The sequence below is a fragment of the Denticeps clupeoides genome, chromosome 17 (assembly GCF_900700375.1).
Source record: "Denticeps clupeoides chromosome 17, fDenClu1.1, whole genome shotgun sequence".
Taxonomy (NCBI): Eukaryota; Metazoa; Chordata; class Actinopteri; order Clupeiformes; family Denticipitidae; genus Denticeps; species Denticeps clupeoides.
This window is the reverse complement of record NC_041723.1, coordinates 9,058,682-9,130,373: the sequence shown is the minus strand read 5'-3', so window position 1 is coordinate 9,130,373 and position 71,692 is coordinate 9,058,682. Positions and strand designations below refer to the sequence as shown.

The window sequence follows — 71,692 nt, the reverse complement described above, 5'->3', positions numbered from 1 at the left end:
CCTTGTATTTTGCATAAAGGGAACCCATCCAGCTCCGGGACGCCTGATCTTCTTGAAATGACGCCCATGCATTTTTCTTCATTCCGGCTCTTCAACGCTTCGTCCGTAAAGAGAGAAGATGGGCACATTAATCCAGCAGAGCCCAGCGGCTCACATGCAGCATTGTAGCGGAGGTACTGGCCTGTAACCGCAGCGTGACCTTGGCTGGTTAACTCAGTTTCTCCTACGGTAAAACACACGTATGAGGAATGTTTCAGCTGTGGCAGCAGGGGTCCTGGACCACTTTTGATTTATGAGTGGGTTTCCCTTACATTTCCCAAGGACAATCTTAGTGAAAACAAAGAAAGTGTCCATACCCTCCTGTCACAAACTCCAGAGAAGTCATTGTTCTCAAATGTAAATTAAATGTAAGTCAAATGTAAATAAAAACAATAATGTCCTTATTGCTGCTGGTGAAAAAATGGTTAAAACAAGTCAGTGTTTAAATTATTAAAACATGTTTGATTTAATCAAAGACTGATGCTCTTACATAGTTTAACCAGGCAGAAAAATAATGCTGGACATAAACAATAATTTCTCTAGATCTAGATATCCAAAAGGACACACCTGCTCATTCAATGTGTTTTCTTTATTTTCATGACCATTTACATTGGTTTACATTCTCACTGAAGGCATCAAAACTATGAATGAACACACATGGAGTTATGTACTTAACTCTTGGGATTCTCTCAATGAGCTTGGGGCAGTGGCCCTGTAGGTGCCACTGAGGTGCCACTGAGCAAAGCACCGTCCCCACACACCGCTCCCCGGGTGCCTGTCATGGCTGCCCACTGTTCACTAAGGGTGATGGATTAACAGCAGAGGAAACATTTCATTGTGAGCACCATGTGCTGTGCTGCTGTGTATCACAATGACAATCATTTCACTTTACTTTACTTCAAGAGGTCGTCACCTTAAATGCTTTTCCAACAGTCTTGAAGAAGAGGTGTTTAGCACTTGTTGGCCTCTTTGCCTTCACTCTGCTTTCCAGCTCACCCCAAACCATCTCGACTGGGTTCAGGTCTGGTGACTGAGGAGTCCAGGTCTCTACTTTTTGTTAAGTACATAACTCCACATGTGTTCATTCATAGTTTTGATGCCTTCCGATGTAAATCTTCCAATGTAAATGGTCATAAAAATAAAGAAAACACCTTGAATGAAAAGGCGTGTCCAAACTTTTGACCTGTAATGTGTTTGCTCCCAGTAGTTCTATTATCAGTAGCTGGGAAGAAGGCCCAGTAAGTTGTAAATCTGTTTAAAATACTGAGTTAATTGCATCGTAAAGAGATATGTTAGATATGAATGGTTCTAAAAACTGCTAAGCCATAAAATCATGAAAATATGATCAGTATTCCCCAGCCTGAAAAAAGTTAATCTCTTACAACTATGAGCTGAAAAAACGATGCTCAGCTCGTTGTGATATTGTTCTGAAATAGCTATACCTGTTTGAAAAATCAGAATTAGATTCAGGACCATGAATGAACATTCCAGCCCTGTTCAGAACAATCACACATTTCTTGTTTATTTGACGCTCAGTTTTTTACTGACCAGACTGAATTAGCCAAATACACTGATCATGAATTAAGAGCATCAAGATCTTCTGTACATTCTTGCAGCCAAGTAAGATCCACTTGTGGGATGACGGCTTAGCTAGCTAGCGTTCTAATGTAACAGCCCTAATTCATAATAACTCAGCAGGAGAACCGCTGATGCTAATGAGATTTCGCTTTCATGGCAACAAAGTGTAGGGGGTGGGGTCAGCGTGTCATCGAGGCATGATTTATGACCCATCCAAAACAGCCCTGAACATGAAAGGGATGAGTTCACAGGTACACATCAGTACAACATATTCCATAACCTTTACCAAATAATTACCCAACAATTATACTAACTGTCTTGTTACGACCCCCTGTGATGTGGCCATGCATTGTCTGTGAATTGGTTAAGGGGAGTTGGATAATTTTTACCCCTTTACTTCTAATGCACAGAAACTTTGTTCTTTACACCCATCATTAAATAGAAAACCTGTACGAATGGTCGGTGCTGCGGGGCCGGCCGGTGACTCATGACCCCCATGTTCTGCGCGTCTCAGGTGCTTGCAGAACGGGCCAGATGAGTCAGTCTGCACTGCATTTCTCATTAAAGCCATCATGACGCTGCTCGCTCTTCTCGTTTCACATCTCGTTTCACGAGCCCCGGATTTTTATTGCCGTTGTTGTACGTGCATCATGTAATCACAGCTTCGCCTCTGCTGTCATTTTTGTTTTGCGACTTGTCTTTGTACTTTTTTTTTTAGTTTTGTTTGACGAGTTTTGACACATCGCTTTGATCAGGTTTCCACACTGTGGTTGGTAGTCCCTCCTAATTTCCCATGTGTTCTTTTTCCCTGCAACTTTTTAATGAACATAATTAATTTGCACACTTTTCCGAAATAGAACCCTGTGTGTCTTCCGTCTGGTTTTTCAAGGTAAAGTGAGGGCATTTTAATTGGTCTTTGATCGTCCCCTCAGGAGGTTCTGCACTCCTGATACCTGAAGCACAAGTTAAAAGGAACACTTAGGAACAAAAAGGTGAGTCTAGAAGGTACAACGTTTGAAATAGTCAACATGCATTAGAGACCTTGTTATGTGACTCACATTTTCTATGCACATGCTTTTAGTTTCAAAAGGCATTCTCCAAAATCCTGCCGGTTTACAGTCCCACCATTAAGAAAATTATCAGATAACATTAAATGAATTTCTAATTAAACAAAGTCAGTGATGTCATTTAAATATGAGAAATTAGCAATGCTGTCAGTTCTATGACGCCATCCAACATCTACATAATGCTAAAGTATAAAATATGTTGTGTTTTGTGTTCTGGCCGCATGTGAAATGTACAGAGATGCTGAAAACGGCTCCTTCCTGCCTAACTTTTCTAATACAGCGATCATTCTTACTGTCATAGTTTGCTAGTCTGTAGGTAAAATGTTAAAGATCACAGAGGAAATGTCAATGTTATAAAACATGAATTCATTCAGCGCACTGAGCCACTTCACCCGTAAGAATACGGTGACAGGATAGTCGTAAAGACTTCTCTGGAAGACTAGGACCTCCAGCTTTTAAGAGCATCTCTTGTTTATTGTGTCAGTAACATTTTTGTGGCTGAATAAAAGTAAATGCATAAATAAGCAGATGCGTACATCTATGAATAAATGAGACTGGTAAGCCCACAGTCTTTTGTGATCATGAAAAGACCACCGGTAATTATGGGATTTCACAGGTAATTTACTCATTGACAGCATTTTAGGAGCTGCTGTAAACAGTAACCAATAGAGATGGAGCTGTGCGTCATTTGGAAGTTGTTTATTAGTGTCATCGCCTTAAAAACATTTTGCCATAAGCTCAGCATGTTCATGACCAAAAATGTGTAAAATGGCATCACGATCAGACAGCGGCGAAACTTTTAATGGTTTCAGCTGGAAAGCACTTTAATTGAATTTCATTAAGTAAAGAAAAATGTATAATTTTGTTAAGGGTACATTAAGGCTAGGTTTAGATTTAGGCTGAGACATATAATATACACTCACAATATATTAATTACAGATGTAATTCCATGGAACAATGTGTGTGTGTGTGTGTGTGCTGAATAGGGCCAGGCTGTGAGTGCGTAGTATCTGGATACACACATAGACAGTGAATAGAGTCGTAAGAACCATCTGCGTGAGGAGAGAGGGGCTGGTGTGTCTCCGACATATTAAAGGCGTCAAAGTGCCCTGACAGTATAAGATTGTCAATCAACATCTCCCCAGGACCACTGAGGCAGATGAGCCCTGCTCTTCATCTTCTCTCGCTCTCTCTTTTCACATTTCAATCTCTAAATAGAAAAGCGCCCCCCATCTCGCCACGGTTTCCATCTGTACGTTGCTATCGTCACTATCCATCTCTATGTCCCTTCGCCCCTCCCCCACAACCTGCCAAAATATCACAGTGCATTTTTATCCTTTTGTTTTACTTGCTGTGTCATTGATCAATGCGTCTGAAATGCCAGGACTCCATCACAGCCGTGCAGCACGAATGTGGAGCTTCGCTGCGGCCCAGCGGAGCCTATCTGCTCCATCTCACACTCGCGGGCGAAATGTCACTTCGGGAGAGCGAGGCTAAACCAACATATGTCAGCCATCCTGTCATCGCTCGCCTGGCTCCGCTTGGCTGAGCGAGGGACTGGGACGGAGGAAGGAGGGCAGGAGGCGGGGGGGGCATTCGACGTGACGGGTTCAGCCGTCACGGCTGAGTGCCGCCTAACACGCCCCTGGTGGGGGTCCGAGTCACCCAGGCTGGTGCTGTCCCCAGGGTGGAGCTAATCACCTCATCAGCCTGCTGACATTACCACGGCGATTAAACACGACCTGCTGGTTGAGGGGCCATGTAGGAGGTAGAGGGAGGGTGAAGGGACTGACCTGAGGGGGGGTCAGGGGTCGTTCTGATATTTGGGCACGCCATGAGGCTGAGAGGGAAAACCATCGTAACTGTGGCTGTGCAGTTTTCTACATGAAACTAGACCCTGGACACTGTTTCCAATTTCTCTCGGATCAATTTTTATAAAACGTTCAATAATGACGTCTACATTTATTAAATTAAGTGAACATTGTTGAAAGAACGTTGATATTCCAAATTGAATCATCAAACTCTCTGTTCCAATTAGGATCAGTGATGTGGTGTGGAGCCAAAATGTCATGTGGTGAATCATATATTAATTTATTGTCATTTTTTATTTGTGAGGCCTAACCTGCATTTAAATCATTTTCTTTATCTTTGCAAGTAGAAAGTTCAAGTTCAAGTTGAGCTTCATTGTCATTTCAGCTACATGCATGTTAGACAGTACATAATGAAACAAACAACAGTGAAACTGGTTTCTCTGGAACATTTAAACAAAGTTCAATACTGACATTAAGTGCACATGTGCGACATTTATGGTGCTGAAACTTTCAGTACCTTTCCAGTCTTAATTAAAGATCCTGAATTTTCTTTATATAACAAACAAAATATTTTTCTAACAAAATTTCCAATATTGATATGTGTTTATGATGACTAAAAAAAAAATCTTCAGGTTTACTGGTTTCCAAACAATATAGTGAACAAGTTTGTCCCCACCATTTTTCTTTTGCTGTCAGTCCATCCCATACTAATTTTCTCCACACTGCAAATACAAAGGCATCAAGCCAGCCTTACAACGGCATAGCAGACAAATAATTCTGAAGCAGATTAGAATTGAATTTCAATTTGCTGGGAAAACTCCTCTCTATGTTATGTCAATACTGGGGAGGATTGTGCCCTCTTGGAGAAAGAGATATATTACAAGCACATCGCTGCTCCGCAATGATTAGAAATTTCCCTTGTTCCCTCATTTGCATACTGCTATTAAGCAGAGGGATTTTGGGGGTTTTATTACACGGGTGGTTGTAGCTCTAGATGTCCTTACGAGTGTGAGCAGTTGTGTGTGTCACATGAGTGCTCTGATGGATAGGGAAATTTTCCCCTTTATTTTGGAAGTGTGTTGTGACCCTGCTCGTGTGACAGGGCTCTTACATCTCCCTGCTCCCGAGGGAATTCTGCCCTCCATCTCACACTGGGGTTCCGGGATGAAGATGCATCGCAGGTGACCCGCTACCTGACAGGCGCTATTCTCTCAGCGTAAAGCCTTAATGTGCCTTTGACTAGCCAATCCAGTACGGGGCGGCTGCATTGTGTGTGTTACTCTTTAAAGTGGAAGGTCGGTGTTAAGCAGTTAAAGAACTGTCGCTAAGTATATCCTATTACGTTTAGTAATCACGAACAAATTAGCAGTACTCTTGAAAAATGGAGGCTCTGTCTAGGATCTTTGGTACAGCTTGCATTTTTGCAAGTTGCCAATACCTCATGACGGAGCGAGGGAACGGCTGATGCTAATTCAGCTTTTACTGTGATCAAGCGTTAGGGCCGGGTTCATGCTAAGAGCTGTGGATTTGTGACTCACTCAGAATAATAAAAACGGTCTACCGTACATCGGTATCGGTTCACCCATATAAAAAAAAAACAAACATCTGACCTTTCTTGACACGGAATTTAAGCACAAATTGCGGTTACAATTTTTTCAATGTGGGATACACACCTTTTTTCATCGGGAGGGATACCATTTGCTTTCTTTCACATCTTCCAGAGCTGCAGATAATCCACCTGTACCCAGGATGCATAGGGTGTCGTGTCACCCGCAGGACAGCTCGGAGACGGGGCTGCCTAATGGCTGGCGTGTTGCAGAGATTAGTCAGGCTGGAGTCCCTCCGTCTGTCCGCGCCGCGTTGTGGGGGCCTGGTGCAGAAATGTCATGTCTTGGCCCTAATTAGGCATCTGTGAGGGGCAGTGAGGGACCTTTGAGGAGGCTGGCCTGTCTGACCCGGCCCCACTGGAGTCATACGTAAGCTGCCCGCGCAGCTCACTGGACTGACATTTAGGAGAGATATGGAGTCTAATTTGGGCTTTGTGTTTCTCCTTAGGTTCCTGTCACGTCTACACACATCACACCTGCTGAATGTCCCCTTATCTCTCACCTGATCTCTATCTCTCTGTCTCTCTCTCACACACACACAGCGTCTGGGCAGTTTGTAAATTGGTGTGTGCGTGACAGAAATCAGAGTTTTAATGAAATGTCCCCATTACTCCAATATTAAGCACCTAAAGACAGACAAAGCAGATTTAAATGTAACAATTTATATATTTTTCAGGCGTTTACATTTATTGGACACTTAATTAGGTACATATTGCCTTGCCGTTAAAAAGCTTCGTGGTTTCAGAGTACACCATCTAGAACAGTGACAGGTACCGTGCATTTTACAGTGGAAAGGTACTCTGAAAAAGAGATGTAAGCAAATGAAAACTGTACAAAATTGCCCACATAACAAGCCAGCACAGGTTTTAGGACGGCTGCAAAGGTGACAGTGTCACAGGTGATTGGAAAGGAAGGAAAGCTGTGGCCAGCCCTGGAACAGGTCAGTGGTGAGAAAAGGGCATTGGAGGCTGACACAGCATGTGCTGCATAACAGGCATGAAGAATCGGGGCAGGTCCTCACCGTGGAGGCCTTCCCACTCGAGCGTTGGCGGGACGTGATGGAACAACCTCCAACCAATTTGCTTCGTCTGTGGAAAGATGCTGCGTGTCACTGACACCACCAGCACACCTTCTGACACATCTGCTATTCTGGCAGGGGAGGGAAAAGGTGGCCATTTTATGTGTAGCTGGGTCAGCTGAGATAAGATGGTGTTTAGACGCATTGGGTGACTCAGTTTAAAGAGACAGAAACTACAGAATTACACACAAATCAAATGGCTTAAATCAAGGCTCCAGACTTATTGAGCTATCAATAAACAAAAGTTACAGGATGTTGAACACGTTTAAATTCAACAGCTATGGGTTCCTCCCAGCAAATAATTTATATCCTCAAACCAGCAGAAGGTTGCAAGAACCTCTTGTTTTAAGATAGCTGTCACAGTGGTGCACATCTCCTTGTCATTTACAACATTGATGCAATACCCTTACTCCTTGTCAGATCTGTGTTTGTTGCCCGTGTCACTACTTCTGGTCAGGTCTGTGTGTTTTGCCTGTGTCACTACTTCTGGTCAGGTCTGTGTGTTTTGCCTGTGTCACTACTTCTGGTCAGGTCTGTGTGTTTTGCCTGTGTCACTACTTCTGGTCAGGTCTGTGTGTTTTGCCTGTGTCACTACTTCTGGTCAGGTCTGTGTGTTTTGCCTGTGTCACTACGTCTGGTCAGGTCTGTGTGTTTTGCCTGTGTCACTACTTCTGGTCAGGTCTGTGTGTTTTGCCTGTGTCACTACATCTGGTCAGGTCTGTGTGTTTTGCCTGTGTCACTACTTCTGGTCAGGTCTGTGTGTTTTGCCTGTGTCACTACTTCTGGTCAGGTCTGTGTGTTTTGCCTGTGTCACTACGTCTGGTCATGGCTGTGTTTGTTGGCCATGTGACTGTATCTGGTCAGGTTTGTGTGTACACCATGTGCTGTTGTTCCCCATCAGGTCTATGTTTTCTTTCTTTGTCTGTTTCTTGTCCACTCTGCCTTGCTGTTTCTACCCTCATATTGCCTTTCATCCCTTTGGGTTTTTCTTTTCGGCCTACATGTCTGTATTTGTTGTGGTTAATAAATCCTTTCCCTCCTTTTCCCCATGAACCCGAGACCTGACAATCTGTTTTTATTTATTGTTTTATTATAATTCACAGCAGAAAGCTGATTTTTTTTACTGAATAGAGTTGGGAGTATTTCACTGAGGGGCAATAGTTCAAGAAAGTCAGCCTCAGAGATCACTGGCTGCAGAATAGAGTGGAGAAGGAGCAGCTGAGAAACACTTGGAGAACAGTTCTGGACCTGGCATTGGTGGGGGTATGAGTGTGAGCCATATCACAAAGCTGTACTGCAAACTATCTTGAATGATTTATGAATGACTTTGCATGATTGGATTTTATTTTTGGTCCTTGTTGAATGTGTGCTTTTGGCGGTTATGGTAGCGTGTTTGTTTCGAGGGAGCTGCTTTGGAAAGAAGCTTGGTTTTCTTACAGGCCGGGAGAACAAGGTACCCATTTCAGTAAACTTTCACACCCCTTCATTCATTAACATCTGCTGAGGAGCAGAGCCCACTGCGTTCTAAATCTCATTTATATCACCCATTATCTCAATATCTGCATCTGTAAAAACTGCACACACATACATCCACACAGAAGAAAACACAACACACGTACACATATACAACTGGCTCACACACGTTTAGCAGAAACACAGCAAATGAAAGGATTCTTCACATTGCCCTCGGGCGTGTCTGTCTCCCGAAAACACGCTTTGTCTGTCCTCATTAAAACTGATGCCTTCACATCAGGCACAACTGTCATATTAGTAAAATATTAATGGTGTGTCACAGTGGGGTCTTTCTATTGTTTTTTTTTTTGTGGGTGCTATGCATGTGGCTGTCATTCTAGGTGGAATATACATATAAAATGCAACTTTACTGCAGTGTCTCTCTCTCTAACACACACAGACGCTTTGGGTGTTATGGGACAAAAGGTTCATGAAGTAATGGGGCCAAAACTGGATGGTGGGTGCTAACACACACACACAGACAAATGTGGCTCATGTGTAGGTGTGTGTTAGATGTAGTAGTAAAGGGTGAGGAAGCATTTTTTTTTTTATGTCATAGAACCTAAACCCACAGTCACGCTGCCACCCCCAGCGTAGCCGTTAGCGCTTCTCATGTAGCCTTGCATGTGACTCAGAGAAATTGGCGAAAACTTTCCCTGCAGCATTCTTGCCCACATGCATGGACAAAAGGACATTCTCTGTGTCCTTGGAGGCTTCAGAATGCTCTTTCAATCATCGTGAGCATGGAGCGCTGGCTTACATACGCCTGCACGCTCTGCCCATGGCCGGTTCGAGCGTCTTTACAAATCTCAAAAAGCGCCGACCTTGTTCCTGTCACGTCAGATCTTCAGTTCCAGGAAGAGGCGACATGAACGCGGTCGGCATGTGGTCGGCGTGCATGAATAATGTAAAAACGTGCTGAGCGGGGAGGACGGAAGGCGCCGTTTTTTCCACCTATATGAACAAATTTAGAGATGGTTGCAACCTTGTCTGTTTCAGATCAACTATTTGCCAGTCAAGCAGAGGAAAAGCTTGCTGCTGGCATTCCCGTCTTGCTCCGAGGTATTGTCTATCACTGCCACAGGTGTGACTGCATCTGTGTGTGTGTTTGTGTGTGTGTGCGAGCGCATGCCATCGCGAGGGTTTGTGCGTTGTTGCGTGTTTTGTTGTCTTATTGCAGCAGACGTGGAGGGACGCCCAGGGAATAGCATGATCAAAGGAAACAAGGCCTTTTCTTTATGGCTCACTCTGTCTTTATTGTCTTTACTGTTTGTGCTCCGCTGGGGCTGAACTGCAGCAGCCTTGTCAATTAAAAGCGCCTGTCACACACACCTCGCGTTAGATAAAGTAAAGTCACTTCCGAAGGCCAACAGATACGAATCTGTGCTTGTGTGCGTGTGCGTATATATGTGCAAGTATGGTGTGCATACGCCCATATATGTGTATGAGCAAGTATGCATGCGAGCATGAATGTATGCATATTTGCATGTACTTTAGCGATGTGCAGATCAGTATCTGTACATGTTGAAACAGCATTTTTTCTAATATTCAGATGAAAATCCTTTTTTTTTACATGTTTGTTTAAATGTGAATGTTTTATTCATTCTTATGCATCAACAAAAAGCCATTAGAATAAATAAGCACAATTAAATGTTTACCTTACTGTTTTCTCGTAAAGTTGCAAGATTGAGCAGCAATGGGAATCAAAGTGTTGTACTGTAATTAAATAATTAGGCAGTGAAATAATTTAAGTAATTTCACAATTGCAGTTTTATTATTAAGTTCTACCAACATTGGACCCTTTTAAAGAGGTTGCACATATGAAATAAAATAATGGCCCAACAACATTTTGTTGGTAATATGAGCAGTGAGACTCAAACTTCACGTCACAGATTACGATAATCTACTGCAGAAAACCAACAAACTAATGAAAAATACTAAAATAAATATTCATAAATATAAATATTTCATTATATTGTAATTAGATTCAGGTCTGCTCCTTTATAATGGTTTTTGTATTTGTGCATTTTTGTTATTTTCTCTATGAATTAGGAACACAATCACCAAAAAAGTGATTATCATTTTGATACACGGTACAGCACACGGTGCACACAACAAAATGTGTCCTCTGCTTTTAACCATCACCGTTGGTGAGCAGTGGGCAGCCATGTCAGGCGACTGGGGAGCAGTGTGTGGGGTGCTTTGCTCAGTGGCACCTTGGCAGACCGGGATTCGAACCAGCAACCTTCTGATTACGGGGCCGCTTCCTTAACCGCTGGACCACCACTGCCCACCCCACCAAAATATGTACTTGCCAAAAGTGCTATTTATTTTGTAGGTGGTTCCTTTATAATAGACATATTATGATGCATTAACAGATTTATTATGTGTGACTAAATATTTGAGTGTGTGTGTGTCTATGTGTGTGTGCCTTTACAGTGATCTGTACTATTATCCTGCCAGCACTGCAGCCGCTGTGGATGATATTTGTCTCTGATTATCATGCTGTTTGCCCTGCTTGTGTTTTTTTCACCAGCAGGGTAAGAGGCCAGTCATGTGATTAAATGACAGGAGGTCATTGGCATTTGTAATAGGATGCTCATTTGCCGCTGTTGCAGTGATGTTGCCCGCAGGGTGCCCTGACTTACCAGGAGCTTCAAGGTTATTAAGGCAAATTATGAAAAGGATCAAAGTCTACATAATTTAGATCTGTATTTTTGCACACTTGGGTGTATGTTTTGTGTGTGTAACAACAACCACTCTCATGGGAAAGGACCAGCACCTTGCTGATCCATCAGAGGTGAAGAAGATAAAGCAGATCATGGCCTGTGGATTCAGTCCAGGACAAACACACAAGCACACAAACCAAGGTTTCTGCTCTAAATTAAAGTTATCAATAAAACATAAACAATAAAATAAATGTCTCTGAGGGAGAAAATGAATTGAAGAAAGGAAGCAAAGTGACTGATACTGTAAAGAACATGGAGAGGGAAAATGAGAGGATGTCTTATTTAAAGCTGTCCTGGAGCAAAAAGAGGAATGTGTTCTTTGCATACACCAAATTGAGCTATCAGGCACATTTAATCAATATATTAACCAAAGCAAGACACACTGGGATCTGAATTATTAATGAACATAGATAAATGTCCGTGCATGCTGAGAACAAAGGTATTTATGCCCTCTGCAATTATTGGCACCTCCTGTAAAGATTGGTAAAAAGGATAGAAAAAAATTACTTTGGTGAAAGGGATCACATCAACTTTTAATCCACCTTTAAGGAAATTCATCTACTGAGATCTAATAAATTACTCTCTCATATGGAGAAATGCTTCTGTGGATAACAGACAGTAGTACATAGTATTTCTGTTGCTATTTTATTCGTGTTGATGCTGATATGTAAAAAAATAAGTAACAGTCACCAGCCGTTAGTAAAAATGATTTAATATGAACAAATAAAGATACAGCACATCTCTTTTTTTAAATAAATATTTCTATATTCTACTTTTTTTTACCAGTTTTTTTTTCCTTTTTTACTATATATTTTTAGTGTCGCAAAATATATTACTGCATGCATTCGGGGTTTTTTTCTGTGTGGGTGAGTTTCTCTCACATTAAAGAGGGACACGGCTCTTTTAAAAGCTCTTTCTGATGTTTTGTAGGTGTACCCTAAAACCCCCACTGCCCCCCGACCCTGGATCTCCTTGCTCGACCATCAGCTTGCCAGACGCCCTGGTGTTCAGTGCTGGATATATACTAGATCCTTTTCTTTTTTGGTTGCGTGCTGACTGTTTTCTCCTGATCTTCACTTGTAGTACTCAGGGAACTGGTGGAGAGTAGAAAAGGGGGGTGAAGGAGGTACTGGGTAAATAGGTGCAGTGGTGAAGCTGCAGGGTGCTATGGGGTTGTAGCTTTTTATTATTTTGGAAGTGAAAGCCCATTTCTCTCCTCGCCCCCCACTCTGTCCGACAGGTGTGCTGAGCGATCAGATTACATCAATCAAGACTGAGCCTCCCCCCTCGTCCAAACCGGCCACCACCCCCCGACTTCATCATCTGCTAATAATAAACAGGCAGGCTAATCTACATGAAGGGCGCCATTAACAATTAGTGAGAACTCCGAGCCGAGGACCACAAAGCGAGGGTCAAAATTAAATTTATGTTATTTCGGCATCTCGCCGTGTTTTTGGAGGTAAGAATTGGCACCTGCCATATGGCCCTGGGAAGGCATTAAAAAATGTAATGATTCTGTGTGCATTTGTGCACGCATGTGCCATTTCTTATTTGTGTTCAGCAATATGTGTGTGTACATATGCACATTGATGGTATGATATAATTAATATTCCTGGCACAAGCCACCAAAAGACCCCAAGAACCCTTAAACATGTCATTTACTCAGAAGCGTCCCTAGGGTCGCTGTCTCTGATGTATATTGGAAGAGATTTCAGAATCTCAGGCTGTTCATTTGGTGCATATCAACTTGAGGGGGGGTGGGAAATGTTGATAATATTATCCATCCTCCACATCTGCCACTCTGTGTAACTGTGAGTGCGTGTGAGCACTTCATTACTTTCAATCTACCTTCCCATTTCCTCAGTGTTCACCATACTTCTTTCTGCCTCTTCTCCTCTGGACTCAGTGTCTTCTTTCTCTCTCTCCCCCAATGTTTCATTCAACATCTGTAATGCTGTTATGGAGAGCATCATGGTACATTTCAGACTTTATCATTTTTTTCCGTTGCGGAAACCAGAGCTAATCTGCATTCCAGCGTGTGGGAAGAGATCCACGCAGAAGATCAACTTGTTGTCGCATAGCAATCCTTCCACTTGTTATTATCAGAGCCATGCTTTAGTCCAACCCCCACCCTTCCCTTGTCTGTGCTGTATCCATTCACGGTGATGGAACAATCCACTGGGGCTGTGCTGTAATGTCTGCGGTGGGTTCAATCAGTACAGTCACATTGCCATTGCGAATTGGCCCAGGTCGTGCTCACCGTGACCCTGATGAACCTACAGTGATTGGTATTTATTCAACAGAAATGTGGTCCATATCACCAGCCTCTCTCACTTTCTTTTACTTCATGGGAACCTTTTTTAAGCTCAGACTGAATATGAGAAAAGTGAATATCTCATCCAACACTTTTCTTTATCACTTCACCCATTCTGCAACACCTTTGCATTACCCCTCTATCATTCGTTCTCACCTCAGTGAGGATGGGAGGTTAAAATCTTAGATGCTTTCAGTCTGATGCAAGACTTCACCTTGTTCTCATCAGAGAGGGAGCAATGGAGGAGAATAGAGGGAATAATTAAGGCGGGAGACCACCTACGCTTCACCTCCCCAAACAGAAATCAGACGAATGCCAGACGTCTGCATGCACACACACACATGCACAAGCCTTTATGAAATGCAGATGAAGCTCCTCCAGATCGCCCTGTTCTGACCTCCGCTTCATTGCTGTGGAGACTACGAAGCGCTGGAGGAGGTGGACGCATGTTGCGATGCAGGCTGATGGAGTTGGTTAATTAAGCAGGATCATGCCTGAGACAGAATAAGCCAGTGCCTTTCCCATCTAATTCACCCTTTATCGGCCTGAGAGCTACCATACCTGCGTGCTGGGCCGCGGGTCTCAGTGACCCACAGTTTTTTTGTATGCATGGGAGAACTACGTTTTCTGTGGTCTGTACCTGTCGGTACAGCAATTTGTAACTGGGCTAATTAAAGAATTTTCTCGTATTATTTAGAAAGTTATTAGAAAATAAGTGGACAAATGACTTTAGGGGTTCTATTGTCGTGTCATTGTCGTGGTTTGCCCAATAGCATGTGAGCTACATAAACTGGACATAGAGACCAGCACTAGAGGCAAGTTTATGTACACAAGGAGAAGGGGACACACAGAGTCGATAAGGCCATCAAACTCCAAGCAAACTTCAAGCAAACTAGTGGCTGAGGCGTGCTAAGACCAGGACATGCCAAAAATGGTGGCATCTTAAACAGTGTTTTTTAACTGAGCTTTGTGTCCACCAAAAAGTCTTTCTCCAGGTAAATGGCTTTAACTGCTGCCATTTTTACCACAGGAGTTAGAGCTCTAATTGAGTCTTAAACATAATTCACTCCAAGCCTGACAAGTACAGCACTTTAAAAGCCCAAATCGCTTTAGAGTCCGACATAATTGAGGCCGGCCATCCTGACTGTACCTTCATGCTTTGCACAAGCTACGAGCGCAAGACTGAGAGGGAAAGGAAACGTATGGGAAACGAGCAGGTAGGATGTAAAAAGTTGATTGTTGCATGCTGAGACGTGTGTTACATGGTGGGACACAGTTTAGTGTAGATGGGAGGTTAGGCAATGTCTCCGTTGTGCAGTGCCGGAGAATAAGAGCAGCTACATAACTTGTTAGTCAGTAAGCTAAACAAAAAAGTGGGCTTGTTGTACTGTTGACTCTACCTGCTATTTTGTACAATACAAAGCACTGAGCCACAAGCGTTGCTTACTCCCAGTTTGGCAAAAGCTTGCTACATTATTCAAATGTGAGCACATACACAGATCTTTTGCCTTATTTCAAGAATTTTTAAACATCATTTATTCATGGTCAAAATTCTCCCACATGTCAGACCTTTCTTTCCTTCACGGTTCAACAAATACTTAATCGCCAGAGACCAGCCTCTGTTTCACCTCCTCAGCATCCATTTTTGCGTCTTTCTTGCACTAATTGTAATGCATCAGCTGACCGCTCAATTTCCACGCTAGCCCGAACCTGACCCTTACCTGTCTGTCCCATCTGGGATCTTCAGCTCTAACAGCACTCACTGCAATGATACCCCTAAAACTGCATGTAAACCCTGCACGACCGAGACCATTGGCTAATCTAACAGTCAACCAGATCGATGGAATTCAACCTGTCAATCGCTCCCCCTCACACTACAGTCACTATGGATGGATTCTGACAAGTTACCATTCTTTCAGATATGCTACCAAACAACAGCCATCACTGATATGGTCAGAAATTCCTGATGTATTTCAACCAACATGGTAGCCTTGATTAGGATTTAGGAAATGTTTCCAACCAGTGTTCTAGAACATTTTGCTAGTGCAAGTCTTGTCAGTGTATGTGTGAGACATTTCTTTTCTTCGTTTTTATGCTTTTTCTGTGCCAGTGTCTGTGTGGGTGAGTTTCTCTCACATTAAAGAGGGACACGGCTCTTTTAAAAGCTCTTTCTGATGTTCTGTAGGTGTACCCTAAAACCCCCACTGCCCCCCGACCCTGGATCTCCTGCTACGTTTGCTCGACCGTCAGCTTGCCAGACGCCCAGGTGTTCAGGACGCAGCCGCGAACAAAGCCGTCCTCCGCTGTCCGTCAGCTGTGGGATCACCTGCGGAGGTGGACATCAAAGCAGCACCTGGCCGAGCAGATCTCCGACCCCTGCAATTACCTCACACAAGCCAAGATGCGCTAAAAGCCTCTGGCTGGGAGGAGTAAATATATCTGAATCTGGCATGGTGCACAGCCAGGCCATAAATTCCTCCGTCAAGCCCAGTGCCCTCGACCAGCCGGGCTCAGGCTGTATTATTTGTCCTGGGTGATTCATTTTGAGTTTAATCATGGATTATGTTCAATATCAGGATCTGTGTGGTTTGTCAGCACTTGGCAGCATCGTCTGTTCACTCCTACAATTTGTGGTATGTTTAATGGAGGATAGAAAACGTTCTGTGATGTGCAGAGGTCTTTGTGACAAAGCAGCTGAAGGACAGCGCTCAGCAGGGACAAAAGACACGTCCCTGCTCTTCACTTTCTCCTAAAGATCCCTCCTCATTTTACCTCTTTAATGAGTGCTTTGTAAGTGTGTGGGGTGAGAGGTGAATGTTTTGTGGACATTTGACCTCACAGCCTTTGTTATTGCAGCTCCTAAAAGAGAGAAAGAAACTGAAATGAAGATTTTGCTGGGATGACAGCATTTCACGCTCTTCCCTCAAACACATTAAGAGGTTTTGTTGGCTCTTGTTAATAAGCATCTTATGAAGCTGGATATGATTATACCAGTAGTGTGTAAAGCAGTCATGAGAGGTGACGCTGAAGAATAGGGTTTAGTAAAGATAATTTTTATGTATTTTGTGTATTACTCAAATTTAAGCTTTTCTGGGGAATACATTGTTCATTATTTATAAATGGTATACCCTTCTGAAGTCTAGGGAATGAGAACCAGAGATGCATTTTACATGAAACTGAGACAATTGATTAAATACATTTTTGAACGATTCAAATGTATTTAGAAATAGAAATTAGTGGACTAATAGAGATCCATTGCACTTGTGTTCTCATATACAGTACAGGCCAAAAGTTTGGACACACCTTCTCATTCAATGTGTTTTCTTTATTTTCATGACCATTTACATTGGTAGATTATCACTGAACACATGTTATGTACTTAACAAAAAAAGGTGAAATAACTGAAAACATGTTTGTGTGTGTGTGTGTGTTTGTATACACACACATACAAACTGGTATTGCTGTCATTCAGTCCAAGTATATGTTTAGATTTGCCTTCAGGGATGAAATGGGATCCAGCTGTTGAAAGACATTGGCACAATAATGGAACATTATTGTGACATGTTGTCACCTCCAGCATTCCTCTCAGCCAATCGAATTGCCCTAATCCGAACTAACTGTGGTGTAAAAACAATAAATAATAGATTACATGCTTACTAAAAAAATGCTTTTCTGCATCTAATCTAAGTGAAGTGAAGTGATTGTCACATGTGATACACAGCAGTACAGCACACGGTGCACACAGTGAAATTTGTCCTCTGCAGTGTGTGAGGTGGTGCTTTGCTCAGTGGCACCTTGGCGGATCAGGATTCGAACCGGCAACCTTCTGATTACGGGGCCGCTTCCTTAACCGCTAGGCCACCACTGCCCCATCATCTACCATGATGGTTTTATTAACCCCTGCTGTGTTACAGCAATGCGGCAGGCACTATTTCTGACACCTTGGCACTGGTAGGGCGTGTAATGGCGAGTGGGTCCTGAGCAGGCAACTGTTTATGTCTTTAAAGCACAAGCAGCATCCTACACAGCATCACGGCGGGGTAACTCGAACGGCCTGTAAACTGTGCGTTGCATGAATGTACATCTGCGAGAAAGAGAAGAAGAGGGAGGTAATCAAAGAGTGAGGATGAGAGTCAGGAAGCCGGGGCTGACTGTGGCGAGAAGCCCTGTTTGTGTTGTGGAGTTTGTGTGAGTGAGATTTGAACTGCAGGGAGTCCAGTCTGCTACAGACTTTCTCTAGACCACAGCAGATGCTGACTGTGTGTGTGTGTGTGTGTGTGTGCGCGCGCGGATGCATGTGTGTGAATGTGTGTGGGCATCATGACCTCTAAGAGAGTTCAAAACATAGATTTTTGCTGAATCAGCTGGTCTGCAAAAAACTATTCATACACACGCCCAGACACACACACAAAAAAAACGTATGCAGGATTTCACACAAACATCCTTCCAATATGCTTACATCTACTTTTCACAACTCTCTCTCTCTCTCTCTCGTTCTTCTCACTTTTTCTGTCTCAGTCCATGTTTATTAAAGTATATGGAAAATAAACGTCAGTGCTCCCCACGCTCCTCTCGACACGTCACCATCCGCCAGGTCCTGTCGTGTGTGCTGACCGTCCCCTCCCATAACACCTTACCTTTATCAACTCAACACCCGGCCTCCGTTTGCAGGGTTGGCACCGTGTTGTGACACCAACAAAACAGAGGGATTTTGCCAATGCCGGCGTCAGTGGCAGCACCAGTCCAGATAGTAAAAGGGGTTCTTTACCGGCAGGAGTTCAGATCGCGGCGCTCCTGATAACATTTGCAAAGCTTCGGCATCTAACACACAAGGTGTCATTTTTTCCTCTGGTGCCATACGCTAATGTCATCTCGCCAACTGCCTGTCTCTCTCGTTCCTTTGTACAAACAGCCCTTATATAACTTGTGTTCTTCTGTAAAATCAGCCAACCAGCGTTAAATTACACCACCAACACCGAAATGGCTTTGAAACAGAAAGGAAAGAAAAAGCCACCTGCTGCTTGTGATGCTTGTGTCATCATCAAAGCTAGGCCGCCTCTTGTTCCTAACAAAATCAAAAACTGCTGGACACACACACACACACACACACTCACCATTTTAAAAAGACCTATATTTGACACGGCAAGTGCCAAGTGAGCCTTTGGTTGTATTATGCGGTATCAGCCTCCTGCTCTAATTCCTGTCCAGACAAGAGAGTAAAAAGGAGGGGAGGGATGGAGACGTGAGACTCTCGCCTGTGCCTCTGTGTGAATTGCAGTCGATTTATTCGGGGAGGAGGCAGTAATTGCTCGGTGGTCCGTAATGAGTCCGGCGGGCCCACGGCGAAACTCTTCATCGTGGTACCTGGCAGGAGGTCTGGCAGGCCTAATGGGGGAGGGACCAGCCTCCAGTGCCACATCAAACCCAGTCTTACGGACCAGCTACTCCAGGGGGCCGTCTGGGCCAGCAGATGGAGAAAAAGAGAAGGGGTGTTGTGGGACGAAGGTGAAAAAGAGGCGCCAAGGAGCAAACATTCAGTCCTTAGGTTATCTTTCCCTCTGATTGGTTCACTGTCACTGCTGCAATCCTGTTCATTCATTTGGCTTTCAGTATCAATTAGACTGATGAAGTAGACATTAAAAAACAAAAAATATAGATATACTTTTTATGGTATGTAAACTAATGTAGTTTAGACTCAGATTTTACAAGAAATATTTCTATAAAGACTTTGTATTTTATGTTTTTTTTATTTAAGATATATATATTTTTTATACTTCATTGATATTTTTGTGCGAAATTGAAGGGTTGCTCTTAAAGTGTTTGACGTATGTATATGCAATTGCTCCTTTTGGATTGTGTTATGTCCAGTGCGTCTAGACACTTGTCTGCGATGTCTTGCACAGTGACAATGCATCCATGCATCACTTTTGGAATTACATTTTTGACAGCCCCCCAACATCCTTACTCATTTGAGATAATGTATTTAGGTAAAATGGTGACCAGAAATGGGAGAATCTGTGAATTTGACAAACTGTTCTGATGGCTTGTGGTGCCCAAAACCTCAGTGAATTTTGCTTTAGACCGAAATGACAAAGGACCACAGATTTTGGAGTAATTGTTTGAAGTCTCCTCCACCGTGTCTGTTCCATCCAGCGAGATCGATTTCTGCTTTTTTCTTGTGTGTGAACAAGTGTTACTTTTAAAATGGCGAGGTGACCTTAAGGTGTTTTGCACAATAGTGCAACCAACACTCTACCCTGGTACCATTACTACTAGGAACATCTAATGCTGAAGAACTTGCAGACTCCTCTACAGTCATGTCAGTCAGTACCTAATCATCCTTAGCATTCGCATCACACAGTTGGTCGACCCAATTATTTGTTAATCGTTTGATCTGCGATGCATGACTTCCCTGGAGCCACCGCAGCTACACTAACGCAGTTGGAATGCTCGCGGCCTGTCTGTGCCAGTCCAGTATTGGGGGAATTTTTCTGACTGGTGAAGCAGCCGGAGCGGTTTTAAAGCTCATCTGCGCCGTTAGATCTGGTGGCGGCCATTAGCTGGGACTGATGCCGCACAGGCAGGCGCCCGGCGCTCTGCTCTGCCCGTCAGCCCGGCAAGTGGGGCACACGATTCCTGATCCGCGCTAATGCGATCTGACGGGCATCAGAGTATTAGTCAGAGTTTTGCGATCATAATACGCTAATGTCATGGGCATCTAACAGTAGGGCACTAAAAACACACACAAGTGGAAAAATGTATCACATAGCTTACTTCAAACCTCAAACAGCCTTCATCAATAATCAAACGCTACCCCATGCATTTTTTAAAACGTAAAGCTCACAACTTTAAACACTAGCTCATTGCCTAAATTATTTAGGTCAAGTCAATTCACCTGTGTCCAGGGGCGCAATGTGCGTACCCCTTGCCCCAGTGCAGGATGGGCAAGGCGTGGTGGGCCCAGTGGTGTATGGTGACGAGTCTTATTAGCAAATGGGAGTGATACATTTACTCATGCAGCTTTAAAATGGCCAAAATTAAGCAAAATGCACTGCACAGTTGGGGATTGTTTAAAGAAGCATTAAAACCATGCAGACTTCCCCAAACTAGAGATAATGCAGTTGGTCTTTGTAAACTGTTTTTACTTTTGAAATAGTGGTAATAATTGCATCCCAATATTCCAAGTGCCTTCTTTTAAGAACACAGAGTAAGTGAATTGAACATCATTTACATGAACAAGTGTTCATCGGTGAATAACATTAAGAATCGCACACAGATGATTCCGGACCATATACAGTTTTAAAGTTTCCATTATGGTGATAAGTAGCCCGCGGAGCTCACAGGTCTCCCAAAGAGCCACTTTACCTGCTACCTCCTAATTATGCCTCTTGTCTGCACTGTTTCAAAGAAGAGTGGCAATAAAATGCCTACTTTTACTAACTTACCGCAAAAGAGGAAACACTTTCTGGTGAAGCGAAAGAATAAATGAACTCAACCCTGGCTAAGAAAAAAAGGTGCCCTGGGAGCAGTGTGTGGGGACGGTACTTTGCTCAGTGGCACCTTGGCGTTTTGGGATTTGACCTGCTAGGCCAAATCATGGCATATATTACACAATACAATACAGGCAAGTGACAATTTATATCACTTGCTTGTGGCCATCATGAGCTACCAAAAGGATCTGAATGTTCAAAATCCTTTATTGTCCATGCTCTGTTAGTCTGCTGAAAAACTGGCACAATGCATGCTTTTATGGGCAGTGTGATAAGTACATTGGACACATTGCCTACGGTCTTAATATTTTAAGATGATTTGAGATCTGATAAATGAATATAATTAATGTTGTTTTTATTGTTTCATTCATCTGTCTACTCAGTCACTCTGAATTACATAGTTTCTACCCATCTGTACACTGGGTTGGATTCTGTTTATCTGTTACATATACTCCATATACAAAACAGCTGGGGTTTTACACTTCCTTGCTCTCAGTGACATTAGTTGGTGAAGTCATTGCTAAATTAAATACTAAATATTTTAAATATTAAAATCTGAATAATTGACTGGTTGACTGGTTGAGCCAGGGCTACAGCTAATTAGACCATATGAGATGCAGAAAAAAAAAAACCCAACCCTTATCATTATCCCTGGTCTGTTGCAACTAAAATATCATTAGTTTGTCCTTATTCTGATGCACACACATTGCCCGCACTCAAGAGACAGCACTACCATACTCACCCCGTTCCCACCGTGGCACAGCAACAGATGGCATTTCGGGTCCTCTCTGCAGGCGCGGCCCTTCACTGCGCTCCACGGCGCCCCCCTCCTGTCCTGCTTAATTACTGCGGCCTCACCTTGGCCGCTCCGCGGGTCTCGGAGGGCCTAGCGGCAGCATGTGACTCGGCATTCGGCGCGGAGAGTTGCCGGGGAGACACGCCGGTGTCGGCAGAGAGCTGGTCCCGTACGGGCGGCAGTAAATAAATAAATGTCCACACAGCGAGGCCGAGGTCTGGCCTTTACGTGTGTGTCTGCACACAAGCGCGGCTCCGTCCAACTGGTCGACTGTGAGTTCTGTTTCAGACAGACATGTAGATGGTTCTGTACCTCAAGTGGACGAACCCGTCAGTATCTGTCCTGTCTCGCGTGTAAACGCCTGTGTCTATGTGTCAGGATTACAGGCATCTATGTACGCACTCAGGCAAAAACTAATGTTCATATGCTTAAATTAGCATTTTAATGAATTACCTGTGATTAAATTGTATTTCTCACGGCTATTTATAATTTTGTGCACATGTGTTTTTGACTTTGGGCTAGTGTATTCAAATATGTGTGTGTGTGTGTGTGTGTGTGTGTGTGTGTGTGTGTGTGTGTTGGTGCTGGTATTTGTTCGCAGCGTTGTTCCCAGAGAACAGATGGAATGGGCGGAGAAGGACGCAGGGCAGGCAGAGGCTCCGAGCTGGAGACCTACCCAACGCTGCTGCCAATGGAAAGGGTGTGTGTGAGAGAGAGATAGAGAGATGGAGGAGACAGAGGGGAAGCCCCACACTGGTCCAAGTCAACTGCACTCCTGTGTGTGTGTGTGTGTGTGTGTGTGTGTGTGTGTGTGTGTGTCCTTAGATGGGGTAGGGGGCACTGAGTGTGTTCTGCTAATGAGCTAATGAGCGTCTGGACACCAGTTTGTCAGAGAGGTTTGTGTCTAAAGAGAGAATCTATCTATCTATCTATCTATCTATCTATCTATCTATCTATCTATCTATCTATCTATCTATCTATCTATCTATCTATCTATCTATCTATCTATCTATCTATCTATCTATCTATCTATCTATCTATCTATCTATCTATCTATCTATCTATCTATCTACCTCATTAAACGTTTAATATCTTCACTTTTCTACAGAAATATCTGCTTCTGATGAACCCCCATCCAGCAGACACACACATATACATGTGCAAGTAAACGGGATACGTCCATTCTCTGCGCATTTATAATGGATGAGGCAGTGGGTGGACACTGCAGAAGTCTCAGAAGGTCTGAACATAAATTCCAGCACTGATGATCATGCCGGGCAGATCTGAGCTTTCGAGCATGGCTGCGTTCCGCCTCTGTGTGGTGCTCGGGGTTGGGCGTGGCATGGCCGCTGAGCTGTGTGCTGATGTGACATATGAATGAGGGGGTGTTGTTGTTGATGTTAGTGTGTGCCCTTTGAGCGTGCCTGAGATGGTAATTGCTGTCAAAGCATGTCAGCCGAGCAACGGGGAGATTATTGGAACGCACTGATTGTTTTAAGGGCAAATCTCATGAACTGTGATGAATGTACGGCAGTGCTGCAAATCACTGCTCTGTGTGTGCGCTTGGTAAACTGATTATGATGATATGACTGTTGTGGTCCCTGCACTGTTCCACTGGTCTAGCAGTTGTCTGGAGTGGTTCTTCTAAGTCGACCAATAACACCTGTGTGTTTGCTTAAAGAAAATAAGTTGTTGGTGATCTACCTGATCGTGCTTCTCTACTTGTAGAATGACTTGTGCGTTTCATGTTACTTAAGAATAAAAATGTACTGTCATGGTCACGACATGGAGGAGCCATGAGGAGCAATTACACGGTAAGATGCTTGTTACATGATGTACAGACCAAAACCAATACACAGTGCTACTGTGTACTGGCTTATATAACAAGGAAAATAAATGGACAAAAGATAAGGCATGGATAAACACATATAGGCTCAAACTTTATGGGGACAGGAGCACCAGCACAACAGGGCGTGGCCAAGCAGCGTGAATTTATGAGCTTTAGTAAGAGTTAGGCTATTAGGTGCTTTTGCACCCAGCTGGGCCGTACGCTAGTTCATGGGAATGCATGATGCATGGTATGTAACATTTATGTTGTGTTGTGCAAGGGACAGTTATTGATCCAGACTACTCTATACAGTAAAATAACATGGTGGGGGTTGACGTACGGGTATTGTGTAATTTTTTTTTACTTGCTGCTAATTTGAAACAAAGCACATGCAGCTTGAAACAAATCAACGCCAACCCTGCTCTGACACCCATTGCACGCTCACCCTACCCTGGAAAGGGGTCCCTCTCTTCCAAAGGTTTCTCCCTTTTTTCCTTGTGTGCAGAATGGGTTAAAAAGTGGGGGTGTCAACAGCAAGGCCTGTCAAAACCCATTGAGACATACTGTATGTGATTTTGGGCTAAATAAGAAATAAATGTTGTTATTGTTGTCGGTGCTGACCTGGTACTCCCAAAGCTTGTAACTCCCTTAACACCCACTCACAGTTATTACACATACACATGGTTTTCAATAGAATTTAATCCTAAAAAATATTATGAATTCCATATTGTAATTTGAAGTCCATATTGTGCTTTGTGGATTATTGCTGTGTACATAAATTGTTAATGAGCTTCAATACTTTGTGCAAGAACATTTTTCATTGGTAGTAAATGAAATTATTCGTTTATATTAGTGTATTTAATCATGCCAGAATGTGAACCAGTTTAATAAAAGCAAATTGCAACCTGATCCAAGGCATTACAGTGACACTGATACTGTTGAGGAGGTAAAGCTGTAAAATATTATTATATATAAATATTACATCTTAAATATGAAACCTTTACATTGATGTAAGCAGATGCTGAACATTTACATAGTTGACCTGATCCATTGCCGTTCATATTCTTGAGCCCTTAGGATTTTATCTGCAGAAATCATGTTAAAAAAACATTTTTAATGTGTACTTTTCGCATGCGCCATGTTTGCAGTATGTCTGATTTGAAAGTGCCATCTATTTATTTGTGTAGGAACTATTGAAATGCTAATGCTACTGGCATTCGTGGTGTTATTTTTTAACCACCAGACGTCAATTTATTTTTTAACATGAAAGATTCCTGTTTCTAAAATGATGAGTATGACGTTGAGAAATGACAGCCTATGGGACAAGTTAGCTATTTACCGATTTCCATTCTGATCTCTATTTTAGTGTGTAAGAATAATGACGATGACTCACCAGTGTGATGACAGTTACCCACCTTCCTTAAAATCATCCCACTCTCTGTGTTCCCTCGCTGGTGTTCTTCTATGTGAGGTGCAGAGACACCTCCAAACGCTCCATGAGAGAACACACCAGGACGCCACACTCCACCAACCCCCCGCTTCAGGCAAATACATCCTCACACTCCCCTTCGCTGAGCTTCATCATCCTGCTTTCGTACCCTCATGCACACTTTTGCGTTTAGCCAGTGAATATGCTTCACTTGTCTCGTGTCTTAATCCCATAGGGCCAGTTTCCCTTATTATAGCATTTTACCCATCCCTAATGTGGCATAAGAGAGCAAATTAGCTGTGAAATCATGTCATCTTACCATTATACTGCAGCAGGTGTACTAGAAATGAATTGCACAGAGCATGGACAGGACTATCCATTTATGGCTATTTTATTGTTGGGTGGGCATACTCTCAAAAAATTATTTGTTGGGTTAACTAAATTCAATTATGACACCTACACATTTGAATTATGCTATTTGAAACTAAAGAAGGGTCCTATTTGCCTGCCTTAGTTTCAAATAGCATAATTCAAATGTGTGGAAATAGGTGTCATAATTGAATTAAGTTTACCCAACAAATAAATTTTTGGAGTGTGTGGGTAAATAGACATGCCGTTTTGCTATCTTAAGAAACTCACTTTGTTGAAAAGATTTGTAATATAATTTTACAAATTATATATATAATTTATAATATAATACAAATTATATAAATGTTTATTATATATATATACACACACACACACACACACACACACACACACACACACACACACAAACAGTTTATACCTTATCACAGCAATAACTGTTGGCTGTCTCTAGCACTTTATGTAATGATATCTATTTATCACTATGTAAGTAAAAAACTTGCTCACCTATAAAAATAGTAACAATAACAATTGTGATTGTTGTTTTTATAATCATATATTAGATGTAAGACTTTTGTGGACTCTTATATTCATCTTATATCCATCCATCTATTCTGTTTGTCCCTGCCAGATTTGCAGGAGGCCTTTTTCTATTTTTAGGCTATAAGAGCACAAGTCTCTTATGAAGTAAATACGCACAGACACAAACACACACATACAGACACGCCTAATGTTTTTCTATAATTTCTGGTCTCAGACATCCCAGCGCAAATTAAAATCTGATTGAGAGATTGATTGACTGATTGATTAACTACCTCTGCATGTCACTTCCTGTACTCCCACGGTAGAGGTGATCAGCTGGGATGTCAGGGAGGATGTTGGTGATTGACAGGACCTGTCCTGGATCAAAAAGCTATAGAAGGTCAGATATTCTTAGACATACACAGCAGATAAATTGTACATTTAAAATATACATTTAAATAATATTTTTCCAACATAATTAAAACTGCATAAAAATAACAATTGCTGCAAACAAGGGGGCAATGGTGACACCAAGGGTAGGGGAAAAGTAACACAGTTTATTGGGAGGACACATGTAAAAAGGGCAAAAACTGTCCCCTCTGGTGCTGTAGTCCTGCGCCTTGGAAGGGCTGATCCACTCCTCCCTGATCAAGGACAGACGAGTCCTTGTAAAAGAAAAGTCCTTGTGACTACGCACACTCCTATACACAAACCAGGCAGAGGGAGGAACAGGGAACCCTCGGGCTGCATGTTGGAGAACTGCTCTGCCCATGCATGCCGCAGCTGTGTGATATTGGGCCCCAATCAATGTTATCACATCCTATGCTCCAACTATTAGATAACTGTGGAGTTCCATATGATAATGGAAATCAAACAGTAACATGCAGTAGACATGTCTTACACAGAACCGTTCTGTAGTATTTTACAATCATAAAGATATGTAAAAGATCACAACTGTCTGCAGGTAGTTTTCTGTACTTTTTTTAAGAGTACACAAAGACACACAACATACACACTTCCTCAGCCATCCTCACTGTCTAACACAAAATTCATAAAACCTTACTATGACTCCCAAACCACTGAGTTCTACTCTTTGTTGAATAAATGAAAAATAAGAGAGACAGAGATAGAGAGATGGATGTCCTGATGCAGGTTTTTGTGTATGTCTGTCTGTGTGCTGGTGTGTGTGTGTGTGTGTGTGTGTGTGTGTGTGTGTGTGCAGTAGCTGATTGAGTTTGTTCTGCGGAGCCCAGGAGAGCAGCAATGAAATATGGGGAAGAGAATATTACAGAGCACAGTCACACCTGGAGACCAGCCAGATCCAGAGACTAATGTTATCATCTCCGGTCTGAGTGTGTGTGTGTGTGCGCACATGCACATGTTTGCATGCCTGTATATGAGAATGACCAAGACCGAAAAGATTGTGTGCATAAGATAGATGTGAAAAAAAGACTGTGTGTGTGTGTGTGTGTTTGGGCATGCAAGTGCATCAGATGTATGTATGTGTGTGTCTGGTGCATCAGATGTTTGTAATGGAGCCCATCGCAGGAAGGTAATTGCAGCTTTCAGGTCATTTGCAAGAAAGCCCCCAATTAATGGAATCACAGAGCAGCTTCCTGCTCCGCCCCCATCCTCCATCCACGGCCTGCATTTGATAATGTCTGATTTACCCTCACATCTCTCGCTCTCTCTTTTCCTTCTGCATTTCCTTCAGGAAACGTGAGCAATGGCGGTGTTTGAAAGACGGAGAGGAGAAGGCGCCGTGTTAAACTGTCACTTTGAAACAGTGAGCGGGAGATCAGACGCTCCTGTGCTTCTGGAAGCGGTCGCCGCTGATAAGACTTTCTGCTGTGAGACGAGAGTTTACAATATCGCACACAGCAGCGATGCTCCACACACACTTCGGGCCCGGTGATCATGCTGGCGTAGTAAATGTAGCGCACGTGGAGCGTTCTCTAATGTCACATTAAGTACGTCTGCAGGATTTACGAATGTACGGCCTGCTGGTATTTCTGTATCTTGGAGAAGCAAACTACCAAGCCCTTTCTGTTGGTGCAGAAATAATATGAACCTTTATGATGCTTGTATTATAAAAAAAAAAAAAGTTTAAAAAAGTAGCAGAGCGTCCATGTCCACCACTCCTCCTCTGTTTTCTTTGCTAGTAACACCTCAGAGGATAAGACAGACACAATCTGTTACCAATCCAAACATGCAGGAAGAAGAGTACAGCTTTAACGATTCTGATTGGTGAACAAGTGAATGTGACGTAATATAGCACCTCAGAAACATACCCCTCTGTTTGGGAGTGTCAGCTTGTGAGTGTCTTTCTATCCTTTTAGGGCCCAAGTGTCCTTGCCTACAGAGGTGGAAATTAAAGTGTTTAAAAGTGGGGACATTTTCCCGGTTTTGCTTTAAGGTTAACAAAGTCTGGTTTAGAACTGTCTAATTTATACGTGGTTGCATATTTTATAGTCCTCAGGGAAGATTTTTATTGTGCAAGCCTTGTTCCTTATTTCTACTGCTGCATTAGGTTATGCCTCAATTTTTGAGTAATTAATTCAGCGAGAGGACCAAAACCAACTCAACACAGATGCCACCACCATTACCCATTCTTCTCACCATTTCATGCAATAGGTTGTTCTAGATCCTGACGTCTTAGATCCAAAGCTGCCCACACAGGTTTAACTCGCATCTACCGTCAGATTTGAGCATTTAATGTACCATGGTACATTATCTCATGCGCTATTCATCAACAATCTGTTCTCTGTGGTTTCTACAGCAACACGCAATGTTCATGCTCACGCATACAACAGGTTATGTTTATTTATAGGCATGTTTATTATTTACATTTATTCTGGGAATGAGACATTTCATATTTGAACACAACAGAAATGCGTAATATTGTCTATGATCATAAAAATGCTCTCTGTTCACTTACCTGCATTGTTCATGCTTCTGAGAGTTTTCCTTCATCAAACCCAGTCCTGCAGAAATACACAGTGGGATTTTCTGTTCAGTGAAACAATTGGGGGAAAGGCTAATATCAATAGGCGAAATATCCCGGCCAGTGAGCTCACCCTGAGGGGCTTTCACTGTCACACCCTTTTACTACCAAAGGATTACAGGCAATACATTAATTAGCCCCTGATTTACCTCTGTAGCTGAAGTAGGTGAGGTTAGGCTCAGTCGAGAAAAGAAAATGTCTTCTGGACATGAGGAGTGATTGCTCCTGCCCTGCTGCAGTGCCCCTGTCCTGCCTCTCTATTCTGACCTCTACCAAACACAAATGCCGAGGGCAACTCCCACCTACATTTGTGCGAGTGTGGCGTGGCCGGGAACGCACACAGCCGCTCCGCTGGTGGTTCAGATTTGATTCGCTTCGCTTGTCAGTGTGTGCGTGCTTTGTCGTGTGAGTGTTAATAGTAATGTTCTCACCCCACCCCCGTCTGTCCCACTCTCCGAGAGGTGAGTGAAGCGGTCATTCGGAGGCCCAGAGGTGGCTCGGTAGTGCCTTTCAGCAGAACAGCGGAGGAAATTGAATCAGCGGGTAGGCAGGGTTTTTTTTGGGGCAGGCGCGTCAGGATGCCAATTGCAGGCTAATTTAATTGTGCGTGGGCTGCAGTCCCCCCCGACACCGGGTCCGGGTCCGGGCCGGCCACCCGCACACCCACATCTGTGCAGTATAGCAACGGGCTGGAGGTCAGATGCAGACCAGACGCAATAAAACTAAGCTTGAACCACCTGTCCCAGCATGCATTGCTCTGTGCTATTTTAAGGGGTGTAGTTTAAGGGAGGCTGGATCAGGTGTAAAACATTTTGAGAGAGAAGGACTTTTAGAAAAGATCTGTGAACAGAAAAAGATGAGAAGACAAGACAAAAGCAAAGGAGAAGAGGCCAAGGGCATGGAGGAAGAAAGAGAGAGAGGAGGGAAACGCCACAGGTTCCCACCTCTCTCGCTCTCTCTCTCTCTCGCCGAAGCCGCATGCTGTTACATAAGCCAAACAAACCACAGGTGCCGAGTTCTAGAGAGCCGTGTTCTTCCTCACTGTGAGTAAATTGGAGCAGACAGACCTGTGAAGTTCAAAGGAGAAGGAACATTAAAACACAAGATGGTCCTCTCCCAGCATGGATGGGGAATGAATGGGTAGACACCCACTCGCACGTTCGTTCTCTGCATCTGCCTTGTCCACACACCGGCACAAAAACATACACAGGGGGCTGCCTTTTCAGAACATTGTAGGACCCAAAGTCACCCTGAAACTAATAAAAAAGCTTTGAGATAATGATCCTTATATGTAAATTCTAATATTAATTTTAAAAGATATAGCTACAGTCTGCTGTTCCTGATGGTACTTGCTGTGTAAGGTAAGTGCTGGATCAAAAGTTGTTGTATTTTTGAATATGAATATAATAATTTGAATTCAATTATTTTATTTAAAATAATTTAAAGATCATGTTCATGGTAACAGAACAATATTGCACACCAACAGGTGGTTTCTCTTCTTCTAGATTTATGAAAATCCTGAGGATGCGTTATTTAATTGACCCCTGGAATAAAAAAAAAAAGGTCCTTGACAACACAGTTCTATGCTACTAAAATTATCACAGTGCATCTGACTCTGGGCGTACCATTGAATCTGGGTGTAAAAGAAACTGTAAACATACCATTCGGCTAAGAACAATGTTAACTTTTTTTCTAAGATCAATAATGCACTACGAGAATTTTTTCTCTGAGATGAAACCCTCTGCCTGCTGTGTTGACCTGATTTCGGCAGGCTGGTTGCTGACAGTTCAGACTGCTTAACTTTGCTTTGTGGAAAGAATTTTCCAGGAGTTCTGTGTGAAATCTGTAGTTAAAAATTTTCATATAGACTGTTCAGCCGCTCTTTCGTTTTTTTTTTTTATTAAGCAAAAAGAAATGGTTATAGAATTACACAAATTCCTCAATTATAAAATCACTGAAGTACATTTTCATATAAAAACAGAATCAGAGTTACTGCTGAGCTGGACAGTATGTCCAGTATTTGAATGATTGACGAATTATGTTCATTGCCAGTATTGTTGAGAATTTTCAGTGAGTTATAGCTAGTTTTTTTTTTTTCCTATTTTCCCTGTCATTTTTTTGCAGCTGTATATGTCTATTAACATTAAAAACCATGAGCTACCACTAGACACATTAAGGAAACTTAAGAGTTTAATGGTTTATTACTATTCATGTGACTATTAACTATTAGCAAGTGTTTTCTATATCAATGTTTCCCAAGCCTGTTCATGGAGGATCACCACCACAGATCTGGGGTGTCATTGGACCAGTGCTGAAAACGGTATAATGATCTCTCCCCTGCTCTCTCTGTGTGGGCTTTTAAGAAGTATGTAGTCAGCTGAACACAATGAAGCCATTACAGTTACACTTCCATTCCACATCTGTCAGGTTTGAGGTGAAAGACATAAAGCAAGTTATGTTGGTTATGTTTGACGAAACAAAACCAAAACAGGCCTGTAAAACCAAATGTCTTTTATCAGTCGGTATGGATTCTGCATCTGAAAATGCTCAATTCAGCAGGCTATTTGCAGGTCAAGATGGAATCGTTGCATCTTAATCTAGCACACAAAAAAGAGGATTAGGGAAAGGTATCTGGGAAAAGGGGGATACTTGGGCCTGGGCCTAACAAGTGAATGCAAGGGGATGAAGATGAAGTGAAAAACAAGAAGCTAAGCAAAGAAAAACACAAACACTAGGCAGCCAGTTCCTTTTCCGCAATTAGCTTCATTTTGAACACTTTTAAAATGTTTGCCTATTTGTGATTTGCTCATGGAAAGAACACCAATGAGCTTATAAGTGGTGTTATTTATGGGTCTTTGGGTGGTACGGCAAGGATGGCTGTGATGAGTGGCAGCGGAGGAAGGCCAGGGGAAGCCTGGCCTCCGTGGTCAGGGAACGCTCTGTCGCCCCATTGATCGGTGTGTTGTTCCTCATCTATAATTGAAGGCCATTAGCTCCTGTGGCACGAGCTGGCGCTTTAATGAGGTGCCCTGATGGCGACAGCACTTCAGCGTGAGTCTGTGTTTTAATTGAGATATCAGTGGTACCCAGGCATGGCTGTGATGTTCAGGGGTGCTCGGATCGCTGCCGGGGCAGTGTGCCAGGCTCAGAATGTTTAAACTTAATTTATTTCTTTGAACAACCCCTCTCATTATCAGACTGAGATTATTGCGCAAGTACTGTTTAATGTTCTCTCATCAGCTACCTACCATCTAGACCAACTTTATGCAGGCCCTGCACACTGCACACCTACTGTAGAAAGCAATACAAGGTGTGGCTACTTCCTGAACGTAGAACATCCTCTGTCCACATATGGTTTGGGACAATTCTCAACACAGCAATGACAGTGATGTGGTAGTGGGATGTTGGAACAGAGTGGGTAGGAGTGGATGACTATCAGTGTCAATGCTGGGTACTGAGTTTTCCGATGCCTGAAAATATCCAGCCAGGAGATGTCCTGTGGTCAGAAACTCACCACACAAACTGTACACACCAGCTGTCTAACTGTAAGCATGCAAGACTGTATCCTGGGTGTGTGTAAGGATTATGCACCTATTTTGATGTTTAATATAGTTTTCTATATTAAAGCTGTGTGTCTGCTAACTTTCAAATTGTGCAAATTGGTAATGTCTGATTTTTTAAAAATTAGGTGTTATTTCAGACCATTAAAATGTACAGTTCAATTGATATGCAACAAACAGTCATTCATGACATTCTAAAATACATGGTATAGTATGTTTTATACACAGAGGTGCTGACTGGTGACATCTGATGAAGACAAAGAGACAATACATAGTTGAGCGGGTGACCCTAAAGTTCTGCATCCACAATTCCTCTGTGAATTTGCTCCCCATCACGTCTCAGAAATCCCTCATATGTGCTGCTCCAAGTATAAGGGGCTCACTTTTCTGTCAGAAGTAATGAAAGCTAGTGCAGAAACCGCAATGTAAATAGACCTGGGCCATTCTGACCAGGGTTCTGATCATCCATCACCACCACTATTGGAATGACTGATCAAGGATGAACGATGTGAAATCTGTAGCTTCCGTCTTTCTGCTGCGTCCTTCTCCAAATTCTTCCACCTCCTCCGTCCCTCTTTCCTCTGTTGTATTACCTCTCTTGTCCCCTGACTGTGCCGTCCCCCTCCCCCTTTCCTCAGCGGTGTGGGGTGCTCACCCCTCTTGGCCGCTGCCGCCGTCGTTCATTACCGTTAATTAGAGGCAGATTTGGGAGGTTATGGATGGGTGTGCGGCAGTGGAAGCTGGGTAATTAGATTGCAGGAGGAGCTCATCTGTTCCAGCCAAGGGAGAGGTACAACATCGGCTCCTTGCAACCTTCTCTCTCTCTCTCTCTCTCTCTCTCTCTCACTCTCTCTCGCTCCCCCTCTATCGTGCAGAAGACTGCAGTCGAAATTCAGCCACCTGTCAGTCTACGGGAGCCCACCATGTGAACGTATGTGTCTACTACACCTCATCCGACTGTCAGCATGTGTGTGCAATCGTCCTTGAGCGCGTTTCTGTCTCCGTGTGCTGAATGTACGTGTGTGTGTGTGTGCGTGTGTGTGTGTCCGTCCCCCTCCATGCTGATACCTATGGAAAAACCCTCTGCCTGTTGCTGTGTGTTTATATTGCTGTCAGTTAGGATTTATTCCAGCGCCACGGTGCTGCTGAGCTGTCTGCGGATCCACGCCCGTGCCTGCACTCTGCATTTTTCAAGTGGATTTGTCTCTTGTTTCTTGCCCGGGCTGCTACGGGGGAGGCGGTGGAGAAGAGAGATGCTCCTGTCGGTGTTTTGTGTTGTTTTTCGTTTTTTTTTCTCCTCCTCCCTCCTCGTTTTAAACAGGCCAGGTGACATCCTGCCAGCTGAGATTGCACACTAATGTGGCACACCGCCACCATTTCGTTTGACAGTGATCATTATGACGCGTCAGTGACAATTTGGTGGCGCCTACATGAAACAACACCTGTCGTGAGGTGTCAGGCCCACTCGCGTCGGATGATACTGACTGTTTTTGACAGATACGGACGTTCACAATACTAAACTAATAACACAGCCAGGCTGCAGAGCGGCAAGCTGTTATTAGGCTTTTAATGTGAAATGCGGTGCAGTGTGTGTCACAGCAAATGCAGCATTTGTTTTCATGAGGAGAAGTGACACCTTATGACATTTAGGGACGTACAGATTTATGCTGCTGTCATTGACGTGTCACGATGGTCACAATGAAACAAATTCTCATCTTTAGCGGCCGAATCGCCAGAATCCTTCTGGTCCATTTTGGGCACATTTTTGGCCACCCAGCTCACTGACAGCGAAAATGAATCGACTGGCTCCTGAGCCCGTCAACTCGGCCATTTTCCGAGCCTCAATTTGGACCTCACTGAGCGCTTCTCCCCAAATCCCACAAAAGCTAACTTCCCACATTCAAAGCTGTTCTGTTTCAGTACCTTCCTTTGACATCTTTTTTTTTTTCGTGGCCCAACCTGGCAAACCCTGCCAGCACCGCAGCCATGCGGTCGAAGGTGTGGTCTCCGCCTCCCACCACACGGCACATCTGCCGGCTCTCCTCAAACCATGGGGCATGCAGCCTTTGGATCTCTGCCTGTACGACAGCTCATTAGCAGTCTCTCGCCGGCTAATTTTCTTTTTTTTTTCTCTGTAAGCAGATGTGTTGATGGACACCCTGCAATAACACAACCTTTTATTCTGTAAAATGTCTTCTAGTTTTAGAGACTCTGCTGGTGTTCCCTCTAGTTCTCCCCTCTAACTATATAGACCTTGTTTGACCCAGGAACCACAGGCTTTATTAGAGCTAACAAGTCTTGTTCTGACACTCTTTCTTAGCATGAGTTTGAGTATTAGTTTCAATTCCTCAAAGAAGAATATAGTTTTTCTGATTCTGAATTGTTTCATATTAATAGGGGTTAAAAATCAGAACATCACACACGTGGATTTATCCTATATTCCAGAAGTGAAACTTTGAAAAACTTTGCCACATGGGACCCGACACATTCAGTCCCACACCTGCCCCGTGAATGACTCCTTCACTTATTTTAAAATTCTTGGCAGAATTTTTTTTTTTCTTCTTGGATTAGGTGTCGTGCTATCAAGCAGTGCGAATGCCGCCTGGTTCATTAGAAATGGATAAATGACGTCTGAATGTTTATTAAACCTTTGTTCATTAACCTGGCTGCTGGAATTTGTTAAAAATGCTGTGCGCTCGGTCATCGCCTGGTTTGCTATTATTGTATTAAAGGGGAGGTTTGAAAGGGGAGGTAACCTTTCCTCTTATGATGTCATAAGGGGCCGCAATCCAAATCAAGCCATCTGAGCTGTCACTCTCTGAACGATGGAGCAGAATGACCCTCTTCACGTCTATCACCATTTCTAGCCACTGCAGGATGATATACAGGCTGAGGGAACCCATATTAATGTTACATATTCTCAAGTGAAATTTTCAAGAAAACAGCAAACAAGATAGTGCATGTTGCTCTGTCTCGTGCATCTTATGTCTTATTTTGACTATATAAGATCCTTTCAAAATAAGCCCCTAAGACCCCCCTCCAATTCACCCTTAGTGAGCAGTGGGCAACCATGAAAGGCTAGTAAGTATCACTCTTGCCTACGAACTAGAAGACCACAAAGTTACTGGGTCAAACCCCACTTACTACCATTGTGTCCCTGAGCAAGCTGCTTAACCCTGAGTGTCTCTAGGTGGACTGTCCCTGTAACTATTTATTGCGTGGTTACCTTGCTTAACGGGAACTCATTGGCACCTTGGCATTCTGGGATTCGAACTTAGAAAGCTGTCCAAATTAAAACCAGGGCAGTGGTGGCCTAGCAGGTAAGGAAGCAAACTCGTAATCGGAAGGCTGCAGTGTTTCACAATGACAATCACTTCACTTGCTAGGCAGCAGTTTGAATATGTATATTTTTATGAATATTTTTACTCTTTGAAACAGAAATCTACGGTTTTGTCACCACCCAGTTGCAGCACATCTTTAAACTGGCACACAGAAACATGAACATGTTTCCCCCATTTTAGCCTCACCCCCAATAGTTGCCCATACCTTTTAGGGTTCACTTTAAAAAACATTTATTTGCTTTTAAAGCGATCAGTGGTCTTGCCTCACCCTACCTGTCTGAGTTGCTACACTCTCACAAACCCTCCTGACTGCGCCTCTGCAGTTCCAAAACAGTGGTATGACCTGTCTGTGCACATTAAACAGGCATCTTCTCTTTCTGTTTTTAATAGTTTATGATAAGCATAGAAATGCTTATCATACACTTTGAATAAGTTGACTTTCTGGTTTAGATCTGTTGCACTAGCCAACCACACTGTTTCCCAAGTGGCTGCTGGGTTAAATGTCATTATGGGAGGCACACCACACATCCCCAATCATGATGCATGCATGCTCCAATCAGTTGCAACAATTAAGTGGTGCACTGCCATAATGAAGGTTCCGAACACCCCAACTCTCACCCAAAAAAGTGATGGGTAGCAAACATATCCCAGCCAGAAAAGTGTGCCATAAAGGTCAACAAGCTGGCCCATTCTTATTTGTGTGAATTTGTTTCTGGAAACAAATTCAAGACATACTTGATGTGCTATTAGCAAATATTCCCCATATATTCCCATCTTCTCCCTCAAAGATGAGTTTGATGATAGCATATAGTCAACCCTCATTTATGCCTACTATGGATGCAAAATACAGAATTTGTGAGTGTCTTCTTCTTTATAATTGGCCACATTTAAATCAATGCACTTTGACCTTTGGGGCAGTGGTGGCCTACTGGGGCAGTGGTGGCCTAGTACTGGGGCAGTGGTGGCCTAGTGGTTAAGGAAGCGGCCCCCGTAATCAGAAGGTTGCTGGTTCGAATCCCGATCTGCCAAGTTACCACTGAGGTGCCACTGAGCAAAGCACCGTCCCCACACACTGCTCCCCGGGCGCCTGTCATGGCTGCCCACTGCTCACTCAGGGTGATGGGTTAAATTTCACTGTGTGCACTCTGTGCTGTGCTGCTGTGTATCACGTGTGACAATAATTTCACTTTCAATTTGTTTTTGAATGTGTGTTGCAGTGTGAAAAAAAACTTGTCGTGCCTTATTATCCCTTGCAGATTTTCTGCAGCACACATATTCTTGATCAAGCAACATGGCAGCTTGGTTGTGCCCTGACTGCCTCCGCCTCACCGTCACTGTCACTCTGTTTCTTTTTCATTCCTGCGTGTGCCATTTCTCTGCACCTTTCCTCCTGTCTGTCTCACGCCACACATCTCACTGTCACAGTATCTCCCTCCCACCCTCTGTTTCTCTCACCCTGTCCTCCACCTCTCCCTTCATCTGCTTCAAACTCATTTACTGGCCCTCACGCCGGCCCCGGGCAGGCAGATGAGGCGAGATTCAACAGACGCTGCACTGAGGGAGCAGCAGAAACACGAGTCCTGACACTCGGTGATTGATTGATTGCGTCTGCTTGGACTCAATCGTGGGACACTTACAGGGACAAACGCAGTGCTGGACTGTACTTTCCTGAGGTACACACACACACATACACACACACACTGTTCCAGTCACACACTTTCGCATATCCACACAAGCCCCCCCCCCCCCCCCCCCCCCCCCCCCCCCCCCCCCCCCCCCACACACACACACACCCTGCTCTCAGAGGGGTTTATTACATTACAGCTCCTGTCCACACCCTGTGACAGGAGGCGAGCGACAGCAGTGATGAGTTTGACAAGGTCGCTGTTGAGCTCACAGGCTAAATAGATTAGCAGGGAATTAAGAGGCGGAGCTGGCATTTCTGCCTGTGAAGTGAGGAGGTGACTCCAGGTGTCGGGGTGCAATGCCGTGGCTGTAGCCACCGAGGGTGGCATCTTATCGCAGGTGAAGTGAGTCTACTTTACTTAATTTCCACAAGAGCGATCCACACAATTACAGCCCAGAGTCCATTTTCTGGTGCATTTGTTCATGGACCACAAAGCACCAAAATCTCACTGAGATGCAAACTTGTTATGACCTTTCGCTGTTGTTGCTACGTTCTGCTTTGTCATCCTTTGCTCAGCAGCACTGCAGACCCAGGTCATTGCGAAGAGAACCCGCCGGAAAAGTACACCTCTTTCCAGACTGTACATTTGCACAACACCTTTGTGCAGTGTTCATGGTGTGTGCAGAAGCACAGGGTGAAAGACATCACGCTCACATCTCACACACATGAAAGAGACCAGCAGAGTGGCCTTCAAAAAGTTCTTCAAAAGTTAATGAAACATTAAGAGAAATGTAGATACTGAAAAAGGGAATGAAAAGGCATTAATTGTAATTGACAATACTTATAAATAAGTTCATCGTTTTTTTATGTACAAGAAGATAGGCAGATGGCTGGACAGATGAACAGACGGAAAGAAAGCTGAAGGTTGGAGGTGACTGGAAGGGACAAAGAGGTGAAGCCCATCACTGATCACAGTTTGCTGACTGGGGTTGCCCCTGGGTTTGACCCCTGGCTGTCCCCATAGGGACGAAGCAAACCTAATTTCTGCTCAATCGAATTACAGCCCAAATTAGCCCTGCATATTCAGCAATAGGTCTGCTGATTCAAATGGAGGACACACACACACAGTTGAACACACACTCAAATACATGCTAACATTATTTAAATATTGGCATACATAAATATTCCAGACAGTCATTCAAATACAAAGTAAATGGAAAAAACTCACAGGATCATCACGAGCAGGTGTACGGTTCAGCTTCAGTGTACTACATTATAACTACATTATAACAGTGTATAACAGTATAACTACATTATAATTAATATAAAAGTATATTTTCCATATACCAGTACTAATGATAAAATTGCTTACTAAGTCAATCACATGGACACTATGGGCATGGCCTACTAGACCCAAAAGCAAATAAAAAAGCTATAATTATATAATATAGATTTGGGGAAAGGTAGCTAGCTACATCATTCCTAATGTACATGAGATATTTTATTCTGTTTGTCAGTGTGTTTGTCAGCTAGCAAGTGAAGTAGTAAGTCTGTTGATTCAATGATGCACAAAAGTGATGTTATAACAAGGAATTTGATGTGCTTAGCTTGTTTTTGAGGGCTTGCTAGCTTTGTAGGCAATAACTGAGGTCCACGGCTAAAACTAAAAGTCTGAATTGTGTTACTCATTACGCTTCTACAAGCTCATTTGCTAATTAATTCATTGTGTTGTGGTGTATCACCATATTATACATAACATATTGATTTTATTTATATTACACTACACTATATTTAGCTGACACAATTATGCTAATATAAAAGGACAGTCCGCTAGAAGAAACGGGGTTACGTGTTTTGTTCAAGGACAAAATGTTGGTGTGAGTTACTGCCCTGTTGTAAAACAACAACATTTATTTCTTATAATGCCCATAATCCCATACAGTGAAGTGATTGTCAATTGAACCACTGCAGCACAGCACACGGTGACACAACGAAATGTGTCCTCTGCTTTTAACCATAACCCTTGGTGAGCAGTGAGCAGCCATGACAGGTGCCTGGGGAGCAGCGTGTGGGGACGGTGCTTTACTTCCTTAACAGCTAGTCCACTGCCCCAAGCACAGTATATCTCAAGGACAGTATGGACAGTAAGGACAGTATGAACAGTAACAACAGTATGTACAGTAAGGACAGTTTGTACAGTAAGGAGAGTAAGGACAGTTGTTTCCATAAGGACAGTATGGACAGTAATAACAGTAAGAACCGTATGGACAGTAATAACAGTAAGGACATATGGACAGTAAGGACAGTATGGAAAGGACAGTAATAACAGTATGGACATTAAGAACAGTAAAGACAGTATGGACAGTAATAACAGTAAGGACAGTAAGGACAGTATGGAAAGGACAGTAATAACAGTAAGGATATTAAGAACATTAATAACAGTATGGATAGTATGGACAGTAAGAACAATAAGAACAGTATGGACAGTAAGGACAATAAGGACAGTATGGACAGTATGTCTCAATGGGCTTTAACAGGTCCTACAGTTGACACCCCCACACTGGACCCTTCTGCACACAAGGAAAAACTAAAAAAAAAACTCTTTGTAGAAAGGAAAAAAGAAAGGAAGAAAGCTTGGGAAGGAGTGATAGTGAGCAAGATGAAACAACCCTTTCCTGCTGGCGCCAGGCCTAGTGCAGCGCTTAGTGCCAGCGCGAAAATAGTGCCCTTGTTGATGTTTTCAGGAATTCTGGAACTTCAGGAAGTTATGAAGTTTATTAGGATTTTTTTCCCCCAAAAGGTAATAATACATTCCTCTCCCAGGGATCCGTTTTAAAAAGTTTTGCTCATCGTTGTCACTTCAGCTGAAAGGCGCGTCAAACTTTTCATTCTGTTGGAAGTTTTGAATAAAACGCTAATCTACTGACAGAGCCGTGCGCGCACAGGCCTTACATGCATCCAGCCATATTTCATCTGCGTAACTTCCCTCATCCTGTCAAACGGCGAGACGCTGCTCGTATGTTTTTAATAAAACACCTCATCTGGAGTGGCGCAGCACGCCATAAATCACTCATTTCCCGGCCCGGCCCGGCCCGGCCCGGCTCAGCTCGGCCCGCGGCTCTTCGCCGCCGCGGCGGGCCCGCCGCTTATGAGCGGCTTTATTGGATTCTGCGCTCCCTGGAGGGCCGAGCGCTTTAAATGTCTCCGCAATTACGCCTCTAATAACCGCCCGGGCCCGACTCCTGGTAAGGAAGTGGAAGTTACTCCGCCGGCGCGGCGGACTATTAATCTCCCGGCACGGGCTGCCTGCGCGCCTCCGGTGGATGCGTGTCGGCTCCTGACCCGCGTGTGCGGGCACCGGTGGCATCGGTCGGTGGCCTTGGTGACATGTTGCAGAAAGGGACAGGAAAGGGAGTAGATGGCAACAGGGACACCGTCTCCTCAAGAGGAGTTCTGCAAACGTAAATCCGGAGAAAAACGGACTGGGTCCACGGAGAAAGATGGAGAACAGTGGGATGCAACTTCCAAGTCATTTTCACAATGGATCAAGTAGGAAATTCGCTCAGATATGGATGTAGTATTTTTCTTTCAAAATCATTTGATTTGACCTACACCTCAAGGTTGCGAGTTCAAATCCCGGCTCAGGTCTCGTGTGTGCGGAGTGCCGCATGCTCTGCCTGTGTTAAGTCCAGATTCTCTGGTTTCCAAAGGCATGCACACTGTGTAAATTGGCAACTCGGGCTTGGGCAGCGACAACCCTGAGCAGAACTTATGGAAAAAAACCCTTCAATGTATTTTCACTGTGCCATGTCTCATCAAAACTAAATAACTCGGATATAATATCAAAATTTCCCACTAGTAAATGGGGCAGTGGTGGCCTAGCGGTTAAGGAAGCGCCCCTGTAATCAGAAGGTTGCTGGTTCAAATCCCGATCCGCCAAGGTGCCACTGAGGTGCCACTGAGCAAAGCACCGTCCCCACACACTGCTCCCCGGGTGCTTGTCGGTGCACACAATTTCACTGTGTGCACCGTGTGCTGTACTGCTGTGTATCACAAGTGATAATCACTTCACCAGTCAACATTCATCTGCATGATTACAGTATTTCTCACAGCATGTATCAGAGCTCTGGGGAGTGGATTATATCTTGTACTATAATGATAAAATATTAGTTTTCCTACATTACACATGTAAAAAGCAGCTACTAGCTGCTAATTTAAACTACAGTCTTACCACATTCATTTCTGACACATCTAGGTTGGTTCCTAGTAAGATTCTGGTTTAAAACGTGTACTGTTTGTTTATAAGGCTGTGAGTGACTCCAACATACTTTACTAATGTTCAGACCTTTAAACATATAAATACGCAAAATCCACTTCAAGGTTAAAATTGCCTAAAAAGAAGAGAAGAACATTTTATTACATCGTGCTCCATGCCCACAGTATGACTTTGATCTAATCTCATATATTCCACATGCACTCTATTGTTGTGGAGGGCTATGATTGACAAACCTGAATAGATAAATAAATCAATAATTAAATTAAATTAAATTAAATGTGTCATGATTGCTTTAATATGGGAAATGAAAACATTATTAATCAATTCAATATGATATGAACAATAAAAACTGGAAATAAAATACATTATTAATGTGTCATGTTGAAACATTTATTTTCATTTGGACACATTCGTGCATCATGAATTACTTAGTACTTTTTCTATGTTTCATTTTGATACTTGTGGCTCTTCGTATATAATAAGAATATTGTTTGTTGCTTGTAAATAAGATTTCTGAAGAGAATAGAGAACGGAGACATTTGAGAACAAGAAGAAAACAGTGAAATTCTGGGGCAGCCTGCACCCACACTGCAGTTTTTCAACCCCTTTCACTTTACTTCATTATCTTTGTGTTTCCTTTGTGATTTTACAACCTAATACCTCACCAAAGCAAGAAGAGGCTCCATACAAAGAAATTCATTTCTCTAGCACACGCTGAGATATCAAAAGGTAACAAAGTTCTTCCTAATAACCAGAAAACATCTCGATAACCAACAACCAAAACCAGAATGACTAAAAGCGGGAATGTGAACACGCACTGCCTCAGAAAAGATCTCTCTCATAGCCACCCACACCTTTGTATTCATGTTTTTATGAGGACCAATGGTAATAAGCAATGTAATAAACATATATAAACCTTTATTTATCTTGACGTTTATCTGTGCTTAAACCTGAGGTTTTGTATTCTTGTTTTTTGAGGACCAACTAAAGGACACTTGGTCTCCGCTCACACAGGAAGAAGGGGAAAGCATCATCTTCTACAGCTGTAGGGCTATGATGAGTTCATATATTCTTTTTGTTATTTCTCTCTCTGGACCAAGTAATCATTGTACACCCGTCTCTCTCCTCTCCGCTTCGCTCTCTCTCTCTCCCTGTCTGACCCCCAGCCCCCGCCCTGCGCTCCATTCTCTGTTTGATGAGGAGAATCTGATTTGAAATTGCCCCGTGCTGTGGCGGCCCTTTCAGACGTCCGGGTCGCGCCGCCATTAAACCTCGGATTTTCTGCTGGAGGAGGAAAATGTGCCTGCATGGTTTCCTGGCTTCACAAGTGTGTGTGTGTGTGTGTGTGTGTGTGTGTTTCTTCTCCAGTTTCAGAGCGTAGCTTTATGCTACCCCACTTCACTCTGGGCTCAAGCCGGAGTCTCCTGCGGTTCCCTGGGATGGGCGGGTTTTCGTTGGGCCACTTGTTCATTACGGGTCCAGCTCTGGAAGACTTTCAGGATGAGCCAAGCTCCGAGGGGCTTTAACGATGCAAATGCACGATAGCTGAAAACAGGCATTCGTTCCATTTCACTCATATGAAATGCGATTGTGTGTGTGTGTGTGTGTGTGTGTGTATACTGTATATTTATATATATATGGAACGGTGTCGCACATGACAAATGCCCCTGCGCGCAGCGGGATGAGAAACCTCTCGCACTGCTGTAACCTACAGGATTTTCATTTATATTTCATGCGTTTCACATGTCCATGTTGAGATGGAACGTGACATTTTGCACTGCTGGGAGTGTCTGCGCTGCTGTGCATATTTGCAGAATCTATATGTGTTTGCATGCGTGTCTGCACACTGCATAGCGCGTGTGAGTGTGGGAATTCATGTAGCCATTCTGTATTTAATGTGTGTGTGTCTGTGTAGTGGGGAATGTATAAGGTGTGTGATGTACGAATATGTCTGTGTAAGCGAGGGTGCTGGAGGCTTTTAATACAGTTGTAATAACACACACACACATAGAGCACAGAGCTGTAAAAACACAACCTCGTTTTCTTACTATTTCTACTTCTCCTTCTATACAATCTCTGTGTCTCTATGTCTTTGTCATCCACTTTCGACATAGACACATTCAATCTTTCTTGCCTTTTTTTTTCCACACCGTCTTTGCCTCTCTCTCATACTCCTCCTTCTCCATTTTTCACCTTCCTCACTCTCTTTCCTCTCTCGCTTTGCAGCGCCTACTTCTTCTCTCCACAACTTGTTTCGCTCCTCTTCTCCTGCTCTCACTATCTCTATTTTTGTTTGCTTTGCTTCCTTCCTTATTTACCCCAATTTTCATTTGTGTTTTTTTTTTCCCTTCTTCTGCTACCCTCCCACTCCTTCCCTCCCTCTCCTGCTCTCTTTCCCTCCCTAGCGCTTCTGCACTTTGCTCCAAGTGTGCTTTATCACTTTTGGCAGTGCTTGCTTCAAAACATGAGAATTTATGCAAATATATGGCTGAAAAATGAGCATTCACCTCCATGCAAGGTACAGAAAAAAAGGAGCAACTCATTACAATACTTCCCCTTTGTTTTGAATCTGCAGAATAATAACTAAGAATGATTTGTGATCTGAACAAAACAGTTTGTTAAAATAAAACAAAACCCCAAAGCATGGTGCAGCAGTTCCATTTTTACATATAAATTCTCACTCGTGATTTTTAATCGCACTCACCATCATTCCTGACACTTACCCTAGCTGCCAGGTTGGGTCTTTGTTTGATGTGCAGCTCACTCTAGACAGCAGCCGCAGACAAGCAGACAGACAGTGGAAAACAAAAACAGAAAGGCTGATCAAGCCGATCAATATAGAGTCTTCTTCGCTGCATAATAATAAAAAAAAAAGCACAGAAAGCTGCTTGAAAGTTTGTAAACCCTCCAGACATGGTCACTGTTTTTGTAAAATTATTACACCATCACCCAAATCCCAATTTGTAAAGCACACCTTCCAAATAATGTACACACACACACACAAAAGGAGATATATTTTGTAATTGGCATTGTTGATTTGAATGGGACAACAATGGTTTAGTTGGTTTCCTCTGTCTTTTAATTAGTGCAGGCCAAACCCTTTCCCAAGAATGTCTCATTTCATTGGTCTGCTTAAAAGATTAATTAAGCACCCAAATGTGTTACCTGCTTGATTTAACCAGTGCAGCTGGGAATTCACTTACTTTTGCACATACACTAATTCCATGTTGGGTTACTTAAACAGGTACATGCAATTGATAAATATATAATCGACATTAGATACATGAAAACTGGTGATGATAAAATAAGTAAATCAGGTTAAAACAATAGAAACATAAATAAAATTCTCAAGGGGTTCACACACTTTCAAACAGTCCTGTATAGGCAGATCAGGGTGACAACAACAGAAGGTCTGCAATTCGAATTTGCTATTTTGTCTATAGCAGACAGAAGTGGAGAGTTTGCGACTAAGTACATTTCTGCAGGACGTAGATAAATAATTAATAAACAAAATAAATAAGTCTGATCATTGGTATGGTATTTAGCACCAGGAAATGTACATTTAATGGCATAACTACTTGTGAAGGAACTGAACAAATGAGGGAGTGTTATACTTCTCAGCTGCTTTGTTGTGTTTATGCATAATTGCGTGTTTGGATGATTTTACTAAATCTCTATGGCCAATTACTGCACTATTCCTATTTGCTGAGATGGTTAAAACCCAATTAACCATGCAATAATTCTAATAATCTACAACCGCTTGATCCAGGTCAGGGTTGTGTTTGTCCATCCAGCGTCGGACACCAGAGGGAGCACAAACACTCATAGCTATGGCCAATTTACAGTGCATGACCATAGTTATAGACATTGTGAGGGCCATAATAATAGATATAGCAATAGTACCGCCACAGATATTTTTTCAAACTTGATATTGAGATATTAAATATATTGGTTTATGCTCAGTAAATATGCAACAATGGCGGGTTGGTCAATGGTACCCTGTTGTCTCATTTAGGCAACAAAAGAGAAGGTCCTCTTTAGAGGTCTAGCAGCCTGGGAGAAGAACCTAGAGTCTGGTAGAGCTGGTCCAGAGACCATAGTGACAGCAAATAGGTCATGAGATAGGTGGGAAGGGGTTCGTTTATAACAGAAGAACAAATAGCTTATAACTCTGCAGAGCAGATGCAACTCAGGAACCATAGCTTAAAAAATCTAATTTTTTACATTTTACATTACAAGTTATTAAATCGAAATGCACCTAAGACCAGGGTCCTCTGAAGCTGAACAGATTCGTGTCAGGAGACCAGATTAGGCAGTTTGCTTGATGATAGCAGATCTAGCCAAGTAGATTCAGTTCTGAAATGGAAATGCGGTCACTTAGGGTTGGAGCAGAATTTGCACACCATGCCCAAGTTACCCCTAAAAACACCCTGGCAAACTGGGGATCTTGCTTAAATTGACATAAAATACACTCTTTATTCATAACATTGACATTTGTAAGTGAACCAACACTTTTGAATGGTAGTGTAAGTTTTGGCCACTATTAACCAAAATGGCCATAAAATACTGCAATACAGTAGAAAAAAATAAGACAAAAAAGCTGATAGGAAGGGTTCCATTGGATGGTTTCTTTGCCCATAAGGTTTGTCCTCTTTCCCCAGTCCTGACAGGGCTGTCCTCCAGGTCAAGGGTCATAAAAGGACCAGTCACTCCCAAGCTGACCTTCCATCATATTGACTGGCAGATGTTGACAGGCATGTGTCTACACCCTGCGTCAGCAGAAAAAAATCTTCAAGCAGTAAACTTTGACACTTGGCTAAGGCAATCATGTCACCACTGGTCAGCCCATGTACCAACACACATGTGGCACCACAAATGCGTGCGTAACTGAACATGAACTTGTTTCAACATCCATTCTGCCGGTTTAATCTAATCATAGCCAGTGCCCTTGTCTCTGCTGCTTCCCCTTAGGGGAGATGGGAGGGCAGGGCTGTGGCACCAGCATTACCCACCTTATTATTCATCGGCATCAACTCCCACGCTCTCATTTCCCATCAACGAGCCACATTTGCATATTCACCGTGCATTGTGGGATATGATGTCCTCGGAGGGACTTTTTTTTCTCCCTTTCTTTTTTTCTATCTCACTCTTAAGGAGTCACAGTGCATAGACTGGGCTGAGGGGAGGAGAGGAGCTGTACCAAAAGAAGACAGCTTTGTTTCCTTAAACATGGTGTCTTCGACGAAGTACGCACCTAGGGAGTTTAATGAGAGGGGGACTTGGCGAAGGGAGTCCTTGAAATGCGCTGTCATTTACACACCTGCAATTGGACGAGGGAGATGGGAAGTGGAGAGGGGATCAAAAAGAATAACAGGCAATTTAAGCAGCACCCAGAGAAGACAGGAAAGGAGATGAGGAGGAGGGGGCAGGGTGGGGTCAGTACCTATTCTGTTTATGGGTATCTTTACCCATCATCCCACTGTTCTGGGTGTGGATAATGAGAATCGGAATAATGGCCCAGTGAAAAGAAAATTAATGATTATAAGTGATAGGAGGGGAACAAAGAAGATGAGAAAGGGATAACTTAGCTTATGCCTTCTTCCTGGACCCACTTGCCTATCCCTTACTCCCAGGTTCTGTTTTCAGAACCAGCATTTTCAAAAAGTTTGGACAGCTTATTAATAAACTACACAGCAATTACACTTGGAAGCTATTCCAAAACTCCAAGTAACAAGTGGTTCTCCATTTCTTTCATAGTTTTCAAGTCTGGTTCAGATTCCCCTTAGATCCAATGAACCCTGTTCACCAAGTATTTTTCATTAAATGCAGTGATACTTAGTGATAGACTATTGACTACAGACTATAATAGGGCTGACATCAATTAAAGCAAGTTTGATTATTCTCCTTATATTCTCTTCAGAAAATTTTACCAAAATAAAAAAAGTGCATCTGAGCTCAAGAAATCTTGACCTCAGTCCTCAGATGACAGCTAACACCGATTCGCCTCTAGTCTTTTCATCCACTGACCCAATAGACTTAGATTTTAAAAATTCAGTGGGGTGATTAAGCCAGTGACGAATGGAGTGCTGACCCAACCAAAAAATCTGAATTGTCAGCATGTGTGTGAACAGTTTCATTTCACATGGATTTATATTTGAATCAATCTTTTCAATGTGTTTCAGTGGACCTGACTGCCCACACAATATCAGTAATTCATAGGTGAAATAGAACACGCATGAAGAAAGAAAGACATGGGATGACCATAGCATATTAAAAAGTAATTCATGAAATAATGATAAACGATTTTTAGTTTACCACAGGCTGATTATTATAAGGAGTGTGTTGGAGAAAAAGTCAAGCAAAATTTGAGTAAATTCATAGAAAAACTAATTTGTGAGGCATTTCGCTCCACTAGTCTCCTTAAAGAGACAGTTCCTGCAAATCAGTACAAGTTTCTATTGAGTGATTACCTTTATCCAATGATGAAACATCCTGTCCTAATGGGAGTTCTGTCTTCCAGGATAAAGATGCCCTCATCCACAGGATACGAGCCTCTTTGAATGATTGATGAGTATGAAAATGATGTAAATGTTATGATACGACCTTCAGTCACCAGATCTGACCCCAGCTCAATGCCTGTGAGGGATTTTGGACATCTTACAGAATCTCCCCCGGACACGTTTTTCTTTTATCCTCCATCTGTTTGTGTCCATGTCCCACACAGTGTAAGAGTCTGTGTTTTCGTGTTTTTCTGGATGCAGGCATTCAGGTGAATTGCCGGGTTTGACTGGCAGTAATTTTAGTCCTGTTGGTGAGGTGTCTGGGAGCAAGGCAGGGGGACCATGGAGGCAGTGTAATTATTCTCTGCGTGTTGGGAAACCAGCTGGGGACCCCTTCAACAGCACAGGCTAATTTATGGCTGCTCTGCACTTTCCAGGACGGTGTCAGGGCCTTGTCGCCCTTCTGTTGCGCCAAGAGGCCTGCAGTGTTCCCATCTAACTCCTCTTGGACAGACACTTCTGTACAGCACTCACTGCATCTGCCACTCACTCCCTGTCCATTCCATGCCTGCTTATCCTCAAACTTATCACTCTGTTGTAACCTTCACACACAGTACATTACTTACTTCACCTCAAACACAACACTTTACACCATACACTTCACATTTCCATAGCTCACATAGGGTTAAAGGTCAACAGAATTTGAATAAACAGAGAAAACTAGAAAGAAATGCTTGATAAATATCTGTATACTGAAGAAGAAAATCTACTCAATCGTTTCTGGTGTTCAGTTGATTTCACTCTTTTCAGGTTCATTTTAGTGTATTTCTATGTGATGCCCATGCCTGGTGGGTGCTCCAGCCAGATACCTGACCATGCACTGTTGTGTTGGACCTTCTGCACACGTGATTTCTGTATTATACTGTTATACCATTTTTTTTACCCTTTTCTGTGACATTGTTTTGGTAATGATAGTACTCCCATGCATCCAGCGCTACCAGTTCCGAATCCCTCGCTCCGTTAAAGGAGTGCCTACAACAGTGTTCCTGGACACGTCTCGTTTATATGATCCTGACATTGTCACTGTGTGTGTGTGAGGATGATCATGTAAGTGCATGTATTAAAGGGTTTGATGGGTTGTGCTTTGCACCTGGGTCCTCCCCTTCCTTGGTGTCATGACAGTTTTGTGCCAGCATTTCATATTAGAATGTAATGTAAGAGATAATGAAAATTATTAAGAGAAATCATATTATTTTTCAGTAAGTAAAAATACTATCACAATAAACAAAAATATGTGCAGATATGGGATTAGTTGTGATATATCTTTGATGCAGAAAAGCATGAAAGGATGCCACATGCATTTTTTTAAAGAGAAGCTGTCTGACCCCAGCAATGAATCAGTGCCCCTCATCACTCTGTTTTATTCTTCCTCCTGGTTCTCCAGCAGCACTTTCTGATGCAGAAGCAGCACATTTTCACCATGAGGAATACAATGAGTCCCACCACAGCCAGCAGAAACACTGCCACATCCAGGCAGTAGTACTGGTACCAGGTGAGATTGTGGGCCTGTACTCTCAGGTGCTTGGCTCCTTTATTTCTCATGACAAACTCGATCCAGAATGCTGCTCGATCCAAAGGTTTTGTTGGCTGGTCGTGATGGAGCTCGGATATTGCCATCATGTTCTTTTTGTAACTGGTGTGAAAAAATGATAAGATATTCCATATTCTTAATTGTACACAGCAAACACAACATTTGCAGTACTAATCACAGTATTTATGACACAATAAAAGTCCTACGCCTATTTTACAAGTGTAGGAATTTATGTCACATTAAATGGTTATCTGAAACACATTAATTATTGTTTCAGATAATAAAGTAATGCCTAATTGCATTTTATTCTAAACAACGTTAAAACATATCAAATGTATAAATATGTGTGACATACGATGGGTCGTTTATCACTGTCCACAAGGCTTTCACCAGGTCCTTGGCCTCCATTTTGAACAAGTCCAGCATGATGGCAGCCCCTTTGTTCTTCATGAATAATATATTTTGAGGTTGGTCGGCAAACAGAGGTATACCCACTACTGGGACTCCATGATAAATGGCTTCATAAATCCCATTGGATCCACCATGTGTAATGAAGGCTTTAGTCTTTGGATGCCCTTTTAAAAAGTGCAAGAAACCAAGTCAGACACTTGACTGTAGTTGAAAAGAAAAAAACTACATGAGGGTAAACTACTGAAGGTAAATGATTACCAAGCAAGTCATTTTGAGGAATCCAGTCATAAATTCTTGTATTTGGGGCTAGAGTTTCTGGTTTCTCACCACTGAGAGCCCACAAGACCTGAGGTCAGAAATCACGCCGATTAGTTCTCCTCGGATGTTAACATGCAGCATATGCACTAGATTCTAACCTTTTGTGGTATTTGTCCAAGTGCTGAGGCAAATGTGTTTCTCCTCTCCAAATTGAGATTTTTAAAGATGGAACCCAGTGAGAAGACCACAATGCCATCCTCCCCTGAGCTCTGTACAAAGTCCTCCATATCCTAAAACAAGGCAATACCAGTGCCAGTGAATATACTGCCACATATATACATAGGAGCTCTTGAGCCATACCTTTGGAAGAGGCTTGGGAGGTTTACAGTGATGGCCACCAATGAACACAAAGTTTGGAGGGAAAGGCCGAGGATAGTCCCAGTCCCAGTATGATCTGATGAGCCAAATCTCAGCTTTTCCAAATGTGTCACACAAGGTGGTAGGTTCTCCTACAAAAAAAAAAAAAAAGAAAAATGGAAAAAGCTAAACAAAAAAAAGCAGATAGACACTTCCTAGGAAGTATATAATGAATGTTATCAGAAAATATTGTTTTATATGATGTGAAATTTGATTAAACATGTGTCTATTAAAATGAAGATCATGCATCAATGGAATGCCAAATTCAGTTTTTTTCACAAACTATGGTATTCTTAAGGCATTTGTTTCCAGTTATTAAATGAATTTGCAAGTAGCAAACCTGCAACCCTTTGGTTATGAGTCCGCTTCCTTACCCTCTAGGCCACCACTGCCCCATATTATTTCAGTGTAAATTCATATTCCACCAAATTAACAAAAGCATTAATAATTAGTGTATTTCGTAGGTCCACCAACCCAGCCACTGGATATGCCCATGACAGTGTATTTCTCACTTTCTGTGCAGACAGCCAAACTGGCCGATCTGCTGTGGTGACCCCAAACGCAAGAAGCCAAAGGAAGACAGATGGAGGAGATTACAATGCCAATCAATAATGGTAATTAGCTTACATTCTTCTATATCCAGCTCTAAGAACCTGCAATTGGTTTGACTGCAATGGAATTTCACATATTCTTAATATAAAGAAATTGTGTCTTTCAGTTTCATTAGGACAACGTGCTTACCTTTGATACCACTAAAGATGTTTTTCATTTCATGCATCTGTGTGAAAACCATCAGTGTATGGAATGCATACTGCAAGAAGTTCTGCACTCGGTCCAGAAAGTTCATTCGGTCACTGAAGTTTACAGGCTGAGTTGGGACGTAGGATGGAGTGGATGGCATTTGACCACATATCCTCTCCAAGGTGAATCCAAAGGACAGTTTCAAAGCAACTATGAGAGGCACATCGAGCATGTCTGCCAGCAGCTCACCACATGGTGTAAAGGGGTCATGCAGGACCACATCAAACTTTGACTGTTTTAGTATTTCCAAGACTGTCTTATTTTTAAGCATTGATTCACACATGACACGGTGATAGGTGACAAAACCATCCATTATATTCAACACTCTTGAGGCTGTCTCCAGAATGGAAGAATTTGGGTATTGCACCCAGATGTCCATGAACTCAGTAAACATTACATTTAGGTCATGTTCCTCCAGAGAAACACTGAAGAACTGAAATCTGAAGCCTTTCTCCTTTGCATACTTCACCGTGGTTGAAGCAGTGTTCACCAACACTGTTACAGAATGGTTGCGTTCCACCAACTCCTCCACAATCACACGCATGTTGTGCCAGTGGCTGAACTCGCCTGGGAGGACAAGTACATTCCCGGTCTGTACAGGATGAAAGAGCAGAAGACCATGCCAAATGAAGCAAAATAAACGGACAGAAATCATCTCTGAAAAGCCAGGAAATGCTCCTGCTTTCCTCTCTGACTTCGAACAAAACTTACTGAACCATAGGTTGTGGCATTGTCGGATATTGTTGTCTGATGTGTTGAGTAAACGTCCACCAAATAAGCTGATGTTAATGATTTACCCATTTTTTACTGCCCGCTTATCACTCTTCAAAGTTGTTTCCCTTTTGAACTTTGTCTCTCACGTTTATTTCCATGTATGTATTCAGCACATTACATTTAATTTAGCTGGTGCTCTTATCCAGATAACTTGCAACCACTATTTACAGATACAGCCACCTGACACGTGATTTATATACTTATATAAACCATTCTAATGTTTATTTTAGTGCGCAAACTTACTGAAAGACTGAATAATTTAAAGGAAAAAATAAATTCTTAGAATCAAACACTTTACTATAAGTGAAAATGTTTTATGACCAAAAAGAAATAGTATTAGATTTTAAAGCTTTCTAAAATAGTTATGGATGTATGTTTTGGTATCTGATTCATTTATCTTGACTGAAACAGATAGAAATCTGTTTTAGATCCTCTGTGGGCAGTGGTGGTCGTGGCAGTGGTGGGCAGTGGTGGCCTCACTTCACTTCACTTCTCTTCAGCAGTAATCATCTCTAACATCCTGCTGATCCTTTCTTTCATCACTCTTTCTCCACCATTGTTATGATGGCAGGGGTACTGCAACACTCGTACTATAGGGATGGCCTCAGGGAGACATGTACCCCATTTCACACTGATTGTGAGTATTTTGTTACATTTTATGTTGTTTGTAACTCACAAATAATCAATATAATAAAATACATAAAATTTGGTGCAGTGGTTCAAAAGAATTTCATGATGAATACAACCTACAAAAATATTTGTACTCTACAATAGTGACTGAGATTATATGTGTGTGTGTGTGTGTGTGTGTGTGTGTGTGTGTGTGTGACAATCATGTGATACAACTAGATCAAGATTGTATCACATGTGACAATCATGTGATACAATCATGTGTACAACTAGATCAAATTATTACTTAAAAATCTTTTCATAATTCTTGCATAAATGTCTTTATAAACGTTTTATTGTGTGTTATTTAATAGTACAACATGAAAACAGGAAATAAAATGACATAATTTTCTGCATTTTCTAGATTTTTTCAAATTTATGCAAACATAGAATATGTTTCTGTTCCATTTGTATGGTGTTAAACTGCAAGACTAGAACAACACACAGTTTTGAACCAGATCTGGTGTTCTCACTCTTTCTTATTCTTCCTCCTGTTTCTCCAGCAGCACTTTCTCATGCAGAAGCAGCACGTTTTCACCATGATGAATATGAAGAGTCCCACCACAGCCAGCAGAAACACTGCCACATCCAGGCAGTAGTACTGGAACCAGCTGAGATTGTGGGCCTGTACTCTCAGGTGCTTGGCTCCTTTATTCCTCATGACAAACTCGATCCAGAATGACGCTCGATCCAGAGGTTTTGTTGGCTGGTCGTGATGGAGCTCTGATATCCTCATCATGTTCTTTTTGTAACTTGTGTTAAAATAGAAAAATTATAAAAGACATTCCACATTCTCAGTTACTCACAACTCAAAAAACAGCAACTTTGTCAATCACACGTCTCACACAATTAAGTTGTATGAAATAAAAGGGACAATAACCATTTTACATACATTATATAAAGGGGGTGTAGGACGAACAAAGAGATTATTAACAACTCTCATTTATGTTACTTGTAGAGCATCAGCAGACATCACAAATTAGTCTCTGGACTGTATTTGCTATCAAGTCAAACAGATAATTTAACTTAAACATTCAGAAAGGTGAATTATTGATTGTGAACGTTAGACACTCTATGACCCTAACAATCATGTGTCATATGACTTAAAATAACAATCAAGTGTATTTGATACATTTCTGTAACTTACGATGGGTCATTTATCACCGAGCGCAGGGCTTCCACCATGTCTTTTGTGTCCATTTCGAAGAAGTCCAGCATGACTGCAGCCCCTTTGTTCTTCATGAATAATATATTTTCAAACTGGTCACCAAACAGTGGTATTCCCACTATTGGGACTCCATGAAAAATGGCTTCATAAATGCCGTTAGATCCACCATGTGAAATAAAAGCTTTAGTCTTTGGATGCCCTTTGATAAAGTAGAAGAAACCAAGTCACACATTTAACAAATGTGCAAAAATGATAAATGAAGTAGAAGTAGATGAAGGTAAATTATTACCAAGTAAATCATTCTGAGGGATCCAGTCATAAATTTTTGTATTTGGGGCCAAGTATTCCGGTTTCTCACCAATGAAACCCCATAAGACCTGATGTCAGAATTCAATCAAATTAGTTCACCTCATGTTTTGTCATGCAGCAGTATGCAATACATGCTAACCTTTTGTGGTATTTGTCCAAGAGCTGAGGCAATTGTGTTTCTCTTCTCCAGAGTAATATTTTTAATAATGGTACCAAGTGAAAAGACCACAATGCCATCGTCTCCAGAACTTTGCACAAACTGCTCCATGTCCTAAAATCAGACAGAAATTTAGCCTGTTAAATATAGCATAAGAGACATTTTGAACATGTTGCCTCTGGAGGTCATGCAGCTTAGATTTACCTTTGGAAGAGGCTTGGGAGGTTTACAGTGATGGCCACCAATGAACACAAAGTTTGGAGGGAAAGGCCGAGGATAGTCCCAGTCCCAGTATGATCTCATGAGCCAAATGTCAGCTTTTCCAAATGGTTCACACATGAGAGGTGGTTCTCCTGAACAAAGATGTATACACACACACACACTTATTTATTTATTTAGTTATTTGTTTATTTATTTATGTCAATTTGATGACCAGTTTTTGGAACAGATGAACAGATTATAATGCTATCTTTAATTAGCTCTATAGTGTGACCTGAGCAATACCCTCCAGTGTTTTTGAGAAAATGTATTGTACGCAACCAATTTCCATTCTGACGTTGCTCAGGAAAACACATATCATCATAGACTGTGAATATTATGGTGTATAATGCAACTTTCACCTACGGAACAATTATGGGGCAATTATGGTACAATATGTTTTTTTAATTATTGATCATTTATAGGGTAAAATTATGATTCAAATATGATAATTATCATACACCTGGCAACACTGATTTTCTCTACACATTTCACACATCACCCATCAGGCTGTGATCTTATCCTTACAAAAAATACAGGTCCATAGGGACAGGGACAAAAATTAATTGAAAAGTTCAATGCCTTGTTTTAACAATTATCTTTTGTTTCAACATGACAAACTGGTGCAGTACCCATGAAATTTCTGATCTGGCCTGCTTTTCACATAATCTCACAATGCACTTTTCCATTATACGTCAACATGATCCCAAGATACCTGAACAATAAGTATATGTGCAAATCCACACAAAAAAGGTTGCTATCCTTAAAAATATCTTTGTAGTAATGGTAAAGGATTTGGACAAACTTACCTTTAATATCAGTGTAGATGTTTTGCATCTGCACATGCATCACTGCAAAAAACATAAGCGTATGGAAGATGTACTGCAGGAAGTTCTGCACTCTCTCCTGAAAGTTCATTCGGTCAGTAAAATGCACAGGTTGAGTTGGGGTGTAGGATGGAGTGGATGGCATTTGACCACATATCCTCTCCAAGCTGTAGCCAAAGAACAGTTTCATAACCACAATAAAAGGCACATCAAGCATGTCCGCCAGCAGGTCACCACATGGGGTGAAGGGGTCAAACAGGACCACATCAAACTTTGACTGTCGCAGTGTTCCTAGGTTTGTCTCGTTAAGCATTGACTTGCAAAACACACTCGGATAGGTGCTCAAACTATCCATTAGAGTCCAGCCTCTAGAAACAGTCTCCAGTATGGACGAATTTGGGTATTGCATCCAGACATCTATGAGTTTATCCCACATTGCACGGAAGTCACTTTCCTCTATAGGAACGCTAATGAACTGAAACCTGAAGCCTTCTTCTTTTGCATACTTCACCGTGGTTGAAGCAGTGCTGACCAACACTGTCACTGAATGGTTGCGTTCCACCAGCTCCTCCACAATCACACGCATGTTGTGCCAGTGGCTGAACTCTCCTGGAAGAATGAGGACATTCCCACTCTGTACATTCTGAAAGCCAAAGAGCAGGAGACTCTGCAAAATTAAGCAGAAATGACGGATAGAAATCATCCCTGCATGACCAGATGTCTCAGCGGTACTCGGAAATTGTCACAGGGATAAGGTTTTCACTTTTCGCACTCTGATTCGACCAAAGGTTGTGGTCTCCACCCAGGAGTGGATATTGTGTCACGTGTCTGACGTATTGAGCAAACATCCAGCTATAATTCATTCACTAATGATTTACTCTGGATTTCAAAGGCTTAACAACTCCACTTATCAGTTATTGCTTGTTCCACTTTTGATCATTGCCCCTAAGTTCTTATCCAGAATTGCTTAAAAATTAAAAGTAATGCTAAGGAAACTTTAGTACTTTTCAGGCAATTTTTGCACAGGACACAGTGGTTTGTTGGGTTTCAATCTTTAGCTTTCTTGATTAGCTGGTTCACAGACATGTTTGTGGTCTGAGTTAAGCAGCAAAATGACCAAATTGTATTTGTTGTTTTCTGTACTATTGTGCACTATTACGAAGTTTGGTTTTAGTAAAAATTAATTTAAAGTGGTTCAGGACCTACTCTTCTTACAAATGTTCAAATGGCGTTCATTCGGTACATTCAGATATAAATTGCATAAATTACATGTTTCATTGACTGACTGAAATGTCAAGCACATACTGAATTCAATCAATTCAATCATAACACCAGCATGTTTTTTTTATGGGGCATTGGTAGCGTAGTGGTTAAGGAAGCGGCCCCATTTTATGGTACCTCAGTGTCTCAGTAAACTACCCTTTCTTAAGTCATTAACTGTAGACCAGGGAACCAGCACTGTCTTACTAATTTTAATTTCACAAAGTGCCAGGGTTAGATGTATGATGCGTTAATAGGGTTATAGGTCAGGTTACAGGATTATAGGATGTGGTATAGGGTTATAGGTCAGGTTGGAGGTTGGGCTAATATACCAGCATTTACACACAAAAAAAGACGCTTTGCTGTCCACTCAAATACGCGGGAGAAGAAACTTTACTCTGGAGCCCGTTTCAGAAAACAAACATTCTTGAAATACCATTTCTGTGTGGATGGAAGACCAGAAATTTTCACATATTAAAGAAAAATTTCCTGTGGACAGGGCCAGAGTCCCCTTTATTCCCCTCATCACTCAGTTTTATTCTTGCTCCTGGTTCTCCTGCTGCACTTTCTGATGCAAAAGCAGCACGTTTTCACCATGAAGAATATGAAGAGTCCCACCACAGTCAGCAGAAACACTGCCACATCCAGGCAGTAGTACTGGAACCAGCTGAGATTGTGGGCCTGTACTCTCAGGTGCTTGGCTCCTTTATTCCTCATGACAAACTCGATCCAGAACAATGCCCGATCCAGAGGTTTTGTTGGCTGGTCGTGATGAAGTTCTGACATCCTCATCATGTTCTTTTTGTACCTGGAGATAAAATGGAAATTTCTAAAGTAAGGCACCGCACTTTCACAGGTAAGGAAACAACAAACTTTTTTCAATCACAACATTTCATAAACGGTATTTTCACTGATATATTTTCTCAGCACTAAATAGAACTTGAATCATGTTCAGAAATGTCAGTTTGTCTGGATTTGCAGTAGGAGGTCAGAGCCCATAATCATGACTGACATCAATCTGTATCTTAAGGGAGCCTCAGTGGCATTTTTGCAACTCAGGATTTGAACTTGGAAACTTTTGGTTAGAAATCTACTTCCTCAACCACTAGGCCACCCTCAAATTTAAGTTTAAAGACATTGATCAAACAAACTTGGAACAACAGTATAACAAAACAAAAACAGAATTAAATTGAGGTTCAAACTAGTGAATGAACATTAGCCAACATGCTTAAAGTATGAAAGAACCCTAAGAGTCATGTATTTGTTCAAATATATAAATATGTGTTACATACGATGGGTCATTTATCACTGTGTCTAGGGCTTCCACCAAGTCTTCGGCTTCCAGTTTGAAGAAGTCCAGCATGACTGCAGCCCCTTTGTTCTTTATGAATAATATGTTTTCAAACTGGTCACCAAACAAGGGAATTCCAACTATTGGGACTCCATGATAAATGGCTTCAAACATTCCATTAGATCCACCATGTGATATGAAGGCTTTAGTCTTTGGATGACCTTTGATAAAATGCAATAAACCAAGTCAGACATCTAACTGAAAGGGAAAAGCAAAAATAGTTGAAGAATATAAACATAAATTATTACCTAGTAAATCCTTTTGAGGAATCCAGTCATAAATTCTTGTATTTGGGGCCAAAGTTTCTGGTTTCTCACCCCTGAGAGCCCACAAGACCTGGGGTCAGAGAAAAAGCATAATAGATTTTCTCATATTTTCACAAGCAGCATGTGCACTAGATGCTAACCTTTTGTGGAATTTTTCCAAGTGCTGAGGCAAATTTGTTACTCATCTCCAAATTTTGATTTTTAAAGATGGAACCCAGTGAGAAGATTACAATACCATCATCTCCAGAGCTCTGTACGAAGTCCTCCATATCCTAAAATGAGGCAGAAAATTCTCATGTTAATATAACTTTCCAAGCATTGAACGTTTGAACATAGAGCTTCTGAAGGTTGAGCCTTACCTTTGGAAGAGGCTTGGGAGGTTTACAGTGATAGCCACCAATGAACACGAAGTTTGGAGGGAAAGGCCGAGGATAGTCCCAGTTCCAGTATGATCTCATGAGCCAAATCTCAGCTTTTCCAATTGAGTCACATAATGTGACTGGTTCTCCTGAACACAAATTAATTTATTATGTGGATGGATATTTTTTATTGAAGGAAACTCCAAAGGATGAATTGTGAGGGTACCAATCATTGCATACTAATAATAGAGTGGCCAGTGAGTATACAGTGGTGTGAAAAAGTGTTTGCCCCTCCCTGATTTCTTACTTTTGTCCACTTTTAGTCACATTTAAATGTTCCAGACAAAAAACAGTAAATATTAGTCAAAGACAAGATAAGTAAATACCAAATGTGTTTTTTTAGTGAAGGATTTTATTATTAAGGGAGGAAAAACTTCAATGACCCTGTGTGACAAAGTGACACCCCTCATTAAAACATAACTGAACAGTGATTAATATGTTTAATATCTTAATTTTAATAATTATTTTTAATATCCAGGCCTGATTACTGCCACATCTGTTCTCAATCAAGAATGCACTTAAATAAGACTGACAAAGTGATGTAGACCCAAATATCCTCAAATGTTACCCACCATACAGTGTGATGTACCGTAATGGAGTATGTGTATGTTCTGTTTGTGTGTCTGCCTCCCTCTCTCTTTCTCTGAAATGTTTTGTTTGTGTGTGTTTTGTTTGTTCATATATCTTTCTTTGTAATAAACGGCTAGTCGTAAGTGCAATCACTTCTTTTGGAGTTTCTGCTCCTTTATCCCATTTGCTATGTTCCTGACCCTAGACCAGGGACATAACATACAGAGATACAAAGAAATTCAAGAACAAATGAGAAAGAAAGTAATTAAGATCAGTCTGGAAAAAGTAATAAAGCTTTGGGACTCCAGCGAACCACAGTGAGAACCATTATCCACAAATGGCAAAAATAATGGAACTGTGGTGAACCTTCCCAGAAGTGGCTAACAGACCAAAATGACTCAAAAGTGTTGCAACGACACAGGGGTTTGTAACCCACAAGGGTTACAAAGAACCCCACAACAACATCCGAAGAACTTCAGGCCTCACTTGCCTCAGTTTACCTTATCTGGTGTAAAAGTAACACCGCATTTCAGAGAAAAGAATATCATGCCAACATTAAAATATGGTGGTGGTAGTGTGATGGTCTGGGGCTGTGTCGCTGCTTCAGGACCTGAACATTTTCTAAAGGAGAATGTCCGGCCGTCTGTTCGTGACCTCAAGTTGTTCATGCATGAAAACCCTCCATTGTTGCTGAACTAATTCTACAAAGATGAGTGGGCCAAAATTCCTCCACAGTGCTGTAAAAGACTCGCAAACACTTGATTGCAGTTGTTGCTAGTCAGGGTGGCCCAGCTAGTTATTAGGTTTAGGGGGCAATCACTTTGTCACTTTGTTTTTCTTCTCTTATCATAAAATTCTTCACTTAACCACATTTTGTGTTTACTTGTGTTGTCTCTGACTAATAGTTAAATTTGTTTGATGATCTGAACCATTTAAATGTGACATGACATGAAGAAAGTAAGAACTCAGAGAGTGGTGAACAGTTTTTACACCCCTGTATGTGGCCATACTAGTTAAAATAAAAAAAAACTTTACTCTTTATTGTAATGGCTAATTAGGACAATGATTTGGGTGCTGAGCTATTGCAGGGAAAGGTATGAAAATATATTGTAAACTAATGTATACTGCACAAGGCATATAATTTTTACAAATTCCACAGTATACAAATTTCTGGGAGGGATTTTCTTTATTTTGTGTTTTTATGAAAAAGTTATCTACAAAGGTTGACAACATGTTTGGAAAGCAGTGCATTAAAACAGTCCTCTTACCTTTAATTTCACTGTACATGGGGTTCAGTTGTACATGACTCAGAGTATAAAATATGGTCGTAAGCATGACATACTGCAGGAAGTTCTGCACTCTCTCTGGAAAGTTCATTCGGTCACTGAAGCGCACGGGGTGAGTCGGTATATATGATGGAGTGGATGGCATTTGTCCACAAATTCTCTCCAAAGTGTAGCCAAAGAACATTTTCATGACTATGATTAAAGGCACATTGAGCATGTCCGCCAGCAGGTCACCACATACGATAAAGGGATCGTACAGGACAACATCAAACTTTGACTGTCGCAATGTGCCCATGACCGTCTCGTTTTTAATCATTGCTTCACATATTTCAAAGGCGCTCACATTTTTCATTAAGTCAATCACTCTTGAAACAGTGTGCAGAATAGTGGAATTTTGGTATTGCACCCAGATGTCTGTCATCTCATCCCACATTGCACTGAACTCATGCTCCTCATGAGACACGCTGAAGAACTGAAATCTGAAGCCTTCTTCTTTTGCGTACTTCACCGTGTTTGAAGCAGTGCTGACCAACACAGTTACTGAATGGTTGCGTTCCACCAGCTCCTCCACAATCACACGCATGTTGTGCCAGTGGCTGAACTCGCCTGGGATGACAAGGACATTCCCGGATTCAACTTGATAAAAGCCGACCAGCAACAGACCCTGCAAAATGAAACAAAATGGACGAACAGAAGTCATCTCTGTTCAGGAGAAAAACCTGCCAGGCTTCAGTCTTCAGAGCTGCTGCATTCTTCTCTGTCAGATTTCATGGGAAAATAACCAGACCAAAGGTTGTGGCTTCCACCCAGGGGCGGAGACTGCCGAGTCACGTGTCTGATGTGTTTTGCAAACCCCCAGATAGGACGTTTATATTACTGATTGATCTAGACCTATGGAGTCTTTACAACCAACATATCAATCCTCTCTATTGGACTTTTCTGAATAGCCAACTTCATGGTTGCATTTTTGAGCTTTGCCTCTCGCTTTTAATTCTGTGGATATACTCATTGCAATGCCTTATTCGTTCTATTTAAATATATTCAGTCTATTTATTGTTTTTTACTGTTTGGCTGACCCATCACACAATTAGGAAATATGATATTAATGAAGTGTAGTTTTAGTAAGCATGATTTCTACATTATGATTTCAAATACCTGTACAATTTTATCTGAGCTCCAATGTAAACTCACACCTTCTGCCATGATGACAGAGTAGTGCAACTGTACTAAATAGGTGGACTCACAGAGCAATGTGTCCTGAACATAACATAGTCCAACTTGGAAGTAAAGGGTGGACGTCAGATCTTTCACTGACCCTATTAATCTGACTCCATTAATTGTTAGCTATGTATTTTAACTCTTCTGATGTTACCTGGACTTACAGAGGCATGCCACAATAGACATTACAGGGATTAATAGTTTCTCAATTATTGACATAGTTAGATTACTATTGCAGAATCATAGAAATATTGCATGTATTGCATGGTGCCAATGTTACAGAGAGCCCCAAATGAGAAAAGCAGGAACATGTACAGAGGGGAAAGATAGAGAAAGAACAAGGAGCAAACTCCATATAAAAAGCCTGCACCCCAGAGCAGAAGCTGGGTGTCCTATATAAAGGTCCAGCCACCATGTTGTTTCTAGCTTGTTTGTCAACTGTGGGGTTTTTTGTGTACGTCAATTCCCATTTTTTGTTGCTCACCTTTAACTCTTGCCTAGATAGTTTTTGGCCTATTGACCCTTTTGACTCTTTTCTCTGGATTGCCCTTGCTTGCTCTTTTTAGGACCCCGATGATATCATCCACGCTCTCACCCCCCAGACTCAGATTTTGACTTCTCTGCTTGGCCATGGTAATGACTGCCTTTGTTTCCACCGTGTGCTGCAGCCCCCACCTCGGTGTGACTGCACAAGGCAGCATGTTCCTCTACACTTTACTTTACTTTACTTTACTTTACTTTACTTTATTTGGCAGACGCTTTTATCCAAAGCGACTTACAATGGGAAGACACCAGCAATTCTCGTTCGATTTCTATAGAATATCGAGTTTACAAACTAAGAGCCCTGATAAGGCTTAGACTTGTCATTGAAGAGCATGCTCGGAGAGTGTTGGGTGCTAGACTAAGAAAAATTATAATGTATTTATACATTTTGTATTTGTTTGTTAAATGTGTATGCATGTGTATGTGTTAAATTTGTCTGTAATATTTTTGGAATAAGAGGGTTTTCACCTTCTTCTTAAAAGTGGTGATAGTCTCGGCTAGTCGTGTGGAGGAGGGCAGGTTGTTCCACCAGCCAGGGACAACAACGGAGAACAGACATGATTGGAATCGGAGACCCCGTGAAGAAGGAATTTTTAGTCTCCTTTCGTTTGCCGATCTGAGAGAGCGTGCAGGAGTGTATCTAGGTAGTAGTGTGTTGATGTAGGAGGGCGCAGTTCCATTTACAGCCCTGTAGGCAGGCATCAAGGATTTGAACTCAATGCGAGCAGCTACCGGGAGCCAGTGGAGGGAGGTAAGAAGAGGTGTAACATGGGTGTAACACTCCCCCCATTCCGCTCCAACCTGTATCCTATCTGATCAGAGGAACTCCCCCGTTCAGCCTGCTCCAGACCTCCCGACTCCCAAAGCTCATCCACGATGTCTGCATGTGCACCACACAATCCCTCCCGTGACAAGTGGTGATTCACTCCCCACAAGACTCCCCTATCAGCACTAAGCCATGGACCCAAAATGTCCTGCTCTCTAATTAATTTAAAACTATTTCTTTGTCAAATGAAAAATATGAAATTATACAACAGTGTCACATTTGTCACAATATGGTGTGCATTAAAGAAAAAAACAGTAATGTGATATTTCTGTAGTGGTTTATGGAATTCACAAACAATTTTTAAACAGTTGTGGCCATTGTCCTCCTGCTCCTTCTTTTGGTGGTTCCTGTTAGGGGTTGCTGGATGCCCTTCCTGACACATCCCTCCATATTGTACTGCCACCAATAAATACACTGTCATGTGCATCCTCTTGTGCATCCTTTATCCCCTCATCACTTTTTATTCTTCCTCCTGGTTCTCCAGCAGCACTTTCTGATGCAGAAGCAGCACATTTTCACAATGAGGAATATAAAGAGTCCCACCACAGCCAGAATAAACACTGCCACATCCAGGCAGGTACCAGGTGAGATTGTGGGCCTGTACTCTCAGGTGCTTGGCTCCTTTATTCCTCATGACAAAATCCAGAATGACGCTCGATCCAGAGGTTTTGTTGGTTGATCGTGATGGAGCTCTGACATCCTCATCATGTTCTTTTTGTAACTTGTGTTAAAAAAGCAAATTATAAAAGACATTCCACATTCTCAGTTACTGAGAACTCAATAAACAGTTGTATGAAATAAAAGGGAGAATATTAAACATTCAGAAAGGTGAATTATTGATTGTGAACTTTAGACACCCTATGACCCTAACAATCATGTGTCATATGACTTAAAATAACAATCAAGTGTATTTGATAGATTTATCACAGAGCGCAGGGCTTCCACCAAGTTTTTTTTTGTCCATTTCGAAGAAGTCCAGCATGACTGCATAATATATCTTCCTGAATAATATATTTTCAAACTGGTCATCAAACAGTGGTATTCCCACTATTGGGACTCCATGAAAAATGGCTTCATAAATGCCATTAGATCCACCATGGATCCCATTAGATGCCCTTTGATAAAATAGAAGAAACCAAGTCACACATTTAACCGTAGTGGAAAAGTAAAAATGATAGATGAAGTAGAAGTAGATGAGGGTAAATTATTACCATGTAAATCATGGTACTAAGTGAAAAGACCACAATGCCATCGTCTCAAGAACTTTGCACAAACTGCTCCATGTCCTAAAATCAGACAGAAATTTCGCCTGTTAAATATAGCATAACAAACATTTTGAATATATTGCCTCTGGAGGTCATGCGGCTTAGCAAGCACACGCATGTTGTGCCAGTGGTGGAACTCTCCTGGAAGAATGAGGACATTCCCACTCTGTACATTCTGAAAGCCAAAGAACAGGAGACTCTGCAAAATGAAACAGAAATGATGGCTAGAAATTAGAGGTGTGAACCTTCACTGGTCTCACGATTCGATTCGATTGCGATTAGCAGTGCCTCGATATCGATGCATCGTGATGCATCCCAGACATTTTCTACATGGCCACATGATGTTTCCAAATACCAGAGTTACGGTCTCGTGCGCCTGTGTGGATGCTCTGATTTGCTCCAGAGCAGAAAAATTGTCTGCACTCACCTTGTAAGTTATATATACTGGTAGTACACACGGCACTATGTTGTGGGCGGAGTTAATCGTCTGCCCCGGTCCTGATGCAGATCGACATCTCCACCAAGCAGAGGATCCGAGGTCCTTGTATTATTTCATTTTGTATTACATAAAAGCAGTAATATTTGGTACGTGTAATGTCCAAATTGGTCACGTGAAAATACGTGCAGCGTAAAACTCCTACCCAGAGTGTTGCTGTTCCCAGATCAAGCTGAAATTGAATTCCACATCATCATGATATTATTGATTATGTTCTGCACTGCATCGATGCAAAATCGTCCATGTCTGCATCTCGATGCATCGTTTATAAGATAAATTTTAACACCCCTACGATGCAATATCGCCCACGTCTGCATCGCGATGCATCGATTATATGATTAATTTCAACACCCCTACGATGCAATATCGCTAGAAATCATCCCTGCATGACCAGATGTCTCAGCGGTACACAGAAATTGTCACAGGGATAAGGTTTTCACTTTTCTCACTCAACCAACGGTTGTGGTCTTCACCCAGGAGTGGATATTGTGTCACGTGTCTGATGTATTGAGCAAACATCCAGCTATAATTCATTCACTAATGATTTACTCTGGATTTGAAAGGCTTCACAATTGCCCCTCACACTTAAGTTCTTATCCAGAATTGCTTAAAAATTAAAAGTAATGCTCAGGAAACTTTAGAACTTTTCACTCAACTTTTGCACAGGACACGGTGGTTTGTGGGGTTTCAATCTTTAGCTTTCTTGATTATCTGGTTCACAGACATGTTTGTGGTCTCATGAGCTAAGAACACCCACTGAGAGCATGCTGAGTTAAGCAGCAAAATAACCGAATCTTATATATATATATCTTTTATTTAAAGTTATTTTTTCAATTTTCCTTTTGATGTGCTATCCGTCACTGTTATAATAAACCTACCATTAAAATGATACTGTTCTGAGACTTTTCATTTCTTTGTCATTGGACAAACTTACAAAATCAGCGAGGGGTCAAATAATTATTTCCTCCACTATATATATATTTATTAATTTATTTAATATGAGATTGTGTTTTAGAATATGAGAATGTGTTTTAGAATAATGATTATGGTTGAATTTTACATTTACATGACAAACAATGATGGTAATTTTTGACTGAAACTGAAATTTTGATTGCACATGTGTAAAACCTTTCAATTGAATGAATTGCAGTGTAAACTGACTCTCATCTGCAGCCTATCTGATTATGGGGCCGCTTTCTTAACCGCTAGGCCACCACTGCAGTGGTTTCCGGTTTAAATCCCGATTCGTCAAGGTGCCACTGAGGAGCCATTGAGCGAAGCACCGTCCCCACAGCTGCTCACTGCTCACCAAGGCTGATGGGTTAAATGTAGAGGACAATTTTCACTGTGTGCACCGTGTGCTGTGCTGCTGTGTATCACAATGACAATCACTTCACTTTCATCTATCTACATCCTGTGTTTCATTTACCAGTGTTGTTTTCACAGTATGGAAAATATAACTGTATGTTTCAGGAACATTAGGCGGACATCAGGAAACATAACAACACAGAGTAACCCCTTCCGGAGCAAATCCTGATGGTTTTAGCTTGTCATATAAATCAATGTGTCAAATATAATTAGGTTCCTTTGAGAAGTATTATCTCCTGTGAAGTCTCCGTTTATGCCAATATGATGGCCCCACAGAATCCAATTTGTCTAATACTTCTTCTTTTTTGGCTTTAAAGCCATTTCCTCTGCACTTTGTGAATATCCATCTATGACCAGGCATTTTCCCTGGACCTTGTAATTGTTCCTGGATAATGTCATTAACACAACCTAAGTCTGCATAGTCCTTCCATAGGCTGAGCCTGTTATCTTTCAGTATGCGCAAAAATTAGTACAACTGATAAGAATCCCGTGTCTATGTGCAAGAGCAGTAATAATTTCATTGTATGGTATTCCAAAATGAAAATAAAATTTGATTAGCTGAGTCCTCTCTAAAGTTGTAAATTTTGAGTATTTAGAGTATATCTAGAATTTAGAGAATATTATAATCTTTTCATAATCATACATTTTGTCTCAGTCCATGGTACTTTAGGGTCTAGAAGAAAATGTATTTAAAGATTCCTTTTAGTTGCAGCCGCTGCAGCACAACCACAAATGTGTTATCTGCCATTGTTGGATGTATGATGCATTTAGGGTTATAGGTCAGGTTGGGGGTTGGGCTAATATACCAGCATTTACCCACAAAAAAAGCCACTTTGCTGTCCACACGAATACACGGGAGAAGAAACTTTACTCTGGAGCCCGTTTCAGAAAACAAACATTCTTGGGGCCCTGAAATACCATTTCTGTGTGGATGGAAGACCAGATCAGATAGAAATTTTCACATTTTAAAGAATGTGGACAAGGGCAGAGTCCCCTTTACTCCCCTCATCACTCAGTTTTGTTCTTCCTCCTGGTTCTCCAGCAGCACATTCTGATGCAGAAGCAGCACGTTTTCACCATGAGGAATACAAAGAGTCCCACCACAGCCAGCAGAAACACTGCCACATCCAGGCAGTAGTACTGGTACCAGGTGAGATTGTGGGCCTGTACTCTCAGGTGCTTGGCTCCTTTATTCCTCATGACAAACTCGATCCAGAACAATGCCCGATCAAGAGGTTTTGTTGGCTGGTCGTGATGGAGCTCTGAAATCCTCATCATGTTCTTTTTGTACCTGGAGATAAAATGGAAATTTCTGAAGTAAGCAAGTTCACAGGTAAGGAAACAACAAAGCCACAACCTTTGGTCTGGTTATTTTCACATGAAATCAGACGAAGAAGAATGCAGCAGCTCTGAAGACTGAAGGCCGGCAGGTTTTTCTCCTGAACAGAGATGACTTTTTCATAAATAGCATTTTTACTAATATATTTTCTCAGCACTAAATAGAACTTGGATCATGTTCAGAAGTGTCAGTTTGTCTGGATTTGCAGTAGGAGGTCAGAGCCCATAATCATGACTGACATCAATCTGTATCTTGCTTAAGGGAGCCTCAGAGGCATTTTTGCAACTCAGGATTTGAACCTGCAAACTTTTGGTTACAAATCTGCTTCCTTAACCACTAGGCCACCAATCCCCTGTCTATCTCCAGTCAATACATTATACAGCCCAGGTGTGATACATCATCCTTTCTCTGCCCTGTCTTCCCTATACATTCATAATACTGCTGTCTATGTGCGGTGTCAGCCATCTTCCCTCTTGGCAAATTCCAAAGTTAAGGTTTAAGTTTAAAGACTTTATTGTCATTGAACAAACAAACTTAGTATAACAAAACAAAAACAGAACAAAATTGAGGTTCAAACTAGTGAATTTGAACATTAGCAAACATGCTCCAAGTATGAAAGAACCCTATTTATATATTTGTTCAAATATATAAATATGTGTTACATACGATGGATTATTTATCACTGTGTCTAGGGCTTCCACCAAGTCTTCGACTTCCATTTTGAAGAAGTCCAGCATGACGGCAGCCCCTTTGTTCTTCATGAATAATATGTTTTCAAACTGGTCAACAAACAAGGGAATTCCAACTAATGGGACTCCATGATAAATGGCTTCAAATATTCCATTAGATCCACCATGTGAAATGAAGGCTTTAGTCTTTGGATGACCTTTGATAAAATGCAAGAAACCAAGTCAGACATCTAACTGAAAGGGAAAAGCAAAAATCATTGAAGAATCTTGAAAATAAATTATTACCTAGTAAATCCTTTTGAGGAATCCAGTCATAAATTCTTGTATTTGGGGCCAAAGTTTCTGGTTTCTCACCCCTGAGAGCCCACAAGACCTGGGGTCAGAGAAAAAGCATAATAGATTTTATCTTATTTTCACAAGCATCATGTGCACTAGATGCTAGGGTGGTAGTAGCCTAGTGGGTAACACACTCGCCTATGAACCAGAAGACCCGGGTTCAAATCCCATTACTACCATTGTGTCCCTGAGCAAGACACTTAACCCTAAGTTGCTCCAGGGGGACTGTGCCTGTAAATACTGAGTCGCTCTGGACAAGGGCGTCTGATAAATGCTGTAAATGTAATGCTAACCTTTTGTGGAATTTTTCCAAGTGCTGAGGCAAATTTGTTACTCATCTCCAAATTTTGATTTTTATAGATGGAACCCAGTGAGAATATTACAATTCCATCATCTCCAGAGCTCTGTACGAAGTCCTCCATATCCTAAAATGAGCCAGAAAATTCTCCTGTTAATATAACTTTCCAAGCATTGAACTTTTGAACATAGAGCTTCTGAAGGTTGAGCCTTACCTTTGGAAGAGGCTTGGGAGGTTTACAGTGATAGCCACCAATGAACACAAAGTTTGGAGGGAAAGGCCGAGGATAGTCCCAGTTCCAGTATGATCTCATGAGCCAAATCTCAGCTTTTCCAATTGAGTCGCAAAATGTGATTGGTTCTCCTGAACACAAATTAATTTATTATGTGGATGGATATTTTTTATTGGAGGAGACTCCAAAGGATGAAATGTGAGGTTACCAATCATTGCATACTAATAATAGAGTGGCCAGTGAGTATACAGTGGTGTGAAAAAGTGTTTGCCCCTCCCTGATTTTTTACTTTTGTCCACTTTTAGTCACATTTTAATGTTCCAGACCGTCAATAAACAGTAAATATTAGTCAAAGACAACATAAGTAAATACCAAATGTGTTTTTTTAGTGAAGGATTTTATTATTAAGGGAGGAAAAAACAAAGGTGACTTCCCCTGTTGAAACATAACTGAACAGAGATTCATCACACTTGAGTTTAATATCTCTAGCCACACCAGGCCTGATTACTGCCACATCCGTTCTCAAGAATGCACTTTAACAAGACCTGCCTGACAAAGTGATGTAGAACCAAATATCCTCAAATTTTACACACCATACAGTGTGACGTACCGTAATGGAGTATGTGTATGTTCTGTTTGTGTGTCTGCCTCCCTCTCTCTTTCTCTGTAATGTTGCAGGGTGGCTCCTCATCAACTCCTCCCCTTCCTGTCATGATTGGTGGGCTGTAATAGGGAAGGGGGCTCAAAATGATTTCTGCTTTGGGACAAGATGAGAGGGTGTTGGTGTGAAGTAGAGAGGGTGTTGGTGTGAAGTGAAGGATTGTGACCAGAAGACAAGAATGTAACATGGACTTGAATCATATCTCAACTGACCAGAACCGCTTAGTGTGTTTTGTTTGTTCATATATCTTTGTTTGTAATAAACGGTTAGCCGTAAGTGCAATCGTGACGTTTGGAGATGTCCCATTTGCTTGACCTGGGTCAGGAACATTCCAAACCATTATACACAAAGGGCAAAAATCATGGAACTGTGGTGAACCTTCCCAGGAGTGGCTGACCGACCAAAATTACTCAAAAGTGCAGCAACGACGCACCCAAGAGGGTTGCAAAGAACCCCACAATAACATCCGAAGAGGCAAGGCCTCACTTGCCTCAGTTAAGCTTATCACCACATTTCAGAAAAGAACATCATGCCAAAAGTAAAATATGCTGGTGGTAGTGTGATGGTCTGGGGCTGTTTCGCTGCTTCAGGACCTGAAAGACATTTTGTTTGACATATTGAGGGAGAATGTCTGGCCATCTGTTCGTTACCTCAAGCTGAAACGAACATGGGCTCTGCAGCAGGACAATGATCCAAAACACACCAGCTAGTCCACCTCTAAACGGCTGAAGAAAAAGAGAAGGAAGACTTTGGAGTAACCTGGATAAAAGTCTTGACCTGAGTCCTTTTGAGATGCTGTTGCATGATCTTATATTGGCTGTTCATGCATGAAAACCCTCCATTGTTGCTAAACTAAATCTGCAAAGATGAGTGGGTCAAAATTCCTCCACAGCACTGTGAAAGACTCATTGCAATGTATCACAAACACTTGATTGCAGTTGTTGCTAGTCAGGGTGACCCAACTAGTTATTAGGTTTAGGGGGCAATCACTTTGTCACTTTGTTTTTCTTCTCTTAAAATAAAATTCTTCACTTAACCACATTTTGTGGTTATTGTGTTTACAGGGCATTAAAACAGTCCTCTTACCTTTAATTTCACTGTACAATGGATTCAGTTGTACATGAGTCAGAGTATAAAATATGGTCGTAAGCATGA

General features: G+C 42.0%; 5 protein-coding genes across 6 annotated transcripts in view; all 5 read right to left on the bottom strand.

Annotated features, from left to right (window-relative positions):
* Positions 1-49,884: 49,884 nt before the first annotated feature.
* On the bottom strand, positions 49,885-52,683 carry LOC114767193 (UDP-glucuronosyltransferase 2B20-like). Its single transcript, XM_028958775.1, has 7 exons — positions 52,669-52,683; positions 51,893-52,544; positions 51,095-51,243; positions 50,893-51,024; positions 50,735-50,822; positions 50,421-50,640; positions 49,885-50,167 (listed from the first exon to the last, which is right to left on the bottom strand). The coding sequence occupies exons 1-7, from the start codon at positions 52,681-52,683 to the stop codon at positions 49,885-49,887; spliced, it is 1,539 nt and encodes a 512-aa protein (XP_028814608.1).
* A 1,181-nt stretch (positions 52,684-53,864) lies between these two features.
* Positions 53,865-56,745, bottom strand: LOC114766629 (UDP-glucuronosyltransferase 2B15-like). The gene is made up of 7 exons (XM_028957622.1): positions 56,626-56,745; positions 56,097-56,138; positions 55,234-55,382; positions 55,012-55,143; positions 54,853-54,940; positions 54,543-54,762; positions 53,865-54,147 (listed from the first exon to the last, which is right to left on the bottom strand). Exons 2-7 carry the CDS (start codon positions 56,134-56,136, stop codon positions 53,865-53,867), a joined length of 912 nt encoding a protein of 303 aa, XP_028813455.1. The 5' UTR covers positions 56,137-56,138; positions 56,626-56,745.
* An 882-nt stretch (positions 56,746-57,627) lies between these two features.
* On the bottom strand, positions 57,628-62,022 carry LOC114766750 (UDP-glucuronosyltransferase 2C1-like). Its single transcript, XM_028957908.1, has 6 exons — positions 61,249-62,022; positions 59,351-59,499; positions 59,132-59,263; positions 58,974-59,061; positions 58,667-58,886; positions 57,628-58,182 (listed from the first exon to the last, which is right to left on the bottom strand). Exons 1-6 carry the CDS (start codon positions 61,964-61,966, stop codon positions 57,900-57,902), a joined length of 1,590 nt encoding a protein of 529 aa, XP_028813741.1. The 5' UTR covers positions 61,967-62,022; the 3' UTR covers positions 57,628-57,899.
* Positions 62,023-67,990: 5,968 nt separating this feature from the next.
* Positions 67,991-71,692, bottom strand: part of LOC114766896 (UDP-glucuronosyltransferase 2B20-like) — a 4,405-nt gene continuing 703 nt past the window's right edge. Inside the window, exons 1-6 of one of the 2 annotated variants that reach the window (XM_028958247.1) lie at positions 71,624-71,692; positions 69,859-70,007; positions 69,640-69,771; positions 69,296-69,383; positions 68,988-69,207; positions 67,991-68,273 (exon numbers count right to left, since the gene is read on the bottom strand). The exon at positions 71,624-71,692 is cut by the window's right edge and continues 703 nt beyond it. In XM_028958247.1, coding sequence (XP_028814080.1) covers positions 67,991-68,273; positions 68,988-69,207; positions 69,296-69,383; positions 69,640-69,771; positions 69,859-70,007; positions 71,624-71,692 — 941 coding nt within the window. The remainder of the gene's footprint in view (positions 68,274-68,987; positions 69,208-69,295; positions 69,384-69,639; positions 69,772-69,858; positions 70,008-71,623) is intronic. The other variant, XM_028958248.1, reaches the window with a different exon arrangement.
* LOC114766898 (UDP-glucuronosyltransferase 2A1-like) overlaps positions 68,132-71,692 on the bottom strand; it is a 9,941-nt gene continuing 6,380 nt past the window's right edge. The window contains exon 5 of the mRNA XM_028958250.1: positions 68,132-68,188. The gene's annotated coding sequence lies outside the window, so the exon portion shown is untranslated. The remainder of the gene's footprint in view (positions 68,189-71,692) is intronic.

Excerpts from the sequence above, each read along its gene's own strand:
- LOC114767193 (XM_028958775.1), bottom strand. Across the intron at positions 50,641-50,734 it reads TCCTCAAAATGACTTGCTTG|GGCATCCAAAGACTAAAGCC; the intron begins GTAATCATTTAC and ends ACTTTTTAAAAG. Across the intron at positions 50,168-50,420 it reads ACAGTGATAAACGACCCATC|TTACAAAAAGAACATGATGG; the intron begins GTATGTCACACA and ends TTTTCACACCAG.
- LOC114766629 (XM_028957622.1), bottom strand. The coding sequence starts at position 56,136 with ATGCATGTGCAGATGCAAAACATCTACACTGATATTAAAG. Across the intron at positions 55,383-56,096 it reads CATCTACACTGATATTAAAG|GAGAACCACCTCTCATGTGT; the intron begins GTAAGTTTGTCC and ends ATCTTTGTTCAG. Across the intron at positions 55,144-55,233 it reads CTCCCAAGCCTCTTCCAAAG|GACATGGAGCAGTTTGTGCA; the intron begins GTAAATCTAAGC and ends GTCTGATTTTAG.
- LOC114766750 (XM_028957908.1), bottom strand. The coding sequence starts at position 61,966 with ATGACTTCTGTTCGTCCATTTTGTTTCATTTTGCAGGGTCTGTTGCTG. Across the intron at positions 59,264-59,350 it reads CTCCCAAGCCTCTTCCAAAG|GATATGGAGGACTTCGTACA; the intron begins GTAAGGCTCAAC and ends GCCTCATTTTAG. Across the intron at positions 59,062-59,131 it reads TTGGAAAAATTCCACAAAAG|GTCTTGTGGGCTCTCAGGGG; the intron begins GTTAGCATCTAG and ends CTCTGACCCCAG.